The 65590-nt window shown below is 44.0% G+C and overlaps 1 long non-coding RNA gene across 2 annotated transcripts; it reads left to right on the forward strand.

Moving 5' to 3' along the window:
• Nucleotides 1-20181: 20181 nt before the first annotated feature.
• On the forward strand, nt 20182-45913 carry LOC308585373. 2 transcript variants are annotated; one of them, XR_014007343.1, is made up of 4 exons: nt 20182-20337; nt 21259-21359; nt 26359-26387; nt 45884-45913. It is a non-coding gene; the product is annotated as an uncharacterized lncRNA (long non-coding RNA). The 2 variants fall into 2 exon arrangements; XR_014007344.1 differs by lacking the exon at nt 45884-45913 and having other exon boundaries at nt 26359-26673.
• The last annotated feature ends 19677 nt before the right edge of the window (nt 45914-65590 follow it).

The following is a 65590-nucleotide window of genomic DNA, read 5'->3' on the forward strand; positions in this document are numbered from 1 at the left end:
GGATTGGAGTATGGGGCATATCGTAATGATCTTCATCATTTTCAGATTGGCAGGAAGTAATAGTCACCCTCAAGTTTCTGCCCATTCAAGAATGAATGCTTAGTTTATTCAGGGCCTTTTTAAAGTGATGCATATTGTGAGCTAAGTGCAAAGTAAGAAAAAACAAATTATTTCAGCAGAGGGAAACTCTATTAATTAAGAGGCTAGCCTTTGGTGCAGTGTAATATCCAGTAAAAGGCTGCCAGGATCATATAACTTTATGTATGCATAGCTAGGGATAAGGAGGAATAAGTACTTACAGCTCCAAAGATCTCTTAAAAGCAAATGAGAAGATCCATGTAGCAATTAACCAGGAAGGTAAATTGCTCCAAACAGGGCTGATTGAACTTCTGCAAATATCCAAAATTGTGTTGTTTTTTTAGGGGGAGGCCTTTAAAAGTACTTGGCATATCAGAGAAATACTCCCCCCCCCCCATTCCAATAAAAGTCACACTCATTCTCCCTAGGCTTTATTAGAATTATTAATTTTGCCCAGAGCTCACAAAAATTTAACTGCCTCAGTGAGCGAGTAATCCATTCCTCATAAGCATTATTGATCCTGCAAAAAAATATAAAAAAATGTATTAACGATCTTTTCTTTGCACAATATGTGTGGAGCAGAATATGTGTGTAGAAGCCCTATCCCAGAATTCCAGTAGTGGAGAAATAACCAAAGCCAATTAGCAGGCATCTGAAAATGGCCCTATGGTTCAGACTGGGCTAATTAATGTATTAGCCTTTTGAGCAAACAAGTGTAGAGAAGCCTCCCTGTACCTGCAGTGGTCACCAGTTTCAACAGCCACTACAGGTGCTGATAGTTAAAGGGCCTCCATCCTTCTGCTGCCCTGAGTAGATGATTGATCAGGAGTGCCAACTTGGCCCCGCAACCATGGGTACCTGGGGCCATGGGTGCCATGCAGCGTGCATGGCCCTGGCACTGAAATTTGTGGGTGCCCGGCCCCTTCATGGGGAATTTTGTGGGTGCTCAGGCAGCCAGGGCCTTACTTTTTCTTACTGCATGGGTCATTCCCTCCATTGTTGTCATCCCCCATCTGTACCCCATCCCCCCATTAATCCTGTCCCATAACAGTTGCATCCCAATGTCCTATTTCTAAATGAACTGCATGGGGAAACAAACAGGTCTTACAGCATAAACCTTTGGTGGCAAGGCAACTCCACACTGTCTGTGTCATGTTACTGCCACTCCAATGGCAACTTGCAGTTCAGAACCAGAAATTCAGGAATGTGTCTCATTCCATACTTTTTCTATGGCCAAATTGCATATGGTCTTAGTCTCGTGGTTCTGCCCTTCAGTGCAATGTGGGATCTTTAACCCTTTGTTCCTACTATAGGCTTGGTTCAGTTTTTTGCAACAACACACATATATTTGCATATGAAAATGTTATGCACAGGTGTGCCTCTTTTCAGTGATGCATGACTGACTGTCATACACTAGGTACTTCCTATTCATTGTTATTGTGATTAAATGTTGGAGTTGGGAAAGCAGCATACAGGTGCTTCGTAGTCCTCATAACTCCTTAATATCCGACATAGCAATGTCATGCTTTATAGAACTGGTACTTGCATTTACTTGTTTCTCTTTTCTCTCTTTCCTCCCCATTCCTTTTTCTCTTGTGTCATGCCTATTTGAGTGTGAGCTTGCAGGCAGGGCCTGCCTTGTTTCCTTATATCCATACAGAATTCAAAATGTTTTAGGTGCTTTGTAAATTGATGGTGATGTATTTCCACACAAGTTCCCCTATTTTCTTTCTTTTTTAAAAAAGCACACTGCCCCCCTTTTTCCTTCTCTACTTCTTTTCCATTCCTTCTCCCTCAGCCCCTACATTTTTTAACCTGACGACACAGCTGATTGAATTTTGTTCACCCAGACAACTCTGCCTTCGCAAGAGAGATGAATGAACTCTTATTTCCATTTTTCAGCCAGAAAACTATGCCCAGGCAGCCACCCCTTCTGATCTAGATCTGTAGATCTATAGATCTATAGATATATAGTAGAAAGAATGCCATAGCAACCAACTTCAGGACTGGTCAAGCTGGGCATGGTCAGGTTGACTGAAATGCTGATCTTGGGCTTTTTTGCCACGGACCACTTAAATCAGCTGCTCTTTGGGTGTCCGTTTGGGGGTGTAAAGGTGGTGTTTTCCCTACACATTAACACTCCGGCACAGTCAGCATTGATATTTACAGTCTTTATTACATGTATACAAGAAACAGCTACAGTTCAGAATTACTCATCCAAACCCATTGAGTCAGATTCGGGGAGTGGCTTCCTACGATTCCCACACCAACAAAGTAGGCATGGGAATTGCGCAAGACGTCTTTGATCCTTATGTTTCATTTCCCTCCTTGTCTGTGCTGATTTGAAAGTCCCCTCCCTTCCTGAGTCTGAACTTCCTTCCCGAGCCTCTGGACGGTTGAAGGGCTCTTCAGCATCGCTGAGCGCCTGCTCTCCCTGGCTACTCTCTGCCCTTTATTCCACCTCCTCTGTCTCTGGTTGGCTGAAGGGCTCTTCAGCATCCCTGAGCCCCTGTTCCGCCTCTTCTGTCCTCCGAATCCTCCCTGACAGGGGGGCTCTGGGCTCTTGGACTTGAAAGTCCAGTTCTACCTGCACCACAGTAACCAAAGCCCATTCCCTATTATGCTCATGTGGGCCAGCTCAGTGGCGTAGCGTGAGTTGTCAGCACCCGGGGCAACGCAAGTAATTTGCGCCCCCTAACCCGGGGCAAGGCACGTAATTTGCGCCCCCCCTAACCCCTAACCTGCGAGTTGCCGCTGGCGCTGCCGCCCAAACGACGCCGCTTGCCCGGAGGAGGAGGGGGGCAGAGAGGCGAGGAAAATGCAACGGCCCAGCAGCTGCAGCAGCAGCGGCGGAGGCGGGGCTGTGAGAAGGGGCTGCCTGGCGCGTCCTCCGTGGCGAGCGCTGAGAGCCGCTGCCTGCCGGGCGCCTTCAGCCCGGTCGCACGCACAGCTCGTCGGTTCCGCGAGACATGCGGCTCTGCCTCAGCCTGCGCTCGAGGCTCTTCGGCAACTCCGGAGGCAGCGAGAGCGCCCCCCCAGATGTTGCGCCCGGTGCGGCCTGCCCCTCTGGCACCCCCCACGCTACGCCACTGGGCCAGCTCATCACCCGGCTGAGACACATAATGCGTAGTCAGCGTCGACTAACCAAAAATTGCATTATCAAAATGTAGGCTTGCATCCAACACTGTATGGGTGGCATTCTGTTCATGCAATGGGACTGCCTCTTCCTCTCTCCATGTGCCCCCCAAATCTGCTCCAGAGGGTCCCCCAACCCTCTAGCGTAGAGTTTTAGGATGTATTGGAGTTGGAGAGGAAGGGGAAGTTCCATTGTGCAAGCAGAACTGTGGCATGAGCAGATCGGCAGCGTTGGCTAGAACCCATAGTCTTTCTTCCTTCACCCACAAAGTTTCGCTAAATCTCGAGAAGTTGTTGTGTTTTTTAACAGCTATTTTAAAAGCACTTCTCTGGGGACACGTCATCCTACATGAGAAGTGAAAAACAATCATTTGCCTTCAGCTATATGGTTCCGTGGCAGAAAAAAATAATAATATTATGTTCCCTATAGTTTTAAAAATAAACATAAAATATACATAATCACACACTTAGAGTGGCTTCTGTTGCTGCTAAGTACACTACACAGGAATTGCATTAGAGAATTCCACTCAGAATACGACTGAGCACATTGCACGGAGCTATTATCTCCTGTTTGTGCTTCCTTTACTTTTTTCTTGGGGGTGGAATGTTTATGGACCTTAGAAAGAGCATTTAATTGGTTCTGATGGCACAAAACACTCCATTTGATAAATGACAATTAAATTATGGCAGGTGAACAGGGGAGACATGAGGACGGGCAGGCAGCATGGACGGTTTTTGCTTTTTAATTCATGGGTTTCATGAAGGAATTTATTGCGCGTCGTGGAGCTGGATGGCTGCAAAGGATCTCAATATCTCTCCAGAGATATATGACCTACAGAATCTGCACGTTTTCAAACAACCTTCCCCAGCCTAGTGCTCCCCAAACATTTTAGACTATGACTCCCATCCTCCTTGACCAATGGCCATGCTGGCTGGTGCTGATGGGAGTTCATGGAATAGTAGAGTTGGGACGGATCCTGAGGGTCTCGAGTCCTACTCCCTGTGATGTAGGAATCTCAACTAAAGCATCTCTGACAGATGGTCATCCAACCTCTGCTTAAAAACCTCCAAGGAAGAATAGTCCACCACCTCCCGAGGGAGACCTTTCCACTGTTAAACAGCTCCTACTGTCCTCCCCTATAGTTTTTACACACATACTCTCAATCTGCCTTCCATGTTCCAAATCATGGATCTCCACACAATCATTCACATCCTTTATATATATTGCTGCTACTATTCCCTTCCTGTTCAATCTATTTCTTTAGAATAGGATATACCCCTCAATTTCTACATTCACATACCTTCCAACATTTCTCCGATGAAAATAGGGATGTCCCATTCCATAATGATAAGTTTACTATTTATATCCTACCCATCTGACTGGGTTGCCCCAGCCATTCTAGGCAGCTTCCCACATTCTAGGTTGCCCCAGCCATTCTAGGCAGCTTCCCACATATGTAAGAACACAATAAAATACTAATCATTAAAATAACTTCCCTGTACAGGATTTCCTTCAAATGGCTCAGGGTTTGGATAATTCCAGACCCTCCAACATTTCTCCAATGAAATGAGGGACATCCTAAGGAAATGTGAGACATTCCTTGATCAAATCAGAAACCGGGACAGCTTCTCTAAATCAGAGACATCCCTGGAAAATAGGGACACTTGGAAGGTCTGCATTTGAGTCATGAATCTCATCCCACCAGATTTCAGTAATGCCTGTTAGGCCACATTTGCCAATGTGTTGTAGTCCAAAACAGCTGGAAGGGGCCAGGAGGTGCTATTAAGGTAACATTCTATAGTTTAACCTATAAACCACCAGTAGGCTGTTTACGTATGCCACAACCAGGCAGCTAGACCAATACCTGAGATACCTGATGCAAGAAATAGTTGAGGGGGGGTGGAATTCTGGACCTTTAAATTAGTGCTGAACTTAAAGGGGGGGGACGTTCATGAATATTCTTGTTAGCATCAAAAGACACTTGACATTTCCTTTGGTGCCTCCTTCTATTGTCTAACTTTTCCAGAGTTTGGACATTCTTCCTAACACCTAACCTGTTTCCCTCCCATCCAGCAATTTAAACTTATTAGCATCATCACATTCCTGCTTCCTCTAACACGGTCAGCTGGGTTGACATTTTCGTCACCATCACTTATATTCAGCATCATCAACATCCCTCAAATATATAACAGTTGGATGTAGTCTTGCAGGGCAATCATTCTGATTGGTTTGTAATTTTTAATCCCTTCTGAATTGATACAGGCTCAAAGTCATTTAGATTCTAGGAGGAAAAGGTAATAGAAGTTCGGATCATCATTCAGAAAGCTCAGCTTTTTATTTTTATTTTTATTTCAAAAACAACAACCTTTTCCCTGAAGTCAGTTCAGGACAGAAAATATGATTCACTTCAGCAAGCAAACAATCCTGACGTAATCAGTGATAGGGAAGATTCTGTACTAAACAGATAAGTGCCCACTCCTGCCTCATGCCATAATTTGCTCAGTTTTTCTGAGCTTCCTCAGACAATTCTCAGGAAAAGCTTCCGTTGCCAACATAGACTTGCAATCTTTTCCTGCCCCCGCTCAAATTTATTATCCTGAAGCAAAGCTATCTCTGCCATTAGATGACAAGGAAGAAGTAAAAGGCTTGGGACCCTCTGGGTGTTGTTGGCCTCCCAATAGCCTTGGCCAGCATTACCAATGGTTAGGGGTGATAGGAGTTAGAGGCTCACAACATCTGGAGGGCAACAGGTTTCCCATCTCTTCAAGCAAGCAAGCAAGCAAAAACCATTACGGCTAAGCTACTGCTGAGGTCAACATCCCAACCCAAATAGCTTAACTGAAATTTGCAAACATTTCTCTCTTTACGAAAGCTTTTCCACCTTGAGATATCTGCTGTGGAACTCCTAAGCATCTACCATGGAATCCCTTCATGCTGGGGCATGTTTTAAGGTGCACAAGTCAGTGTGTGCAGGGCACAGCCAAGACTCTTGGGGGCCTCACTCAATGTCATCCTGCATCAGCTAATAGGATGCCTTAGAACACCCTCAAAACTACCCTGCAAATATGTGGGGAAATCTCAGTAGTGTGGACAAGCTGTCCCTCTAGAAAGGTTATCTACCACTGGTGAGCTAATCAGTGAGAGATCCATAAATAGCTTATTTATTTTACAAGCAGGGCCTAGAACATGGGTAGGCAAACTAAGGCCCAGGGGCCGGATCCAGCCCAATCGCTTTCTAAATCTGGCCCGCAGACGGTCTGGGAATCAGCGTGTTTTTTACATGAGTAGAATGTGTCCTTATATTTAAAATACATCTCTGAGTTATTTGTGGGGCCTGCCTGGTGCTTTTACATGAGTAGAATGTGTGCTTTTATTTAAAACACATCTCTGGGTTATTTGTGGGGCTTGGGAATTTGTTCATATTTTTTTTCAAAATATAGTCTGCCCCCCGCCTCCAAGGTCTGAGGGACAGTGGACCGGCCCCCCTGCTAGAAAAGTTTGCTGAGCCCTGGCCTAGAACTAAACATTGAAATGTGGAATGTTCTTGTTCAGCATATTCCATTCCATTCCCCCACCAGCTCTCCATTTCTACACACAATCAGCATTCCATGGTTCCTGACAACTCAGTCCTTATTGCCTTATTGTGTTGCTTTTTTCCCCTCCCTCTCTCCCACCCCCTCCCTCTCTCACACACAAAAAACTTTTTTGCATTTCTGGAAACCTTTTTATTTCTTTGAGTTTCCTCTCTCCTGTATGTGAATGGTGCTGTTTGGACTATATAAGCAGCAGCACTCAACACTGAACATCAGATCCAAAGGGAGCACTTTGTCTTTATAAAGCCTATACCCCATTTGAGAGAGCAGGACATCCAGCAACAAAAACATTCAACTGCAGGATGTGATACATTATCCCAACCCAGTTGATCAGCTGGTTAGAATTATGTACCTAGAGGAGAAACTTGGAGTCCAGTGAAAGTCATGGACTGCCAAAGGAGATTAAATGCTTAAATTTGACTTTGACTCCATGTAAATTCTCCCCCTTCCTCTTCCTTTTTTTTTTAAAAAAAGAGTCTCTTGATATTTCTTTCCCCACCATACCTTTTAAAATACTCAATCAGGAAACGTGAAAGAAATACATAGGTAAAACTGAGATTCAAGAGGATATATCAAATTAAAAAAGCTAAATTCTTTTCTCCCTTCTGCCCCTGCAGCTCACTTTTAAATAATGAGCCTCATTTGCTTCATCTGATAAGCAGGGAGTACTCTTAGATAATGAAAAATATGGAAAGTACTCGGGAGGCGGAAGAAACATAATGTGACAATGTAGTGCTCTCGACAACTTTATAGAAAAGCGATTATACACCTTCCGACTTGGCATTTCAAAAACCCATTCCTGGACACAGTTCCCCAAAGGTGAGAATTACTTTGGCAGGTTGACTTGGAGAAATGTGGGAGCTTAAACTTTATCTCCCTGTGTTTGTTGCATTGTTTGACGATGTTGCAAAGCAGCCTGACTCGGCAGTTTCTCCTACTTATCGCGCCAGTGCCAAAGCAGAGGAGTGCAGTTGTCAAATGACTTCCCACATCAAAATTCACCGGCACACCGTGTTTTGTTCCCTTCCTCCTCCAGCACCAAATAAGTTCAGCTTCCAGCCTGCATTGTGAATGTCTGACTCACTGGACACTTTTTACAGCAGAGGGACAGCTCAGATAGGTTTGCCAGCTTCTGAAAATAAACAGTGCGCTAGTGGGCAAGAGCTGGAGAAAGAGCCTAGGATCCAGTATTTAGGGACAGCAGGGAGAAATGGAAGCCAGCATTTTTGGGTGGGTTGGATGGAGAGATGCATTTGGGGCCTGTGCCTAAGGTTTCACACCCTAGGGAAAGGACATGCTATTACATCCTTATATCCAAGAGGTATTTTTCTGTGTGCATTCATACTCCATATATCTTCACCTCTTGGGTTTCATTAAAACCTAATAATCTTTCCAGAAGCCTGCTTCCCTGCTTTAAGCTCAGCCTCCCTACATACTCAGTGGCAGAGACCTTTGTCCATGGGTAGGCAAACTAAGGCCCGGGGGCTGGATCCGGACCAATCACCTTTTAAATCCAGCCTGCGGACGGTCCGGGAATCAGCGTGTTTTTACATGAGTAGAATGTGTCCTTTTATTTAAAATGCATCTCTGGGTTATTTGTGGGAATTTGTTCATTTTCCCCTCCCCCAAAAAATATAGTCCAGCCCCCCCCCACAAGGTCTGAGGGACAGTGGACCGGCCCCCTGCTGAAAAAGTTTGCTGACCCCTGCCTTTGTCTAATGTTAGGTAAGGAGATAAGGATGGAGACAGGAGGCATATATCAGGGTAGTATGGCCAGCTGAGAGGTTTAGGGGAGCCTTTATTACAGAGCTGTTTATAAAATGTTTAAAATCCAAAACAAGTCACATTTCAATGATTGGATAAGACCGAATGATCATGATCATTTGGGGGTTTTCCTCAGTAAGGTAGGGGGGAACACCTGCTGCCCAATGACAGTTATGCTAAAACTGGATCTCTCCATTCATCTATATATGTGCAGCTCTAACTTCTAAAGCCGGGGGTGGTCAACCTTTTGGTGGTTGAGGAACACATGATCTCAAGATGGTGGATGGGGTCAAAGCCCAAAATGGGTGTGGCACTACTCTTCTCTACTATCTATCTATTCATTTTCTCTTCCAATCATTCTCTTTCTCTGAGATCCTTCCTTTCTTTTTTCTCTCTCTCTCACATACATCTTCAGACCCTATATCTGCACTTTCCTGTAACCCCAATTCACACAGTTCCCCTCGTTCATATCTCTGCTGAAACAGCTTCCACTGCAAGACTGCTAACCACTGTCCTGAGCCACAGTCTTGGCCTTGTCCAAGGTCCTGAACTTTCCTTCCATAATCCCTGGTCTGCCTCTCTCCATTTTGCTTGAACCATAACCTTCTCTTCATGGTGGACATTACTACAACTTAAATTGAATTGTATTTAACAGGATCCATTAACATTACTTTCAAATAAGACATATGACCACCATCTACTAATTATATCTAAGCCAATGTTCAGAGGGGCCTCCAGGTTGTCGTGCCCAGCTCCCTAAATCCTCTGGAGAACGTGGCATCTATGATCTAAGCTGTGTGGGAATTACATTGTTTATACTATATACTTTAAACTATGGTTTGTTAACAAGCCACTGTCAGGAACTGCAGTTGGGTCCTGGCTTGTTTGAACAAACCAGCTTGGATGTAGTGAGGAAGTCTGGTTAGTTTCAAAGCAGAAGCTTCAGAGTGCCTCTTCATAGCTGAGATTTGCTACTTCTAGGGCACAGTGCTAAACTGTTACTTAGTGTTACATATGAAAAAGGCCACTCAATAAGCTAGACACGGCTAGCAGTTATGGGGAGAGGAAGCAGGATTGCCAGCTCCTGCCCCTCTAACAGCAGCTTGAACTGCAAATATCAGCAAGTGAGATTTTCATGACAGTATTATCACTTGCTACCAATCAAACTGCTGTTGAAAGCACAGAATTGAAGGATCGTTGTAAAGGTTTTCAACACCCAAGGACGACAGTGCCCTGGCATTCAAAGTTAACAGCTGCTACAGTGTGTGAGATGGTAGGCTGTGCCTGACTTCATGGCTTTGCCTCCACAGGCATAAACACATCTAGTGGAGGCTGGCCCATTAGGCAAATAGGGCACATCCCCCATCAACCTCAGTCTGCTATCAGCCTCTCAGCTGCCTGTTGTCTTACTTGCAACCAGTCCAAGTAGAGGTACCACTTCTCAGCTCCCTTCTCCATAGTCTCAATGTTGTCCTTGAGAAGCACAGCAAAGAGATTAGTGACATTGGCAATGGTTTCACTGGCTTTTCATTGGCAAGGGTTTCACTTATTGTTGGTCTCCTTGCTTGGTGTCCTACCAGTCCCAATGGACACCAACTATCACTGGATGCAGTAATATGCTCATAAATTTTTGGATAAACAATCTAGCCTCAACAAACACTTAGAACAGGGGTGGAGAATCTGTGCCCCCCCCCGAGGTTGTAGGACCCTCAATCCCATCAGTACCTAGTCCAGCAACAGTGGGGGGAATATGGGTTCCCCAACTTTGTCTTGGAAATTAACAACAAAATCTTGTACAGTTCTACTCAGAAGTAAGGCATGTTGCTTTCAATAGGGCTTCCTCCCAGGTAAATGCACATAGGATTGAAGCCTTTAGTGCTCTAGTTTGCCTTTTCAAAAAGCTTCTCCAAAAGATTGAGCGGGGACTATGCTATCTAGGGGCATGCCCTCAAAATTAGGGAGTGCCCCTAGGCAAATAGGGATCATTGAAACACAAGTCATTTGTGTTGCATTATCCAATTCTAAAAGTGAATCAGCCGCAGGACTTTGGGTTGAAAGAAGGGTTAAAACTGAGCAGACAACAAGAAACCATTTTACATAAAAATAGGACATCTTTTATTCAACTATACAGAGACCTAACCTTGCTCCCGTCTGAGGGGGAAAGAAACAGGTAATGGATTAGTCATCCCATGATGGGAAAAAGGAAATCAAACTGATTCTATGCAGAACAACAATGATATGCATCATGGCAAAATATTTTGTTAAAATTGGATTAAGGCTCCAAACCAGTTTCAAATCAGAATTTCACTCTTTAATGTTATTTCTCTTGAAAGTTCCTGGGGCTTCTTACACTGTTTCCTGTGTCTGTGACTTCCTTTTTTCCCACACCTGTTTCACCTGAGTCACCAGAAAGCTCAACTAATCCAGCCTTTCCAGTCATTAGTAGCCTGGCAACCAACTTTTTCCCTTATAGAAGAGTTCTGTGCTTGTCCTACCTGTTCTTTACAGAATTTCAAACAGAGCAAGTCAGAGTGAAAGATGCTGTGTTCAATGAGAAAACAAATGACCTAGAACCAAAATAGGGTTAGCTTCCTTGGCTGTCATATTGGTTCATGGATTTTAACAAAAGAATGAGAAAACGCAAAGGCATGTGCAATGCAGGGTGTGACAGGCACAATTAAAGAGGCCAAAGAAATGGTAGAAAAGAAGGAAGAAGAGATGCAAGTGGAGTGTAGCCTGGGGTAAAGTCTAGAGGATCAGACAGAGAGGTCTGGAGGACTGTATTCAACCTGCAGGCCAAAAGATGCCACCTTTGATATAAAGAGAAACCAAACAGCATAGAAGATATCAGGCTTGGCCAAATCTCTGCTGCACTGAGCCTCTATAGGAGAGATAGATGCCATATATGAGAGAACTGGTCTTTTAGCTCACGTTGTGCTGGTATCTTCCTACCAGGCAATTTCTATACATTCAGCAACCAAGAGCTGTACAATTGGTTCTTTGTGCAGGTCACCCTTATGAGAACACAGCTGTTGATTGGAGTAAAAGCTTAAGCTCCAGGTTAAAGGTTTAATAAGTAATTCCAGAGACTGCTTGCAAATTGTGCCACATCATCACTGCTCCACCAAAACAATATTGAGAAGGAGCTGCTCATATAATGGAGCCAAATGGAAGAAAAGTACCAGTGGTATAGGAGCTTCAGGGACAATACCCTTCGCTTGTTTGATGCTGAATGCAAGAGCTTCTTTAACTACAAACATGAACTCTGATTTTGATTAAGTCAGATAGTGGCTATGGGTGGAAAGGACCACCAGGGTCTCCTGGTTCAGCTCCTTGACATACAGAAACCTTTTGCCCAACATGGGACTTGAACTCATTACCCTGAGATTAAGAGTCTCGTGCTCTACCGACTGAGCTATTTCAAAGTGGACTGAAGTAGCACGGAACTGATGTGCATACTGCAGCAGTTCCTCTTAATTGCATTTTTGAGCAACCTCAGCCAAAGTGATGTACTTTGAAAATAGAGGAAATATATAGTGCTACAATCTTGTGTACACTAACCTGGGAGTATGTTTCACCAAGCCCAATGGTGCATGCTTCCAAGTAGACACACGTACAAGATTACTCTGTAAATCTATCAACTAGGAATCAACAGAGACTCTTGCAACCGAAGAGCGTGTGAGTGCTTGAAGATTGTGTTTCTTTTGAGCCCTACAGTTTACTAACATCACAAATAATTATTCTCATCTGGTCGCAGACAATTTCTGATAATAGGCTCTCAGCAGGAGCCGTTTTCTGAATCCCTAATTGCTCCATGGAACAGAAGAGACCAGATTTACAGTGGTGCCCCGCAAGACGAAATTAATTCGTTCCGCAATTTTTGTCGTCTAGCGAATTTTTCGTCTTGCGAAGCACGGTTTCCCATAGGAATGCATTGAAAATCAATTAATGCGTTCCTAGGGAAACCGCTTGCCAGGCTGGCGGTGCGGAGAAGGGCTTTTCTCCCCACCGCAAGCCTTCAGCACAGGTACGGGAACAGAGGGGAAGGCGCGCAGCGCTTTCCCTCTGTTCCCGGGGCTTGCGTGGGAGGAGGGTTTTTCCTCCCCACCGCCAACATTCAGAACAGCATTCTGAATGTTGGCGGTGGGAAGGAAAACCCTTCTCCCACCCCAAGTCTTCAGGACAGCCATCCGAAGGCTGGCGCGGGGAGAAGGTCTCTCCGCCGCCCCCCACGCCAGGCTTCGGTGCATCCTTCAGAGGCTGCTGCCATAGTCACGCGTCACTTCTCCAGCTGGGAGAGGGTCGCGGGGGGCTGGTTTAGCCCCGCGCGCGCTCTCCCGGCTGGAGAGGTGACGGGCGCCTATGGAGGCTCCTGCCATAGGCGCGCGTCACTTCTCCAGCTGGGAGAGGGTCGCGGGGGGCTGGTTTAGCCCCGCGCGCGCTCTCCTGGCTGGAGAGGTGACGGGCGCCTATGGAGGTTCCTACGGAGCTGTTCCTGGAACAGCTTTCCGAAGTGGGGCGGCTGGGGCAGGTGACCCCGCCCCCCGCCCCACTTCGGAACAGCTGCAAAAGACGTCAGGGGGAAGCGGGGAAGCGAAGCGCTTCGCTTCCCGCTTCCCCCGGACCTCTTCTGAAGCAAGGGGCTGGGGGGAGATCGCTATCTCCCCCCATCCCCTTGCTTCAGAAGAGGTCCGGGGGAAGCGGGGAAGCGAAGCGCTTCGCTTCCCCGCTTCCCCCGACGTCTTTTGCAGCAAGGGGCTGCAGGGAGATCGCTATCTCCCCCCAGCCCCTTGCTTCAGAAGAGGTCCGGGGGAAGCGGGGAAGCGAAGCGCTTCGCTTCCCCGCTTCCCCCGACGTCTTTTGCAGCAAGGGGCTGCAGGGAGATCGCTATCTCCCCCCATCCCCTTGCTTCAGAAGAGGTCCGGGGGAAGCGGGGAAGCGAAGCGCTTCGCTTCCCCGCTTCCCCCGACGTCTTTTGCAGCAAGGGGCTGCAGGGAGATCGCTATCTCCCCCCATCCCCTTGCTTCAGAAGAGGTCCGGGGGAAGCGGGGAAGCGAAGCGCTTCGCTTCCCCCCTTCCCCCGACGTCTTTTGCAGCAAGGGGCTGCAGGGAGATCGCTATCTCCCCCCAGCCCCTTGCTTCAGAAGAGGTCCGGGGGAAGCGGGGAAGCGAAGCGCTTCGCTTCCCCGCTTCCCCCGACGTCTTTTGCAGCAAGGGGCTGCAGGGAGATCGCTATCTCCCCCCAGCCCCTTGCTTCAGAAGAGGTCCGGGGGAAGCGGGGAAGCGAAGCGCTTCGCTTCCCCGCTTCCCCCGACGTCTTTTGCAGCAAGGGGCTGCAGGGAGATCGCTATCTCCCCCCATCCCCTTGCTTCAGAAGAGGTCCGGGGGAAGCGGGGAAGCGAAGCGCTTCGCTTCCCCGCTTCCCCCGGACGTCTTTTGCAGCAAGGGGCTGCAGGGAGATCGCTATCTCCCCGCAGCCCCTTGCTTCAAAAGAGAAGACCCGCTGTCCCCGGGGCAAGCTTCGTTTTGCGAAGCAAGCCCATAGGGGAATTCGTCTTGCGAGGCAAATCGCGGACGAAAAAACCTTTCGTCTAGCGAGTTTTTTGTCTTGCGAGGCGTTCGTCTTGCGGGGCACTACTGTACTACAATTACATTAAAAACACACACACAGGGCAAACATTTTGCGGTACCATCTACCTTTCAAAAAGAAGATCAAACGGGAAAAGAAGTGCCAATAATGAATTTGATTTGCAATTTAACCATCACATTAACTCTTTTAATTAACACTTGTAAACCATACTGCATTCAGATTAGAGTTATAGTCAGAATACTCCACCACCACCAATATTTGCTGCTCAATTGGCCCACTGAATACAAGAGAAACGGTCACCACCTATTGGTCTACACATTCTCAGGTCTTTCAAAGCAATGTTTTTGTCCTTGTAATGAATAATGTCTGCTAGTTTTTTAAATGCTGCAATGCTGCTTGTCTTGATTTTTAAGCAAGAAATTGCACTGATTGGTTTTTAAAGTTCTACTTCATGTTTTGATGTTTTAATTGCATTTTGTTTGTGTTGACCACCCAAAGGACTTTGTTGACTGAATGGTCAACAAATGTAAATAGGCAAAATAGAAATGCGCACATTGATTTCATTAAATCCATGTCCCCAAATTCTACCCTCCGTGGAAGGGTTCTTTGTCAGTCATCATTTTCACCTTGGAAGACAGAACCTTCCCTGATAAAGAAAAAAAAGTGGATTTCTTGTCAAAGGTAGTTTTTGTAAATATTGATGTGACTTTATTTAAAGTCATTGTCTGAATTTCAACTGAACCGAATTTGATTCAGTTTACATCTGTATACCAATTCTGAGTGCTCAAGACATGGAAAGTGGTATATAAAATGTTTAAATAAATAAACCCATAGAAAGTATGCATGCCTGCAATTGAATGGTGGAGGGCAAAATGAAGACGGAAGGAAGGTTGCTTTGTTGCTTCAGGCAACAAGAGGATGTGGTCTTCGATATTAGACTTGCAGAATATCTTCTGTAGCATATGGTGCTGAGGTACTGTATCTTTCCATGTATAACATGCCCCCATGTATAAGATGTCCCCTATTTTGTTGGACCCCTCTAGGGGTGGCCCAGAGTTGTCAAGCTCTTTTAGGGGGGATTACCAAAAATCACTCAGCCGCCAGACTTACAATGCCACTTGCACGCATCGCAAACGCCTCCTATCCACTGTCCCCTCGCCAGCAGAAGCCGCCAAGTGCCCGCCCAACTGCCACAGTGACAGCCAATCAAGCCCAGCCCTTGCCACATCCAACAATAACATGCCCAATAGGCACAGACACTCTCCGGCTTCCGGAAGCAACATATAACACGCCCCCCCCATGCACTACCCGTGTATAAGACAAGCCCCAAATTTCAACATATTTTAATAACAAAGCCTATACACAGAAAAATACGGTACATGTCTTTCTTGGCACTATTCCTCTCCTTTTTAAAGTCTTTTAAAAATACTTTTTCTTGGGCCTTTTCCAAGTCTTTAGTGGCAATACGTTTATGCGGCTTGAGGGAAATCCCAAGTTCAAGTCTTGCCTCAATGATGCATTCACCGTTTCCTTGAAATCCTCTCTTTCTCTTTCACTGACTAGCTCTGCCTCAGTTTTCCATCTGCCATGCTCTAATGATAGTACTGATCCAGGGTCAGCCCAGAATATTTTGCTGCCTGAGGCAAGGAAGAAAATGGAAAACTGAGTAGACTAGCAGATGAATCTTCCTTCAGCAAGAGCAACAGGACAACATCCTCCACCGTACTTGAGGGCACCAGGCTTGCTTAGGAGATGTACAGTAGGCCACATGCAGCATTGTACTATCTGCCAATACTTTGCAATGACACTACTTTCCTCAGAATTTGCCACCTGAGGTGGTCAGCTCACTCTGTCTAATGGGAGGTTTGGCCCTCTGCTCACCTACCTTATAAACTTGTTGTATGGATTGCTGAGATAATGTATGTGCAGAGGCTTACCTAGGGTTGGTGAAACTGGCCACATACTGTGGGCACGGGTCCAGTATGTGAGTGTGTGTATGCACGCGCACATGCACACACACAAAAATCACCAGTCAGACTATGGAGTGTATGGCGTATTTATGTGTGTTGTGATATGCCGGCACTGTCACAGTGAGATCGAATGTGGGAGAAGCTTCCTGCTCTTCTGACATCATGACACAAAAGCATGTGAATCTTTCTGCCCTTCCTCTTTGCCTTGCCCTCACCCCAAATGCTTTGAGTGCTAGGGTCACACAAAATGTAATAATTTGTTATATGGCTATAGCAGTAAAGCATTCCCCCCCCCCGGGGGCACCACTGATACAGCACAAGGGACTCTAGGTACACCTCTGCGTATGTGAAGTGTTCAGAATTCTATTCAAATTCTCTACCCTGCTCCTTACCTCAAGGTCATGGGTCTGAGCCCCCAATTGGGCAAAAGATTCCTGTATTGCAAGGGGACTAAATGGCTGTCATGATCCCTTCCATCTACAGTTCTGTGAATGGTCACAATGACAGCCTAAAGGCTTTCACAGTTTTTGTCTCAGTAGAAAAGATGGGCCAGAGAGCTCCCTTGAGAAGCGAGACAAAAACTCAAAGGGGGTGTGGCATTTTGTAAAAATCCATATTTAGAAGTAGAAAAACACAAAGCCTATTGCTTTTTCATAAACATCTGGGATTTTTAACAGAAATCCACAAGTGTCTGGGAAGGTAATAATGCTCTTGTGCATTTCATAAAATTGCTGTAATTACAAACGAAACCACCCACACATGTAGTTTTGGAGTTTAGAAATGTTTCTGTCATGTGCCTCGTTAAGAGGCTTCTTCCTTTTAAACTTACGAAAGGCACTTTCCTTTGTAGGGTCTGCAAATGGGGTACATAGCTCACAGGGCTTCACTCATTGCTACAAAACATGTTCTCCATCACATGTGCTTTGTCATTCTTTCCTGAACGGTTTGATCCAGTAAACCAGATCTGTGCAGCTAGGCTGTGTGACGGAATAGATTTAAGATAGCCACTGCCTAGAAGCATTTTTAAAAAAATAATTCTGTCCAAGTGCCCGGGTATGAAATCTTTATTTTGGGGAAAAACACATGAAAAGAGCCATTCTGAGTAGGAGCCTTAATCATAAAAAGCCAACTATAAAGGAAAGAATTGTAATGCAAATGTAATCAAATTCTAACAAGTGTGCCTGAAGATACCTGTTGAAAGAGAGAGAGAGATGGGGGTAGGAATGATTAAAGAACATAATCTCGGAATCAAACTGTGCATAAAATCGCAGTGAGTCACATTAAATAAATACATGTAAGAGAAATAAGCCCATTAAAGGCATTACTATGTGTAACAGTATCACACACTTAGCAATGCTTGCCAAAGTTTGATTCACAGAAAATTGGGGAACTAGGGGCTGGGAAATCAAAATGCTGAGCCAGGTATTGTTTTACAGTTTGTAAATTTACTTGTTTACGGTGTGCCATTACAAATTTGCAAAAAAGGATAAGGCCACATCCATAAAATGTTAGTATGGTATCAAAAGGTAGATATAACAGACACCAAAGCAATTTTGTAATCCTAATAAATTATTCCTCTTGCTCTGCCAGCTGTCGTTCAATACTACAGGATAATGAAACAGCATTTGCATTGCTCTGTTTTGAGTTCCTCTTTCATAAAGTATCCTGCCTTCTCAGATCTTGAAGGAGAGGATGAGAAAGGGAAACCAGGGGCTGGTTCAGACAGGCAACATTCATCACTTGTTGACTATAGCATCAAATGATGTATTGTCTGTGTGGATGAACCACCACAGATCAAGCTACACATATCAATGTGAATTATATTTCATTACTAAACGCAAAATGTAAAAGGCTGTAAATTTCAGCTAAGACAATAAAGGCAATCTGAAATCGCTGCTCAAAATCATGTCACGGTAGCTAAAAGGCTCTGCGGAATAAAAGAAGCACTTTTCCATTTGAATGGTAGGAGTTAAGGCTAATGAATTTTCACTGTGAATTTTCCACAGTGTCAGTGCCACCACAGAAAAGGACCTGCTCCATGGGCCTAAACAATCTAAATTCATTGTGTGAAAGAATATGTAGCAAGGCCTCATTCATAGGTTTCAAATAGCAGGGAGGAACATAGAATCATAGAATTATAGAGATGGGTGATGTGAAAATAAGAAGACTGGACCACTCTGGTTAAGATGGCAACCGGTCAGATAGCTGGCTCCGGGGCTCCGCAGATCATGTGGTTTTAATTTAGTTTTTATTGGTTTTAACTTGTTTTAAAATCAATTATTTTATCAATTATTTTAAATTTGTGGAGTTGGAAGGGTTCCAGAGGGTCAAGTCCAACTCCTCGCAATGCAAGAATCCTGCCCACAGCCATTCTTGGGTGGACTTGAACCACCAACCTTCTGGTTAACAGCCAAACACATCGACCCACTGCACCACCTGAGGGTACAGGAGAAGATGCTCCTGAGTTCAAGATCACATGAACAGTGAGTAGAGGTGGTTATGCCTGGCAAAATCAGTTATCAGGAGTAGAAAACAGATAATAAGTATTTAGGCATGCCCTTGACATCATTTGTGAAATGTACATTGTGGCACTGATAAAATCATATGGCTCATCACAGTCAATACGATCAAAAAACGATGTGGGCAAATGAAGTCAAGTAGAATGATGGCAAAGAAGAGAGAAAACAAAAAATGTGATAAGGAGTTCAGAAAACTCCAAAGCAAGCAGGGCATTTCAGCATTCATTAAACAAGCTAAGCAGTTTCATTTCAGCTCTATAACCATCGAATGCTCAGCTACCGTCTTTGACTCATTCTTGCCTATTTATACACAGATCAGGCTTGCAATACGCCAGGCCTAATCACTGTATATATGCTGTTCAACATTTTGCCTGCCCCAATAAAATGTGCCCAATTTTTCAATGCGTAATAGCCTAGGGGGGTTGTGAAAAAAAGCTCTGAAGTTATTTTCCAGGTTATGATGTTCTTTGATGTTACGGTAACACTTCTGAATAAGTAAATATTTGCACGAGAACCAAGTTACAGTGAAAAGCTCACTCTCCAAAAGATAAATCCAGAGTTGGTTTCAAGGCAGCCAGTATTGCTGCCATCATTTATCCATCAAAATTAAACCCACGTGTGGGTGAAAAACCAAGCTTTACGGGAAAGATTTTACCTCCTCCAGATACATTTTATGGATATGCTAAATGTTCAATGTAGCTCGTATACCCAGGACGTAGCCTCGCGGAATGATCTTAATTCCACATGGCAGATGGTTCTGCTCTACAGTTTCATAGGCCCCTTTGGAGACTTCTAACAAACCATCAAATACCTTTCTAGACCTCTGCTTGATAGAAGCCACATCCATATTACTCAAAGTGGCTGATGTGACAGAAGCAATGGAAGCACTGGGTTTGTGCAGCCACCCAGAACAAGAAGAGGCCTCCTACAGAAGCAGTCAGAGGAGCTACCTTCCCAGAGGTGGGTTGCTGTTGTTTACTGGGCGGTTGCAAGGAGGTTGCTGAGGTGCAAATGCACCAGCAGGAGTGCTAAATAAGCTCTGCCAATGCATTCCCATCGCACTGAGCTCCCTGCCACCAACCCCTCCACTTCCAGGTGAGCAACAGTGACCCACCTGCTGAGAAGCTAATGAAGCAACTCATTACCCAGCTAGCCTCTTCTAGAAGTGATAGTACTGCTGCCCAGTCAGTTCTTACCATTGTTCCCAGTTACTCTCTTGGCAAATGCCAAGAGAAATGGAACCAGAATGGGGCCGCAAAGGAAGAGATGCACCTGCGCCCCTGGGGAATCCTGTAGTAAAAACAGTGTTGGGGAAAGAAACCTATGTTATGACCTTCCCCTGAATCAGGCTCCTCCAACTCCCTCATCTTCTCCCACCTTCTCATCTGACCGCCCACTACATTCCATCTCCATGGGACTCATGTGGAGCCTCTGTGCTCTGTGACATCACTTCAGATCAGCCAATCAGTGCCAGATTCTTCAACAGGTGCAGAGTGTGATACAGATTGCCTTTCAGCTTATATCACAGGGACCCAACACCTTCCCCCGAGAGTAGCTTTCAGCTCCCTTATTGTGAAACCAGTTGAGAAGCTCCACTTTCCTATGATCTATCAGGAATTTGTAACCGGCTGCCACCAGGAGAGGAGTAGGATTTGGTACAACCCACTTGTTTATGTCTCTGCTAAAGGTAAAGGTAAAGGGAACCCTGACCATTAGGTCCAGTCATGGCCGACTCTGGGGTTGCGGCGCTCACCTCGTTTTATTGGCTGAGGGAGCCGGCGTACAGCTTCCGGGTCATGTGACCAGCATGACTAATCCGCTTCTGGCGAACCAGAGCAGCGCACGGAAACGCCATGGAGCTAGAGCGGTAGCTATTTATCTACTTGCACTTTGACATGCTTTTGAACTCCTAGGTTGGCAGGAGCTGGGACCGAGCAATGGGAGCTCAGCCCATTGCGGGGATTCGAACCGCCGACCTTCTGATCAGCAAGTCCAAGGCTCTGTGGTTTAACCCACAGCGCCACCCGCGTCCCTTGCTATGTCTCTCCTAAGGCCACATCTATTTCCAGCCACATCCTTTGTTCCAGGATTAATGTTTTTTTTCTTTAAAAAATATTTTTATACATTCATACCTTGGATCCCAAACTCCTTTGTACTTGGACGTTTTGGCTCCCGAACTCTGCAAACCCAGAAGTGATTGTTCCAGTTTGTGAACGTTTTTTGGAAGCCGCACATCTGACGGGGCTTTTGTGGCTTCTGATTGGCTGCAGGAGCTTTGGTTTCCCAATGTTTTGGAAGTCAAACGGACTTCCAGAGTGGATTCCGTTTGACTTCCAAGGTACAACTGTATACTGCTATTCATTTAAAAAGTAGTTTATGATAGCACATAAAACTATACAATTCAAACCATATAAGAAGTTAAAAACGGAGACCAGTGAACTATTGTGAAAATATGTATTCTTAATTGCCTGCATAGGCCTGAAGGAAGAGAGAAGTTTTCAGCAAGCATTTAAAAGCTGAAACAGAAAGCACCTGCTGAATCTCTATTGGCAGTGTCCCACGATATTGGACAAATGAAACTAAAGTCTCTGCTTCCTGTCGTTATCAGATGAGTCTCACCAAGTTGGGGAATAACCAGTGCTACTCCTGCAGATGCTATCAGTAATTGAGCTGGAATATAAGGCTTCAGGTCGCTAGGGTAGCTTGGACGTAAGTTGTTCAGGGCTTTGTAAATTAACCCTGTAAGATATAATTCACTAGCACTTGAATGGTGACAGGTTCCTTGTCCATCATTTAGAAAGCATCAAAGTTTCCCATTGCTTCAGCCTCAAAGAACCTGAACAGTTGTAGTTCTCCAATGAAGTTAAGGTTCTCAAATGGACCATTTTCAGAGATCCCCTGCCCTACCCACCTGCCCCATACACCAAAGAGTCCCAGGGTTAGTTATGGGAAGCATTACGCAAACCCAGTTTAAAATTTGTACTGCAGGTGTTTCAAAGGGGATTAATAAAAAATAAAAAAAACTTGCCAGCAACAGCTCACAAAAGATTTACAATGGAAATTGAAGCACCTGAATCCATGACCCCTGGATTATTTATATTACTATGTTCTCTATGATCAAGACCTGCTGATTATTGCTATCTATATCAAAATGACATCATAAAACCTTTTCTGATTCAAATGCGATTTGGGTGGATTTAAATCAAAGCTCCTCACTTCAAACCCTTCTCAAGTGCAAAAAGGAGTTATTGATTCCCATAAACCAGGGCATCACTTCTACATCCCTTAAATTCTGGTGGCATAGGGAGACTGTGCGCGGGCTGCTTCTCCAGTCTGAGTCACTGCCAGGAGATCTTTGAAATAACACTGTTTTCGCAAAGGGGAAAATCTATTTCAAAATAATAGCAAGACAAAATATTAGTGATCCACTCCTTGGAGTTTTGGAGATTAGAAAACCTCTTGCCCTTTAAATTCCAGCTTTCAAAGAACACTATGGAGAATTGCTTGAGCTCTTAGCTCCTCTATCTGTTTGGCTTTGCTCTAGTGGCGAGAGCATCGAGTGCGCGGCTGAGTGCCAGGCTGAATGCCTTTAAATAGAAGAAGCCAGACAGACATTTTGGGCTGGCTCCAAGATTTTGAAGGCCCACAAGCAAAACCCAACAGCAAGTGGGCAGGACGTGTTAAGCAAAGAACTGCTTTTATGACTGTCCACTGTCTCCTCCTCCAGCCCTCCCTCATACATTTACCCAGATTTCTTCAGCGCCTGCACCCTGCCCCAGGGATGGGCAGATCCTCAAAGTACAGCTTGGAGACAGCAGCTATTTCTGATACTGGGTTACTGATTAAATGTTGAACAAAATGGTTCCTTTGGTGGTAGCAGCTAGAAGCTGAATGTTACCAGAATGTTTGCTTTAACTTCTTTTATGTTACTCCTCTTCTAAGCTGTTGAGTAGTTTTCCCTGGGGAAGAACAGAAAATGTACTCGGAATGTGTCAGTAAATCTGACAACTTTGTAAACAAATCCTCTTGCAGAAATTGGTTTGGCCGTTTGTTTGTTTTTCTTCCACGTGGTACAGCCGTCCTTCTGTGTGCACCAAAACACAATAGACACAAGCCCATCTCAGGTTAGCACACACAAAAATGCCAGGCTGCCTTAATAGCATTGCTCCCACAAACCCTTTCAGTTCACATATGTATGCTAAATAGGACTGGGTGAATTTAATGATAGAAAGTGCTGCCCAGAACAGGACAGGAACATATGGAACTGCCTTCTGATAGGCTAATTCATTGGCCCACCCACCCAAGAATTGTCTATAATTGGCATTTGGTCTCCATTTTTTGTGTGCAGGAATCTCTTAACTGGAGAGGTCAGGGGGGTGAGCCTGAGATCTTATGTATGCAAATAATGTTCTCTGCTCCTGAGCTATGGTCCCCTTTCCTTCTTGAACATGGGGAATGTTCTTCTGATGTTCGGGAAGAGGAAATGACAGACCCTATAACCTGAGTTATAGGGTGACATAGAGGATGAAGCTTCTAGCAAAGGGTTTAGGCTTGAATGTGGGATGGATGAACCGGAAACAACAGCTGACTGGGATGTGGGGATTGCGGTCCATATAAAGGCATTGTTGCCTCATCCAACAGAGGTAAATGCTAATACAACAGGTGATCTATACATGTCCCCAGAGCTGAAAAGGCTTGAGCCTGGATATAATAATGCCTTGATAGCTCAGTTGGTTAGAGTGTGGCACTGATAATACCAAGATTGTAGGTTCAATCCCCACATCCGACAGCTACATTGCTGGGGGTTGGACAGATGATCCTCAGGATCCCTTCCAACTCCACAATTCTATGATTCTATGAGCCAAGGCTAGACTAGACTTCTTTGTCCATGACACAGATACACAGCATGTGTGTACCTATTTGCACATGTATTTATTTCTATTGGGTTGGAGCCCATGTTTGTGGTTAGAAGGCTTCTGAGTGACTTATCAAGCTAGCATGTGAGATGATTGGCTAGACATCACGCACTAGGGAACCAAAAGTTCTAAGATGGAATTATTTTTTTTATATAATTTTTTTATTGGTTTTACAACATTTTTTAAACAATACAAACAAATAAAAAGACATACAAACATGTATAATTTCATAACCTTTTTTCATGACCCTCATTTCTTGGACTCCCCCATACCTCCCCTTTCTGCATCCCAATTTCCAAAATTATTTCAGCAGCTTCTAAATAGTTTTGTCAAATGTATGTCCTCTTAACCTTTCCTTCAACTTAATCTTATGTCGCTGTGATTCCCTTTTCTTTCTCAACACCTCGACATTTTAGCATTCCTCAATTTTATAATAGTTTTTAAGATAGATTTTAAATTTCTTCCAATCCTCTTCCGCCGTCTCTTTCCCCTGGTCACGGATTCTGCCGGTCATCTCAGCCAGTGTCATATAGTCCATCACTTTCATCTGCCATTCTTCCACGGTGGGTAGGTCTTGTGTCTTCCAATACTTTGCGATGAGTATTCTTGCTGCTGTCGTAGCATACAGGAAAAAAGTTCTATCTTTCTTTAACACCAATTGGCCGACAATGCCCAAGAGAAAGGCCTCTGGTCTCTTAGGGAAGGTACATTTAAGTACTTTTTTCATTTCATTATATATCATTTCCCAGAAAGCCTTAATCTTTGGGCACGTCCACCAAAGGTGGTAAAAAGTACCTTCAGTTTCTTTGCATTTCCAGCATTTATTATCAGGCAAATGATAAATCTTTGCTAGCTTGACTGGGGTCGTGTACCACCTATAGATCATTTTCATAATATTTTCCTTTAAGGCATTACATGCCGTAAATTTTATCCTGGTGTTCCACAACCATTCCCAGTCAGCAAACATGATGTTGTGACCAATGTCCTGTGCCCACTTAATCATAGCTGATTTAACTGTTTCATCTTGTGTATTCCATTTCAGCAGCAAATTATACATTCTTGACAAATTCTTAGTATTGGGTTCTAACAATTCAGTTTCTAATTTTGATTTCTCCACCTGGAAGCCAATTTTCCTATCTTGTTTATACACCTCCATTATTTGATAATAATGGAGCCAATCTCGTACTTTGGGTTTCAATTTTTCATGACTCTGTAACTTCAATTTATCTCCATCTTGTTCCAAGATTTCCCAATACTTTGGCCATTCGGCCTCCATATTGAGCTTTTTCAATGCCTTAGCCTCCAAGGGTGACAACCATCTAGGGGTTTTGTTTTCCAACAGATCTTTATATCTTATCCAGACATTATATAATGCTTTTCTGACAATATGGTTTTTGAAGGCCCTATGCACCTTAATTTTATCATACCATAAATATGCATGCCAACCAAATGCATTATTAAAACCTTCTAAATCCAAGATATCTGTATTCTCGAGGAGCATCCACTCTTTCAACCAGCAAAATGCTGCTGATTCATAATACAGTTTTAAGTCCGGCAGGGCAAATCCCCCTCTTTCCTTTGCATCCGTTAATATTTTAAATTTTATTCTGGGCTAAGAATAAAGAATAATTCTAAGGTGGAATTATTCAGGGAGCCAAGACACATGGGCCATTCTAGACTACTGAGCCCCAAATTACATATTACAGTTATTCATTCATGGCTATATTTCTTTAGAAGAAAAAGCACCTGTGGGACCTCAATCCAGATCAAGGCCCACACCAGCTTTCTGCCAACCCTTTCTCCACCATCCTGAAGGCATGCATTAATGCAAACAGCACCTTCAGATTCAAATAGCAGACAGGGAAGAAGTGATTTTCAGCAGTAAATTGGTGCAGGGCCCTGATCCATATTGGAAACCCATTCTGGATTAGGACCCAGCCCATATGCCGGCCAGGGTGGATGAGAGTTGTGGTCCAAAACATCTGGAGGGGACAAGTTTGGCAAAAACTGATAGTTCAGGTTCATGAGTATATAACTATCCAGTCTGGTTCTGGTTTAGACATATGTACCAGCTTTAAGAAACTGGACTTGTGTGGATGGTGTCTTTATGTAGCTTAGTTGCTAGGTAGCATTGGACTTATTTTATCTGGCTGGAAGATTTCTATTCCATTCCATTATGCTAAGGGAAACAATGAAATTTCCATCTAGCTTCCTGACTAGTGTGTCCTCTAAGCCTTCCATGGCAAAATTGGAACCAATTTGAACTGTAAATAGAATCATTAAATAAATAAATAAACTTTTACAGTCACAGTTTAACTCCTAGAAAATGAATGCATGGAAAATATTTAATTTGAGAAATACAGTGGTACCTCAGGTTAAGAACTTAATTTGTTCTGGAGGTCCGTTCTTAACCTGAAAATGTTCTTAACCTGAGGTACCACTTTAGCTAATGTAGCCTCCCACTGCCGCCGCCACACGATTTCTGTTCTCATCCTGAAGCAAAGTTCTTAACCCGAGGTACTATTTCTGGGTTAGTGGAGTCTGTAACCTGAAGCTTCTGTAACCTGAGGTACCACTGTAGGTATTTTTATTTTTATTTACCTGCAATTTACAATCACTACTGCTATATCCTCCTGAACTTTCTCAGTTGTATTTGACAATTTAGAAGATTGAATGAATTTCAGTCCCAAATTGTTCCTTTCTATATCAACTAGCAACACAGTTTTAGCTCATAAATGCCATTATATAAATCTGTGCAGGCAATTCTTATGTTCTTATTTTCACTTTTACAGACATGAAGCTCATTGATAAAGTAATCCAGGTAAGAACCAATACATTTATGGGCCTCTCTTTGTTATTCTCAGCCCTCTGGGGATTAGTTTGAAGTAGTAATCTGAAAAATCAATCACACCCCATACATCATTTGAAATATAAGCTTCGAGAATTTTCAAACTATAGTTTCGTTAGATTAGCTTATTCTTTGTCTTCAGCTGAGCAAAGCAATTTGTATTTGGGATCAAAGTAAATGCCAGAGTCATGAAAATTACCAAGCTCTCTGGCTCCTGTCTGACTCTGCTGCTGCAGTGATTACCTATGAAATACAGCATATTTTGCCTTTCTACAACTGAAGTATTGGGGGAGAGGGGAAAAGCTCCTTCTGCTCACGCTTAAAAGAATCTCTTGGATTTCTGCTCAGAGAAAGTGGTTATATTGTTTGATATTTATGGGTGCAGATCAGTTTCAAGGCAGTCAAGAAATTTTACAACTGGGTTTGTCCTGTTCTGATGATTTTGGTCAAGTCCCCCCACCCCCACCCCAATTCCCCCAAAATTGTGAAATTTCTGAAAATTGGGGGCAGGCAGGAGAACTTTGGTAAAATGTTCAGGAATGTATTGGCAGCTTACATCACATTCAGAACAGCAAAATTCATTGCAGTACCTTTGAAAAAGCTCTCAACATTGAATGGATCTAGGTAAGGGTCTTCATATCCAGCTAGGGATGTTCATTCTGCACCCTCTGAGCTTGAGCAGGTGTAAACCAGACTGATGCATCCTCTATATTTTACTTATTCTTATTCTCTGAATTAATGCTTCATGTGGAGCTAAATTGCCATTTGGATAGTGTTAGCAGCTTTGAGTTTGCTTTCAGAACGAAAGGTGGGTTGTAAATTGAATGAATAAATAATGAAAACTAAGCAAGGCAGACATCATGTCGTCTCAAATGTATCAGTAAATAATCATCACCTTAAACATTGCACCAGACCTTATTCTCAAAAGAAAGCTGAACTAAATATCTAGGCCACTTGACAAAACTGTACCTCAACCAGGAATAAAGAGTAAAGGCACAGGTACTGGGTTAACTGAGGGCCACAACTTTTATTTCACATTTATAGCCATCAATCTGCAGCAAGAGCCTGAAAGTTGTGAAGCAACAGGATAGTCTTTCTACCTCCTTGGAACCAGAATATTCTGGATAAGGCATCCTGACCCAAATACAAGCAGTAGACATCTCTGCTTATGTCTGCCTGGCCACCTCTTGGTTGAAGGAGGCTCTTGCCCTGACATCATTGCATTTACTAGATTGTTGTTGTTTAGTCATTTAGTCATGTCCGACTCTTCATGACCCCATGGACCAGAGCACACCAGGCACTCCTGTCTTCCACTGCCTCCCAGAGTTTCATCAAATTCATGTTGTTCACTTCTATAACACTGTCCAACCATCTTGTACTCTGTCATTCCCTTCTCCTTGTGCCCTCAATCTCTCCCAACACCAGAGTTGTTTTTTTCCCCCAGAGAGTCTTCTCTTCTCATTAAGTGGCCAAACTATTGGAGCTTCAGCTTCAGGATCTGTCCTTCCAGTGAGCACTCGGGGTTGATTTCCTTCAGAATGGATAGGTTTGGTCTTTTTGCAGTCCATGGGACTCTCAAGAGTCTCCTCCAGCACCACAATTCAAAAGCATCAATTCTGCAGCGATAAGCCTTCTTTATGGTCCAGTTCTCACTTCCATACATCACTACTGGGAAAACCATAGCTTTAACTATACGGATCTTTGTCGACAAAGTGATGTTTCTGCTTTCTGAGATGCTATCTAGGTTTGTCATCGCTTTTCTCCCAAGAAGCAGGAGTCATTTAATTTTGTGACTGCTGTCACCATCTGCCGTGATCATGGAGCCCAGGAAGGTAAAATCTATTTACTAGATAGGGAAAGGGTATTTGTGCAAGAAATCAGCACCCCTTCTTGATGTAATGTCATTGGCTAGAGTAACCAACCAGTCAGCACTTTGCTGGTCTATCCAACAGGTTTGGAGAACTGGATCCTTATCTTTCTCATCCTCCCTTCCCAAACCAAGCTTGACATGGGTGGGGCAGCCACCTGTCAATCACCTGACATCACAATGATGCAGTTTTTGCCTATGCAGTTTGAAATCAAGTTGTCTAGGTAATGGCACAGCATTTTGCAAACCCTGATGATCAGCTGATAGTCACTGCTTGCAAAGCACCCTGCAGAAGACTTTTTGGGTGCTGGTGAATGGCAGTGCCATAAACCACCTTTCGGCCCAGCCATTTTTACCTGCCCTACATCTGATGCCATATAGGATGTTTGGTGTAGGGCAGATTGGCCCAAACAGCCTCATGAGACAAATTGAGAGGCTGGCAGGCCTAATTAGCACTCTGGCATAGCTAAGATTGTGTTCTGACATATATCCACAATTGAGGTCTGAAAAACCAGTAAACTCAATCTTCTGACAAACCAGATTCATCTGGCTCCCCTGACCTGCCAGATCCTCTCTGGTTCTGGCAGGTTCTGACATGGCTTCAGTGCCCTGGACTCCACATCCTTGTTCCACCTGGCAGGAGAAGGTAAGTTCTGAAATCACAAGTTGACAAATGTTTTAAAATGCCTTATGAATTTGTAATCCACCACGGCACGATGTGACTTCACTCATGAACTGATTCCTCTGTGGAAGTCAGTTGCCTCCAAACTGTCACACAGACTTCATGTAAAGGATATAAAAAGGAAGTTACTGTCCTAGCCTTCTGCACAATAGCCGCACTCAGCAGAATTAGAGCACATTAAGGTTTCATTAATAACATGGCTTGCTGAAGTCAAGAAGCTGGCTGCATTAAAGAAATATAATTAGCTCTAAAAGCATAATAGCGTAAAAGTCATCAGTAGGCTCCTTGGCCCTCAGTGTACAAACAAATGTGTTGTTTTCTTAAAGAGCTATTTAAGAGGCTATTGGCTCTACAAATGATACCATTAGTTGGGAGTGTCTGCAAGATGCCAAACCAAAACACAACTGCAAGAACAGCCAGAAAAGTTATTTATCGTTCTTTGGTTACTTAGCGGAAACATGGTCTTGCATACAAAGAGCTGCATTAAAAGCTCATTGGGGGGTCCCAACAAAAGTGCTGAAAGCTGGCCTCAATTCTTCCCTCATGATGTACCTCCATGGCCTTCTCTTGCAGTGTTGAGGAAAAGGATCCATGCCACAAGACATGTGCTGCCCCAGTCTTGTGACCCTACATTAGAACAAAGATGACTACCATGATTGTAACAACTATTGTGGAATCTCCCTGCTGACTACAGTGGGGAAAATCTTTTCCTGTGTATTTCTCAAAAGATTACAGTTCCTCATTAGCAGAGTCTCTCCCAAGCTTTAGAGCTCAGAGGTCAACATGACATGATTTTCTTTAATATGATATTTTATTTGCCACTCCCTCCCGACTTGCTGGTAGCTCTTCCCTGGCCTGTGGTTCAAGTGGAGGTGGCCAACCTCTATATATCTGGTGTCATTATGGAACATGTGTCACATTTGTTCTCTTTTGAAAGAGGGACAAAACTCAGCTACTGTGGCAGGAAGTTGGCTATATGTTAAAGCAATAATAATAAGCCAGGGGTAATGTTCAGGAAGTCAGTTCATAGAATCATAGAATAGAATCATAGAGTTGGAATAGACCACAAGGGCCATCGAGTCCAACCCCCTGCCAAGCAGGAAACACCATCAGAGCACTCCTGACATATGGTTGTCAAGCCTCTGCTTAAAGACCTCCAAAGAAGGAGACTCCACCACACTCCTTGGCAGCAAATTCCACTGTCGAACAGCTCTTACTGTCAGGAAATTCTTCCTAATGTTTAGGTGGAATCTTCTTTCTTGTAGTTTGGATCCATTGCTCCGTGTCCGCTTCTCTGGAGCAGCAGAAAACAACCTTTCTCCCTCCTCCATATGACATCCTTTTATATATTTGAACATGGCTATCATATCACCCCTTAACCTCCTCTTCTCCAGGCTAAACATGCCCAGCTCCCTTAGCCGTTCCTCATAAGGCATCGTTTCCAGACCTTTGACCACTTTGGTTGCCCTCCTCTGGACACGTTCCAGTTTGTCAGTGTCCTTCTTGAACTGTGGTGCCCAGAACTGGACACAGTACAGCAGTGCCCCGCAAGACGAATGCCTCGCAAGACAAAAAACTCGCTAGACGAAAGGGTTTTGCGTTTTTTGAGCTGCTTCGCAAGACGAATTTCCCTATGGGCTTGCTTCGCAAGACAAAAAATGAAAATGTCTTGCAAGTTTGTTTCCTTTTTCTTAACACCGTTAATACAGTTGCGACTTGACTTCGAGGAGCAACTCATAGAACACGGTGTGGTAGCCTTTTTTGAAGACTTTGGTGATTTTTGAAGCTTTTCCAAAACTTCTTTTGCAGCCATTTGGTAAGTTAAACTTTTAAAACTTTTTGGGGGGTTTTTGGATTTTGGGTTGGGGTGTTTGGAATTCAAGGACTTGGTGTTGGGGAGGGGTTTGCAAGAATCTGGAAGCTTGTGTGTTTTTTCCCTGCATTTTTATGATTTTCTGTGACCATTGGGCCACTCTGCTGTTTTTTTAAAAAAATTCTGGATTTGAATTTCTGTGTGGTGGGTGGCTGGGGGAACAGTTGAGGAGGTGGTTCTTCAGCAAGAAGCAAAGAGTGGAAGAGGAACCTTCTTCGAGTTGCCACCCAGAGTCTTAGAAAATGTACTGTACACTTTGTTGATTTTTAAATGTTTTTCTGTCATGTTTAGAAACTTAATTTATTGTTCCTTCAATTTTTGAAATGCTCTTTACAGTATGTGTGACTTTAAAGAGCACTTAATAAACTCTTGTTGTACCAAATTTGGCTTTGTTTGGACTTTTTTTGACCATAGGAACGCATTAATTGAATTTCAATGCATTCCTATGGGATTTCGTGCTTCGCAAGACGAAAATTCGCTAGGCGAAAAAACTCGCGGAACGAATTAATTTTGTCTTGCGAGACACCACTGTACTCCAGGTGAGGTCTGACTAGAGCAGAATACAGTAGCACTATTACTTCCCTTGATCTAGATGCTATACTATTCATGCAGCCCAGAATTGCATTGGCTTTTTTAGCTGTCGCGTCACATTGTTGGCTCATGTCAAGTTTGTGGTCAACCAAGACTCCTAGATCCTTTTCACATGTACTGCTCTCAAGCCAGGTGTCACCCATCTTGTATTTGTGCCTCTCATTTTTTTTGCCCAAGTGCAATACTTTACATTTCTCCCTGTTAAAGTTCATCTTTGGCCCTGTTCTCTAATCTGTCAAGGTCATTTTGAAGTGTGATCCTGTCCTCTGGGGTGTTAGCCACCCCTCCCAGTTTGGTGTCATCTGCAAATTTGATCAGGATGCCCTTGAGTCCATCATCCAAGTCGTTGATAAACATGTTGAATAAGACCGGGCCCAAGACAGAACCCTGTGGCACCCCACTAGTCACTCTTCACTGAAGGATAAATGAAACTTTGGGGACACCAGAGAAAGCTTTGGGGCTTTTGAGCAAAAATGAGGTCTTCTAATGTTCTCCATGGTATTTGTGGGTGGTAAAATGGGGCAGGGTGAAGGTCCACTATAATTGTTCCTCAGAAATGTCTCCACTGATGAAATTTCGGCTCACTTGATGTTGAATGAAACTTGATTATTCAGTGGAGGGAGGAAGCTACGGGCTAAGAGAGAAGAACTGGGTTGGGAAGGAGCCAAGCTTCCTTCAACAAAACTGAAATAAAAATCCAAACAATATTAGAATTGGATCCACAGTTGCATCTGAAATATATAGATGATGAAACTGGGGTGGCTATTTTGCAGAATATTCTTCAGGAATGACTCAAGATCTCCAAGAGTTCGGGAACAGTTCAAAAGAGAGCTATTTTTCGGCTATCGTTCAGACTGTGGTTGCACATGGGGACTAGTGGTATGCTATAGGTGCATCTTGTCTTGCAGGCCACCTATGTTCTTCTGGCACACAGGCCCTGTGGGTTCTGGTTGGAACACGCCTCCAATGTGTCCAAAAAGGTCAATCCAAAAGTTGAGAGTAAGGAAGGGTCCTGTAATAGGATCTCTATTGAGGTTTAGCTGATGTTGGAATCAGCTCCAGTGGTAGCTAATGTTATCTAAGCAGGTTATCCATCAGTAAAAGAAGCACCTAGCGGAACCATCAGAAGGAGGGCATCACAGACCCATAAATCCATTGCGTGAAAATTGTCATAAATAAAACTTCCACTGCTTCCATTGCTGTGGGTGGGAGGAGGTGGGCTTGGTGGAGTTGAAGCTAACCCTCTAAGCTTCTGTACTGACAGATTTCTGCCTCCAGCCACACCTTTCCATTCTTGAATTGGTCTGAAATTCTTCACAGTGTAACATTTAAAAAGCAATAATAATCGTATCATCAGAGAATTAGTATTATATTTTGCCAAGCCTGGGCAAAAGAAATGGTAGTTTAAGTAGACAGTAAAGACACAGTATGCTCTTGCAGAAGTGACAAAAATATCATAAAGACAATTTATTCCTTTTCTGCAGTTTGTACTACAGTTTTACAAAGAGTGCCAAAGGTAATTAGCGGCAGAATTCAGATAAAGTATTCAAACTTTGGGATCCAAGCAGCCTAATCTCTGGGCCCCAACTATGTTGAATAGCTCATTCAGATCTCTATCTGTACCATATAAGACACACGTCTCCTCTTACCTTGTAAATACCTCCCTGAAAACTTTGCCCGGGCATTTGGAACAGCAGGTGATCTCCAAAACATGCTGTTCATCTGAAACGGGAATCTTTTCCCTTTATGTGCTTTCTCAAGAGAGGCAAATGAGAAAGCCCATTGGAAAAGTATTCTCACTAATAAAATGTTATCTCAAAAAGCACCGTCAAATAATGCAGACAGAGCATTAATGCATAAACAAAGCTGTCACCCTTGGTGGATCGGCTGTGATTTTGCATTGCAAAAACAGAACAATCACAGCTGAGTGATGGGGTGGGGAGGGAGGAAATGAATTTGTATTTTATCACAGCACTTTCCTACAGATATTATCAAGCCAATTCAGAAAAAGGAGTGAATAGGTAGATATTGCTGGATTAGGGGAGCTCATTTGCAAACCTTCTGATCAAATTGACAGCTGTGGAAAAGTTTGTTCAAAGTCAATATGCTACACACCATAGAAATGTTACACACCATAGTTTAGGCCACGAATGGCCACTTAACAGCCTGAGGTCCAAATCAATATCCCAAAACAACATGGCGTCCCTTCAGGAACCTCCCTTCAGGAACCTCCCCTGTTTTAAGGGAGGTGTGGTCAAACTCCCCGCCCCCATACAATTAGGACATCTTTCAAAAAGTTCGTTACTGCTTCAGCCCATCTCTGATGATGACCTTATACCACTTGAGCATATCACCAGGACATTTTCTAAAGATGTTAAACCAATTGTGTAAAGGACCATGCAGATTTTAAATTTTATTTTCCCTAAAGGGGGAGAACTGGTAGAATCTGCCCTTTAAAAAAGCAATACAAATATTGTTGAGCAGATCTGTTACAGATCTGAAATTCAGGAAGATGGCAATATAGCTTCACTGGAGGTCCTCCAGAATAGATTTTCAAATGAAAATTCTACCACTATGCACCAGGATTTCTGCTAAGATCAGAAACAAGCCTATCTGCTACTGAAAGATGGGGAATCTGTATCCCTCCAGATGTTGTTATATTCCAACTCGCATCAGTCCCAGCTAGCATGACCTGTGGTTAGGTATGGTCGGAGCTGCAATTCAACAACATAACAGAGGGGTGCAGATTCACACACCCCTTGCTCTGCTGAATCTATTTTAACAGTGTCAACACAACACATCAGATGAGCTAATGAAACACTCTGGTCACATATCACATCTGTGCAACAGCAAAGGCTATGCTTGGGCACAGCAGTTTTCCTGAAAAACCAAATTCAATTTTGAATAGACAGGCTTCTAGCCCACACTGTTGCCAGCTCAATACAACTTGAAAACATGAATGAAATGTGTTTTGAGCGATCAAAATTCAAAAGAGAGAGGACCCCCCCCCCATTTTTCCAAGATCAGTCAGTGATCAACTTTCCTGTACTAGGCACTGACCTCAATATCATTCAGACAATATAATATTTCAATCACACAGATCACAATAAAACAAGAGAGAGAGAAATTCAGTACAATTAATCTCCAGTTTAGTCTAAACTAAGATCTATTATCTGCTTAGGAGTCCCCTACATCAACTATACTGATTTTTTTTCTATTTCTTTCACCCTGAGTTTTCTTACAGCTAAAGCACACTGTGCTGTTCTATAGGTCAGGGTGTTTCCAAGACAGCCGCTGAATGAATAACTGAAACCTAACAAATCAATTAAATCCCTCAAACTGATGTCACATTAATTCAATATTTGAGAAGGAATCAACTTCCAGAATTAAATAATATATGTCTCTGTGAGTAAATACTGGGTGGGGGGGATCACATTAATTTCTCAGTCTCAGCAGTAAATACGGTTACTGCAGAATACAATTTATGACTTATTCATGTAGCTAGCAATATTTTATAGACTGAATTCCTTTTGCTCTTAAAAGTTCAAGTCAATATGTCTGCAGACGCTGCTGTGATTTACATATTGTTGTAAACGTGCTCCTTGAGAATGAAGGATTGCATTTTCCTCTAGGGATTTTCTTTAGCCTAGCACTTGATGGAGGATGATAGGAAGGTTTGTGATGTCTGAGGGTTACACCAACTGCTGGACATTGTGTTCTCCCTCACCTGCTTGGATGGGGGTGGATGGGAGCTGAACCATTTTTGGTTGTCTGACATCTATCAACATTTAATATGAGTTTTGAGTTTGCTGCAGTGGCTGGATGCATCTGTAAGCCTCTATACCATGTGACTTAATCTTGTTTATGCATGTATGTAGTGGCAGAGGAAGCCATGGGCACTCAGAGTGGTAAGCATGACGTGCACCTGGGGGCGGGCCGATCTGCCCAGGGGGCGGGTCAGTCAGCCCACCGGGGTGCGCTGATCTTCCCGGGGTGCCATCAGCACTGCGCCGATCTGCCCACAGGGGGCATGCCAAATGTCATCCCCTTCACTGAGATGACACCTGTCCTCTCCCCTGCCTGTCTCCTCTAGCCAGGAGTGTGTGCGGCGGGGCAACCACACGCCCCTCTGCCCATGACTCCCAAGCCTACAGCTACAGTGAGCTGGGAGAAGTGGTGCAGCAACTGCTTTGCTGGTGGCCCCAATGGGCTGCTGGGGACGCCGCTCACTGTAGGCTTGGGAGTCATGGGGGGCATGACAAATGTCACCCCCCCCTTCAGGATGACACCCAGGGCGTGACACACACCCCTTCCTACACTCCTCCATGTATGGCATATCTGATTTTAAAATAGTTTAATATTTCAGAACAGTTTCCTCCCCAGGCCTGAAACAGAGTGAATATGTGTATCTAGTATTTGCCCTGCACACTCCACACATCTGATCGAAGTAGACTTTCACCTACAAAAATACAGGCCTCAATAAAGTTTTTAGGTTGAAAGGTGCAAGTTTTTGCATTCCTGTTCTTATTTGGGAACAGCTTTGGGAGCTGTGACTTGTGGTTCGAGGACCCGACCCCCGTGTGGTGAAATAAAGACACAAGGACACGTGATATATGGTTAATGGGCAAGAAAAGGCCACAACTTTATTGGTTACAGCAATGGAAAAGGTATTGGCTTAGGCATTGGATGATGGGTTATTCAACCAGTGGGTGGAGCCTGTCGATGCTGATCCGACTCTAAGCCCACCCCTGTTGTCACCGAGGGTCGTGCCAAGGCCTCCCGCCAAGCAGGCATCGGACGGATACACGACCCCCAGATTCCTTTAACGGAATACCCCTAAAAACAGAAGGCATAGGCGATGGCCACACCTAGCACTTCGACACACCACAACACATTATTCCAATGCCTAACCTACCCGCCAATACCGCAAAAAAGTTGTGACGATTGCTACGAGGTAGGCGAAAAAACCAAATAGCCTAGTGCCAAGTGGAAAAATTCCTACCAGGCCCCCCAGGCAACCAGGGCGACCAACCTAAGGTCCATAGCAAGGCCAAAAAACCTAAGCCCTGACTAAAAGGGAGTGGAGGGTGGGTGACTTTCCGAAGAGGCGACGAGGGGAAAATGAGGCCGGGGAAAGGCTGGCGCCGCAGCAAAAAGCTGCTGAACACGCCCCCTCAGTGGCACCTGGTTGGGTGGCCCACAGAGGGGGCGTGGGCGCCAGCCAGGTGAGTTGGAGGCAGGGGGCTACGCCCCCTGCAAGGCGGAGCTCGGGCTCCCGACCACAACCACTCCCCTCTCTTTCAGGGAGGAGAGTCTTTGTGGTTCGAGGACCCGACCCCCGTGTGGTGAAATAAAGACACAAGGACACGTGATATATGGTTAATGGGCAAGAAAAGGCCACAACTTTATTGGTTACAGCAATGGAAAAGGTATTGGCTTAGGCATTGGATGATGGGTTATTCAACCAGTGGGTGGAGCCTGTCGATGCTGATCCGACTCTAAGCCCACCCCTGTTGTCACCGAGGGTCGTGCCAAGGCCTCCCGCCAAGCAGGCATCGGACGGATACACGACCCCCAGATTCCTTTAACGGAATACCCCTAAAAACAGAAGGCATAGGCGATGGCCACACCTAGCACTTCGACACACCACAACACATTATTCCAATGCCTAACCGCCACCCGAGCCAAAGGCTCGCCGCCAATACCCTCACTGCTGCAACCAATCCCAAATGCTTTTGCTGACACTAGCTAACCACATGTCGCTTCCCAAGTCCGAAAGGTGGACACCATCATTCCGGTATAGCGCTTGGTCGCAAATACGAATACGATCATGCCGGATGACACGGCCAGACATAAAGCACACCCAACGGGCTACCGCCCGATTTACGAGTTTCCTGGTTCTTTCAATGGCCAAACAATTTTGCGCTCCGCGCCACTCGAGTCTTTTCAAGAAGGAGGACCAGAACACCGTCGTTCTGGGGCACAATGCTGCCAAAGTATTCAAGTCTCTTTTAATGCTCCCCAATAAGTCCACACTTTTTCTGCTGGTTAGGTCATTCTCTCCCAACTGTATCACGATGGCGTCGGGAGGGCCAAAATTGGCTACTTTCTCCCGGAGCAACGGCAGCAGCTCCTCCCATCGCATGCCTCTCCTCGCAAACCAGGAAACTCGGACATCATTTGGGAGGCCAAGGTTAGGTGCCAGGCCGCAACTTGCTGCGCGTGCGCGGGCCCAATGAACAATGCTGTGGCCGCAGATCCAAACATTTCTTCTGAGCAACGCTAGGGGTAAAGACAGAAAAAAGACGGCAGGTAAGTGGGGCCCAGCGACTGGAGGCGTACTAGCGAATGTAAGACTTATAAGCATTTGATCTCCACCGTCCCATTTCTTTGATCCTATCCGCCGGTAGCCCTAAGTGCGCAGCCGTGGTTGCAGCACCAATCCTAAAAGAGTGCGCAGCGTACTCCTGGGCAGATAGCCCACAGGCCTCAATTGCCTTGCGCAGCACCCTGGTGAATTGGTATCTCGACATGGGCGACCCATCCTCGTGAATCAAAAATGGACCTGGGCCAGGCGGCCTAAGCTCGAGATACCGCCTAGTGTCCTTTACCGGACATGGGCCCTGCTGTGTTGATGCTGAGAGTTTCACCAGGACACCCTTGCCGGCCTGATCGGTTTTGGACTGTCGTATGAGCACTGACACGGAAGAGCTAGACAGCTGCACATCCTCGCACTGGAGTCCGCGGCTTGAACCCCGTGCACTAACTTCAAACACAACCTCCCCAACCCTTAGTGCGCCGAAAAAGGCGATAGAATATGCTGCAGAAAAAAGGCGTGCTTCAAGCCTGGACCAGCAAATCAACCTTAGTTTTTTTCGAATTTGAGACAGCAACCCATACGAGATCGGCTTACGGCCTTCGTCCCTGGGAGGCTGTAACCTGCTCCATCCCTCGATTGCCCTACGTATCATGAAGTCGCTACACGGGTCATGAGCGAATGTAGCTTTTGAGAAGAAACTGATAGCTGCTACATGAATTTTTAATGTTTTCGGGGCACGCCCCAGGTCGTCGAGATGTGAAAGGTACTGCAAAACGTCGTCTGTGGTGGGAGGCACATTATATGAGAGCCCGGATAACCTAAACCTGAAACCCACGAAATCACTCCAGGCCTTCTTGTAGGACCTGAGCGTGGAAGGTGCTACGGACGCTAATACTCCCTGTATCACTTTGCGTCTCCAACGTTCCACAGGTATTCCGGAAAGGGTTCGGGCAACTGTTGTGCTCCAGGTGCAAGCGACCGGAAGCGAGGAATCTGGAATCGAGATAAGGCATCAGCTATATCATTCTTGGCTCCAGGTACAAATTTGGCTGAAAATATTATATTGTACTCAAGGCAACGGAGGACGAAGGCCCGTAGAAGGGAGGAAACCCTCTCAGACCGAGATGACTGCCTGGCAAGAATGTTCACCACCGCCAGGTTGTCGGTCCTGAAGCACACACGATGGTCCCGGAACTCCTCCGTCCAAATGTGAACAGCTACCACTATAGGAAAGAACTCGAGAAAGGTGAGATCCCGTGTGATGGCCTGGCCTAACCAAGCCGTCGGCCAACGCTGAGCACACCAACGCCCCTTGAAGTACAGGCCGAAGCCAATGGATCCGGCCGCGTCCGATTGTACCTGGAAGTCTGATGACAAGTTCAACACATCCTGCCACAGAGATACCCCGTTGTAATTCTCTAAGAAGGCCAACCACATCTCGAGATCTAACTTGACCGACCTTGGGAGGCGAACCCTATGGAGCGGGTGTCTAAGACCGACAGACAATCTTGTCAGGCGGGCACAGAAGGGGCGTCCGGGGGACACCACTCTGCACGCGAAATTAAAGTGCCCTAGCAACGACTGAATCTGCCTAAGGGTAATCTTTTTAAGCCTAAGAGTGCCCTGAATTAATTCCCTAAGGGCTTCGATCTTTTCAACGGGAAGGCGTGAGGACTGAGCCACAGTATCTAACTCAATGCCCAGGTAAGTGAGTAGCGTGGCGGGTCCCTCCGTTTTCTCGGCTGCAAGTGGGACCCCCAGGTCCTGCGCGAGGGCAGCGAAGGCCTTAAGTAAGGCTGCGCATTCCCCGGTGTCGGGGCGACCCACGAAAAGGAAATCATCCAGGTAGTGCGTGACACCGGAGGCATTTGTCCTGAAGCGAAGGGCCCAGTCCAAAAACGTGCTGAAGGCCTCAAAGGCCGAACAGGCCACTGCGCAGCCCATAGGCATGGCCCTGTCAACGTAATACTTTCCTTGAAATTTGAAACCCAGCAACCTAAAGTCGCTAGGGTGGACTGGGAGAAGGCGGAAGGCCGATTCGATATCGCACTTAGCCAACAGCGCCCCGCGTCCAAAGCTACGGATTAACTTGACTGCCTGGTCAAAGGAGGCGTACTTGACTGTGCAAAGCTCAGGTGGGATAGCGTCGTTAACCGAACCGCCTTTCGGGTAAGAGAGGTTGTGAATGAGTCTAAATTCCCCGGGGGTCTTCTTGGGCACAATACCTAGTGGAGATATGTGCAGGTTTGGAATTGGAGGGCTGTCAAACGGGCCTGCCACCCTGCCTGCGCTAACCTCCTTGGCTATCTTACGTTCGGCGACTTCCGGCCTTTCCCTAACTGATTTTTGGTTTGGTGAATCTTTCGCAATCAAAGAACCTGCAATAGGAATTCGAAACCCGCTGGAAAACCCTTCACGTAGATAGGATGCAGCTTTTTTATCTGGGTAAAAGGCCAAAAGGTTACATAGGGGGGCCAGCTTGATAGGGGAGAAGGCCAATTCCAGATTCATCTCATCTCCTGTTCCCAGCTGCGGGGGCTCCCCTGGGACTGGGATGATGGAACCCCCGGCCACCCCGAAAGGGCTGCTTCCCTCCCTTAAAGCAGGATGTAGCGGGGTGAGCCCCACCGCATCTCTCACATTCATGCAGGTATCTACAAGATGGCCTCTGGCATGACCCTTTATTGTACTCCCAGCATACGCGACGCCTGTAATCCTTTCTCTGCTCATTCCTGGCCGACCGATATGGGTCAACTGGTTTCTTCTCCACGTATGGGCCAACCGCCACTGACCAAATGCCGCTCTCAATCTGATCCCAGCGTGCCAGCGGGATCCTGGAAGCTTTTCTCCGAAATTTCTTGTCGTAGCTTATGGCTGCAGCCTCCCCGGACAGAGCGCAAGCCGTGCGGATATGTGAAAGGTAAGCGACAAGGTGAACGGCCCTCTTGGGGTAGGCAGCAACAATAGTCCCCATAAAGGCCTGAAAACCATCAAGCCAGTTTTCGAATGTCCTAGGCACGGAAGGATACCTGCTCCTTTTCTTACCGTGGGAAGGCCTCTTTTCCCCCCTGCCCAACTCCTCAGCCGGGGGCACTAACTTAAACATGTCCACAAACTCTCCATTTAAGATTTTCGCACGTAGCTTGGGGGATAGATGATCACCTGGTATAACATCTGAGGTTGAGTAGGTGGATGTGGAGGCGTCTTTTACCAGAGCACCATCCTTCCACTCTTGGGTCCCCCCGAACTTTTTTCGGTGGGTATTGGACCTCCTAGAAAGAGCCCAATCCGGGAGACCAGACACTTCCTCGCCCTTCCCCCAGTAGGATCCCAGGGACGCGTCGCTATCATAGTCCGAGGAAGAAGTACCTGTATCATCGTCTGAGTCGTCCTTTCTTGACTTGCCTTTCTTACAGACGTGCTTTTTCTTCTCGCGCCTCTTACCCGAGGGTTTCTCCCCCGATGTTGCAGTGGTAGCGTCCTCCGCCTCCTGTGGTTCGTCATCCTCGCCTGCTGAAGACCCTGAATCCGGCGACTGCGTCCTGGGCCGCTTGTCCTGCGTGCGGGTGGAAGAGCTGGGAGCAGCAAGAACGTTATTAGGAGCAGACTTAGAGCGAGCTTTCCCACCCCGAGCGCGAGGCGCAGAAGCCATGGCCTGCGACTGGGACCTGGTCCGTATCGGACCAGGGCTGGAATTCATAGCCGCCCCAGCTCCCTGAGCATCATCAAACAGTGCGGCGGACGTGCAAGGTAACTCATCCCACCGGGCGGATCTTGAACCCCCCGGAACCACCTGGGTCTCGGGAATGACATCGGGCGAAGAGGGGGGGCTAGGATTCGCATCGGGGTAGCGTTGTTCATATTCGTCAATAAATGATCTAAAGGCGTTAAGAAGGTGGGAAACGGGCCTTGGTTTATTGCCCTTCCCCTGCTGTCCCCTGGATGTGCTCCCCTCCGCGTTGCGTGCGGCTCCGGACGCCTGTTTTCTCTTAGGAGCCATGAGTCCGCCTTGTGCCCAAAATACCGCAACGGTGCTAACTAGTGTGTGCGTGTAGATTTATGTATATATATGTATATATATGTATATATATGACTAATACTATACTAATGTATGTATATTTCTGCTACTATCTATTTGTTATTATTTATTTATTTATTTTGAATTTATTTATTTATTTATTTTTTAATATATATATAATATTATTTATGTATTCTAATATACTTATTTATTTATTTATTTTTTTATTTGTTGTTGTTGATTGTTTGTTTGTTTGTTTTTATTTATTTATTTATTTATTTATTCAATTATTATTTATTATTATTAATATATATGAAGGAGTTGGCTGGGTTAGTAACCAAATGCACTACCTGTATGAATTTGGAATCAATTTGCTACTCCTATTATCCCACGATTAAAGAATACAATGATCAATTGTCAGTGTCTGGTGATGTTCGCTACGCTAACTGCTCAGGCTTCTCACCCAAAGAAACAGAAAACAGCCAACTGTTTTGGTTGCTGGGCAACCAGACAACAATCACAATCCCCTCAGCTGCCCAGACAAAAGGTATTCAAAGAGTGCAGCAGAGTTAAAAGACTCCTTCCTTCAGGAGAAACCGCCCCTATTCAAACCCAGGAGGCTGCCAGTGAAGAGACAATAGAACAAAAGCTGATCTGCCAGGTCCCCCGGGGACTAGCTGGGAGTAACTTACAATGTCTTTACAAATGCAAATGCTGAAAACAATGCCTAAAGTACCGATCGTTGGCTGCCCAGCTTCAGCAGCGTTACCGTAGCAACCAACCTTGCACCAACAAAATCTTACTAAGAATCCCAAACTACTGGCAAGTAGACACAAAAAAGGGGAGGGGGGAATCCCAGGCCCTATTGGGGGGTGGTTAAAAAAGAAACAGGCAGCAGTCCCAAGCACTGAAACCAAGAATGCAAGGAAGCAATTGGAGGCCAAAGCCTCTGAACCCTTAGACCCCACACGTTTTAAACTGCTGCAGGAGGCCTTATAGTATGGTGCCCGCACCCCTTCAAATGTAGTCCTCGCCACCCAACCAGGGAGCAAAGACAGCACACGGCCCAGCAAAGGAAATTAGACGGAAGGGGGGGAAGGAAGCTGCAAAGCACAAACGCTGCTCCAAAAAGCCAGATGCCCAGCAATGCCACCTTCTAGTAGCCCCCCCCCACCAAGCGGCTGCAGAACACGTGGAGCTAACACACACTGGCGGCCACCTTCGCAAATCAAACAACCTAGGGCACTCTTCAATCGATCGAACCCAGATACTCTCCTCCCTAAAGCTTCCCAAGCCGCTAATAGGACTAGCGCTCAGCCGCGAGGTCTGGGGCAAAGCAAGCAAGGAAAATGGAGCGCGCGCGTCAGCTGATGGGCGGCCGTGAGCTGCCCGACCAGCAGGAGCAGTCACGTGGGCTTTCGCTCCGTAAGAGAGAACAGGGGCCACCAGGAAGCCAGAAACTATACTTAACTATACTTAACACAGACAAAACGAGGACAAGAAATACTTCCAGGGACTAGGCAGTAGCGCCGGCTCGTTTAGAATCTCAGCGCCATAAAAAGGCCCCCCCACACACACACACCGTGGAGGAGCACGCGATAAAGCAGCAGCGGAAGAGTAAAGTAAAAAACACGAAGACAGATCAAACACACACGCGCGTCAGCTGGTGGGCAGCCCAGGCGGCTTAACGGCAGCAAACGGTAAAATAAACCCAAATTGGAGTACCAAGAGGGAGAAATTAATTAATTAACACCGTGTAACAGTTATTGATTGGCCCCAAAGCTGTCTATCGGCTGCCTAAGTCCGTCAGGAGCGCTGTGGGTTAATTGCGCGCGTCAGCTGTGGGGCGGCGGAAGCGGAACCAGCAGCTCCTGAAAGAAGCTCCCACGTGGGCTGTAGCCCGGACGCGCGGCTCGCGGTGATTTTTCTAGCACACCAGCCGGGAAGTGGACAAGAGGCGCAACCCAAAATACTTCCCTGGCTTCAGCTGTTCAGCGGCCCGAAGCGGAACCGGCTGCAAGGTCGGGATAAGCACGGGGAAAAAACTAAATGCGCGCGTCAGCTGTTTGGCGGTCGGAACGGAACCGGCGGCTGCCCCAAGGTAGCGCCCACGTGGGCTGTAGTCTAAATGCACAACCAGCAAGGACACCCCGCAAAAGTCCCTAGCACACCAATCGGGAGGAAAGCTATAGGAGGAGCCGCGGCGAAGCCAAGGGAAAAACAAGGAGAACAGTCACGCCAGAAATCCCACTAAAAACACTCAGCACTCAACCCAGTCTAAGCCGCTGTAAAGAATACCAGAACAAAAGAAGAAAGACGCAAAGACTCAGCCTAGCCGCAGATAAAAGGGGGCGAAACCCAATATACTTCCCTGGCTTCAGGTAGCGGAGACCTCCTATCCAGCTGACTTTCCGAAGAGGCGACGAGGGGAAAATGAGGCCGGGGAAAGGCTGGCGCCGCAGCAAAAAGCTGCTGAACACGCCCCCTCAGTGGCACCTGGTTGGGTGGCCCACAGAGGGGGCGTGGGCGCCAGCCAGGTGAGTTGGAGGCAGGGGGCTACGCCCCCTGCAAGGCGGAGCTCGGGCTCCCGACCACAACCACTCCCCTCTCTTTCAGGGAGGAGAGTCTTTAACACTCCCTTGAAGTACCCCTTCCTTCCTTTGCCATGTCAACAAGAGAAGTCTGCCTGAAAGAATCTACCAATCACATTGCTATTTAGATCTTTGAGAACTAATCTCAGTAAATTAGATTTATTACTTACAATATGTACTTGTGTGGGCTTTAGGTTTCATTTTTTAAAAAAATCACTCCCCTTCAGCACCCCTCACTGATAACAATATTTTGATACTGAAAGACCCACATATCTGAAACATGGCAGAAGTTATTGTCCCTGCGAGGATACCGATAAACTACCACTCTAAGCACTCCTGACCATCTGTGGTGTGACCTTCTCCACCATACTTTACTTTTAAAACAAAAAGATCCCAAGATTTATTTTACAATCAGCTTCTTTCAGGTCACACAATAGACGGGATCGTTCAGTTACTACCACCCAGGCTAGCTGCTAGCTGCAGATGACAAGATGAATATCTGTAAGATTGCATTACCAGTTCTTGGAACCATTGTGCAGCTCATCTGAATGGTGCTATCAAATGGTGCCCTAGATAAACTCTCTTCATTGCGTATTAAATTGGACACATAGAGAGAATGATTTCCCCTATTATTGCTTGCCAAGCCATTTTACTTAACACAACATTAGTCCTATCCATGCATTTCCTTAATAAACTGATTACTCTTAGCATTAGAGGGAATAAGGTTATTTCCCCCTTTATTTTTATAGCTTGATTCCACTCCTACACAGAACAATGCTCCCCCCCCCTCTCTCTCTTTCTCTTTCACATTTGGGATTACTAAAATCTCTGATAGACAGATTAACCTCTTGTGCTCATCTATCTCATCCTTATTCAATGATACATGACTACAATGACTTTTGCAGAAGAGAGTGTTACTATTAAAGTGTCCCAGACTGCTAGTATAATTCTAAAGCAGAAGAAGCATACCGCATTCTAGAAGCCTCTGTCTCCATAATGTCATTCTGAGCTGGGTATCCTGTGGCCCTCCAGATGTTGCGGAATCATAATTCCCATCAACCTCAGCCAACAAGGCCAAAAGTCAGGAATGATTATATCAAGTTATCTGCAGTTGAATTTCTCTTATAATTCATGGTGCAGAGTTATAGCATTGGGGAAAACTACAGACAAGTCTATGTATTTGAAAACGCTTCTGCAGATATCAACATTTTTGATACTGTATAAATATAATAGTTTGTGTTGAATGGATAATGGATTTTCTTTTTGATTCAACTCAGTGTGCAGTGGCTGCGAAATAAGGCAAATTCCATGCCTTAAAATGTAAAAGTTTCATTTAACAAAAAAGCACAGAGATGTTATTAAGCTGGCCAATGTGAAGCACCTGCATGTATCTTTTTAAACAGTGCATGCAAGACTACGCACCCTATGACTGCACTTCAATATTGGAAGGCAAGAGCAAGAGACAAACCCCCCCATCCCCACTCAAAAATTGCTTCATAGTTCTCACATCAACCTCTACTTTTATCAGGTGGTTTCTTTCTGCCCGTCACCCACCCCCCAAAAATGTTGAAAATGTTGGGACAGCTGTCAGAAAGACACTGCTTCCCTGGGAAATATGTGACTCCAGCCTCAGAAACATAAAGCGATGTCTCACATCAACAGCAGGCATCCACTGAAAGATTTGGGAAGGAACCCTGAACAGCAGAACAGCTGGAACTATCTGACTTTGGATGTGCCACTGGGACAATTTTAGAGATGTCTGAGAGTTTGCTCTGACATGTAGCCAGCCCAAGACTTGAAGCTGCCCTCCAATTTCTTCAGAAGCAGTAGCAGGTGGCAGGGCGCGGCAGGGTGAGGAGACATGGCTTGCCTGACTTCCTAACATGGTTGCTGTCACTGATCGAGAGGAGGAGGGGCCAGGCTGCAGGGCGGTTGGCACAGAATGGGCAGAGCAGTGGGGGAATAAGATGTTGTGCCCACACTACACTGACCTCTCGTCCTTCCCCCTTTCAGTTATTGGCAGAAACCTTCATGTTGGAAAGTCAGGTGAGCAACACTTCCCCACCTCACTCTGCCCTGCTGGCCACTAAACCAAGATTCAAAACTGGTTTTTCCCAATAAACCACAGGTAAAATTAACCACAGTTCCATTGGTAAGAATAACATGGCTAATTGAAAGCAGAAGCCTATAACTTCCTCTTGTGGCAGCGTCTGATGGGGAAAGAGAGTGCATGGACCCTGGGCTCATTAATGTACAGTGGTGCCCCGCAAGACGAATGCCTCGCAAGACGGAAAACCCGCTAGACGAAAGGGTTTTCCGTTTTGGAGGTGCTTCGCAAAACGAATTTCCTATGGGCTTGCTTCGCAAGACGAAAATGTCTTGCGAGTTCCTGCAGGGTTTTTTCCTCCCCCCCCCCCTTTTCCCAAGCCGCTAAGCCGCTTATCAGCTGATCCGCTAAGCCGCTAAACTGCTTATCAGCTGATCCGCTAAGCCCGCTAAGCCGCTAATAGCGCTAAGCCACTAAGCCGCTAATGGGCTTGCTTCGCAAGACGAAAAAAACCGCAAGACAAAGAGACTCGCGGAACGGATTCTTTTCGTCTTGCGAGGCACCACTGTAATGCTAAACCACAGTCAACCACAACACTTCAACACAGCCATTGTAAAGCATTTGGTTTCACCTGATGAGAAAATGCCAAATTTCATTTTAAAAAAATATAATTCAGTAGCATTCTAGTCTCCATTTAAAAGGAGACATATGTTTGGAGAGCAGATACAGCCCATCATAATTTTCCACCCCTTTTAACAATGTCCTACTACAATGTGTAGCTATCAAATTGTCATCATAGATTTGTGGTGATGCTAAAGTTTGGGATTTTGGCATTTGTAATGGCAAACATAAGGATCCCCTCCCGCCCCTGAGATCATTGTGAGCAAGAGCCCATACTACAACAAAGTTCCCAGCACCACAAACAACCCCCTTCTCTTTTCACAGAAAAAAATGGGAAACAAAAATGTCCACAAAACTCCCCTCCCCCAAGTTTAGTTCTATTTTTTTCCCCTCCTTTGGGGACAGGGAGAGATGAATAATTCTAGCTTTCAGATAGCATTTGTGTGTTGTTTTGTTTTAGTTGTTGAGCAGATAGAACATCGATTCTTACTTTCATAAGCTCTTAACATTTCTTGAATTATCCACTGCAATTGCTCACCTGGGAAACCAATAAAAGGGAGGTAATACCATTTTAATTGCCTTTTAATACTATTTATCCCTTTGGTTAGAAAGGCGCAAAGTACCACATCACCCCAGAGCTCACTTTGCCAGAAGCAAGTGCTAGTTCATGGATCAATGTCAGACAGGGAAGAGATAAAGAGTGGTGCTCCACTCCAGTGATGCTCAACATCCTCATAAATGATGTGGATCGTTGATGTGTCCATCAAAATGTGCAGATGATACAGATTTTGAAAGAAATGCATGGATTCTGGAGATGAAATGCCAGTGTTAATCTGGAGCACTGAACAGTAGCCAAATTATATCTAACAAATATAAATTAGAATATGTGCGGAAAAGAATCTAAAGAACAGGTTCCAGGGTTTCCAGGTTATAATCTGAATATGAAACAGCAATATGACTCTGTTTCAGAAAAAGAGTATGCAAACTTGTGTCTTGCTGGGTATGTTGAAATTTCCTTCTTGTCCCCGTTACTCAACTGCTTGTATCAGGCACAGTCTCTGTTTTCTTGTACCTGCTAATTTATTGGCTCTATTTTGTATTTTGGAGGGATTGGGGATTTAAAAATAAAATAAAATACCATTAGTCTAAACTGGTTGAGTTGCTAGTCTTCGGGACTATAATCTCCCTGAAAAATCTCCGGAACCTCAATCTCTACATTGGATCCATTTTGATTCTAGTGTGTATATGTATGTAAATGTGTGCTCATGAACACAAAATCCCAGAGCACTGCTTCACTTCCATCCAGGAATAACTGCCTTTCCAGATACTAAATGTTGCTAAATGTTGCTAAATGTTTTGAGCTGAATCTGTTCCATACAGCCGCATCCATTGTGAGATTAAACATTCTTCGGGTTGTTGCCACTCTTGTTTTGGAGTGAATTGGGTTGCAAAAAAATAAAAATCTGCAGAACATACTGGCTAACGAAAATGTTCTGCTCGTGCATAACAGTGTATACTGTGTTAGTTTTATGATGTTAGCTGCCCTGAGCCCAGCTGTGGCTGGGGAGGGCAGGGTACAAATAAAATTTTATTATTATTATTATTATTATTATTATTATTATTATTATTATTATTATTATTTATTACAGTGGATGCTTGGGTAGTGAATGTGATCCGTGCAGGAAGCACATTCGCAACCCACAGCACCATGTCTGTGCACACGTGGGTTGCGTTTCTGTGCATGCATGACCTCCAAAACCCAGAAGTAACCCGTTCCGGTACTTCCGAGTTTTGGCGCATCTGTAACCTGAAAAAACGCAACCTGAAGCGTCTGTAACTCGAGGTATGACTGTATTATTATTATTATTATTATTATTATTATTATTAATCATTTTGGGCACTTCCTGAAATGAATGAATAAGTCCCCTCCCTTGGTTTTAGAGACTAGCTGATCGCTGGAGGCAGTTACTCTCCAAAGATGACTAGGTGAGTGCTTAGAATCATAGAATCAAAGAATTGCAGAGCTGGGTAGGACCCCAATAGTCCAAACCCCTACCATACAAGAATCTGAACTAAAAATTGCAAGACGGTTGTTGTGCTTAATTGCAAACCGATTGCTGTAGTTTTCAAAATGGAGCTCAAGTTGCTTCAGAAGCCTATGGAAAACAAGCCACTGGAGAATAAATGCATATAGATTACACCCTGTAGATAGCTCAGTTGGTAGAGCATGAGACTCTTAGTCTCAGAGTCATGGGTTCAAGCCCCATGTTGAGCAAAAGATTTCTGCATGGCTGGGAGTTGGACTAGATCAGGCTTCCTCAACCTTGGCCTTCCAGATGTTTTGGGGCTACAATTCCCATCATCCCTGACCACTGGTCCTGCTAGCTAGGGATCATGGGAGTTGTAGGCCAAAAACATCTGGACAGCCGAGTTTGAGGAAACCTGGACTAGATGATCCTCAGGGTCCCTTTCAACTCTACAATTCAATTATTTTATTATCTGTGAATGTAATGTCTAATCATGGAATATGTGGCTTGAGTAGTGATCGTTGGCATGGCAGTCAAGTGTATTAGCAGTCCACATGAGTGTCCCATTTTGGCTGCTGTTATTTCTTGCTGCTGCTGATGTTACGTTACTTTTATGCATTGATTGCAAAAAACAAATAGCATGCATTTTATACTTATATTTGTGAAGCATTCTGTGATATGTAAACAGAAATAATAAATAATATTTTCATGTTTGACATTTGAAGGGCATGTTAGCTGAAATAGATTTACTAGAAGCGAGCCCCATCAATTTCAATGGGAGCTTAATCTCAAGAAAGCATTCTTAGGCTCACAACCCAATTTTGCTTTATTCCCCTTTCCAAAACATTGTACCTCTAAAAGTAATTTATGAAATGCCTAGCGATCTCTTCCCTGGGATGACCTAGGAAAGGTGTCTTATTTCACAGTCTAATAGAATTCATTTAAGGTACCGGGTGAGTTACTGTTAGTGCTCCTTCCACTTCTAATACCTTGTGAGAGTGAATTCCCCACTTATCAGAGACTTCCATCTTGACTTTTATGCAATGGCTTTCTATAGGAGCTGACAGAACAATGAGCTGAGCTGTGTGCTTTTCCTTTTTTAATTAGATTAAAATTTATGTTTTATTGTTTGGAAGTTCTCTGTCCCAGTTATGTAAAGAAGAAGGATGAAAAGTAAATGTGCCAATAATATATGTATATAGCTTCAAATCACACTTCCTTTTTGGTTAAGGAAGTGTGGTCTATTGTGACAACAACATTTTGAAGGAGTCCTTTCCAGAAATGCTCCTCCCCCAAACCTCACCTGATATCAGCCAAGTATATTTTAAATTGTTCCTGGGTACCATATGCAATACTTCAAAGCAGATTCTTACGACTGGCTAATATATAAACCCTGCCTTCCATCTGTTTGTGCACACTAAACACACACACACACACACCAATAAAGAGAGTCAAAATTGAGTTCTTTGCATGATGTACTACAACACTGATTGCATTTGCTTTGATCAAAGATGATTTTGACAAGAGTTATATTGCATTTGTTAATCAGCAAAATGCTCTTAAAATGTTATTAAAACAAGGTTATTGAATCTGATGGAGGAAGACTGCTTTCTCTTTACTTAAAAAGCCAAACAACCAATCTGACATGGTCAAATGCAGATTTTGGAAAGAGCATGTCATCTCCATGTGTTCTTTTGTTTTGTTCATGGCATGCCCTTTCGGGAGTACACAAGTTAGCCCTACTTCCACCACCTCACAGGAAGAAGCTTCAGACCTCCATGCACAGAGATCTGTCTTAGTCAGGCTCCCTGTTGAAGGGAAGATTCTAAGCATTGTCAGCTGAACATTCTTAGAATCCCACTTCAGCCCTTCAAAGAACATGTGAACATGAGACCTGGAGCATTGGGCACAGGGTACAAATATCCACCCTCTCCTCCCCAGTTAGCCCTCACAGTTCTATGAAATGCCTGAATGAGGCTTGAATATCCTCCCATTTTGATCTTTCAAAGTAGTGCTTTCAGCCAGAAATACCTGAAACCCTGTTAATTTTTAAAAACCAATTAACGGTGAGTAGGTTTCATCTTTTTACAATCCTGTTCGCTACCGTTATTTCATCTGTCTTCAGCTGCAAGGATGCCCCCCCCCACTTTTAATTGCTGATTTTGCCACATTCTGAATTATCCAAATTGCTGAAATCACACATGTGACTATCACATAGTGAATATTATTGATTGATTGATTGATTGATTGATTGATTGATTGAATGAATTTGTATACTGCCCTACACCCGCAGGTCATAGGATATGACAAAATGTCATATATAGCCACATTTGGCTATGTGATTATATCATTAAAGGCAAATGAAGTCAATTAAGAGTGAGGACAATACAAACACTTTCAGAACAATCACTGAAAAGTCGCCAAAAGAAAGTTGATGTTTGAGTCTGCCCAAAGTGATCATTAAACACACACACACACACACACAGAGAGAGAGAGAGAGAGAGAGAGAGAGAGAGAGAGAGAGAGAGAGAGAGAGATAATACTACCATGTTTGCCCAAGTTTTATTCCATTTATAAATTTGAAACCTGTGGTTATCACAAAAGAGATATAGTGTGTCTTACAGGGGTTAATTCAATGGCTAGATACAAATGTTTCTCAAATTTTCCAAGCTGCACTGACATACAAAGCAACACTGTGTGTCAGAAACATATCCTTATTCCGTCAGTAGCAGTAACGCCTGGTTACAAGCCCATCAAGAACTGGCATGCGATATTTTCTCTGGAAACTCCATGCGATCTTCACAGTACGCAATTACCTAATTATAAATCCTTTGTAAACTTCCCTTTCAAGTAAGCCTATGGCTGCATACACACTATACTTTTAAAGCACGTTATTTCCTTCAAAGTATTCTGGGCAGTGTAGTTTATCCCTTCCAGATTTACAATCCCCGGCAACCCTTAAACTGCAGTGCCCAGGATTCTTTGAGGGGGAAATGTTTGTTCTTTGAGTGAGCTTTAAAGGTACAGTATCTATGCTGCCAAAGACATTGCCTAAAAGGCCAGTGGAGCAAAATGTAATAGCAAAACAGAGCAGCTTTCTGAACATGATTTGCAATTTTAGAAAACAAAGACAGTACCACAACACCCTCAGTTTCTCCTTTCTTGTAACTTGAATCCACTGGTTCAAGTCCTGCCCTCCAGAGTGGGAGGAAACAAGCTTGCGGCATCTTCCATGTGACAGCCCATTAGATATTTGAAGATGGGTATCATATCTTCTCTCAGTCTCCTCTTATCCAGGATAAGAGAATGGGAAAGCAATAAATGGAGTGGCTTGAAAAGAGTCATAAAGAGCCATGCCAGCTATCTTGTGATCCCTGTGGCAAAACTATGCCATTCTCGATTCAAACATCAGTTTTATTTCTAACCATACTAACCCTGAGATACCATACCCAACATTTCATTGCAATCAAATCATGCAAGCAGCAATTCCACAACGTGCTGTCAAGCAAAACAGTCTGCAAACCCACAGGATAATTTGTTTTAATGAGCAGATCCTTAACATTCAAATGCAAATTGCTAATCAAAACAAACTTGCCAAAGGAAGGCAAGGGTAACTTCGCACAACAAGAAAGCTAATGCTAAGCTCTCTAGCAGGTTTTGGGAACTTGTGGCCCTCTAGTTGTTGATGAACTACAACTGCCATCATCCCCATCACTGGCCATTCTTGCTGGAGCTGATGGGACTTGCAATTCAAGAACATCTGGAAGGCCAAAGGTTCTACAGTATGTGTAGTATGACTGGTAACAATAAAATCTCATCACTCACTAAGAGAAAATGTTAAATAATAATAAAATTATTATTACTATCCAAAAAAAGCTCAAGAAATCTGGGCAATCCCCCCCCCCAAAAAAGCTTCACAACTGTGGCAATCCTCCCCCAAAAATCTCAACAACTCTAGGCCACCTCCCCCCCCCCCATTTTCTTAAATTGGAGTCTCCAAAAGTAGGGGGCGTCTTATACACTGAAAAATACAGTGATTCATTGATCAACAGAAATTTCTTTCATTAAAGTAGGGGTAAAAGAATTTTGTGGAAATAGGAGCATGGGGCGGGATTGTTGTTGCTCATGGGTAGTAAGAATTTCTATACGTTATATCTGTGTCTTTCTAACAATATCCAGAAGAAATCTCCCTGTGATGTTTTTCAATCTCAAGCTGATTTGCAAATGTAACAAACTGAATTTAAGATTGGTAAAAACTGAGAAACGGATAGAAACCAAAATTGACAGATTCACTCATACCTAGTCTTGACAATGACTTCAAAGTACAACAGCCCGGGTCGTGCATTCGTTGTCTAGAGCAATATTTGAAGGGATAATAGGAAGGCATTGCATCACACCCAAGAGTTTGGACCAATTAGATCAATCCTAAATATCACTAGACAAGCAGTTTAGCTACATTTGATGGGTTGGAGACACTTGAATTCTTTCAAAGGGTTGTTTTGGCCCTGAAGCAATCAGAGAAAGGCGTAGAAAGACTCTGGCTGTTCCAATCTGTATGATACTAACTGACAACAGCATACAACCAAAATAGCTGAAAGCAAGGCAGGAAGAAGCCTTTAATAATTCCAAGAGTTTGGAACCAGTTGCTGTTGCTTTTAATGGCAAAAGCTCTCTGGTCAGAACAGCTGCATGGTGGGTTGAAATTAAACAGGTGCTGCTTTCATCGGGTAAGAAGATGCTCACTGTGAGCATTGCACCTACTGAATCCCTACCACCAACTGCAATGTATGTGTTAAAAACACAGAGCTGCTGTCCAAAAAGAAAGGACTGCAAGTCTAATAATCATATCCTTTTCAGGCTAAGGGGATGAGGTGGGAATCACCATTTACTTGTGCTGTATTGATTTTTCTATTACAATGGGAAGTGTGACCATAAATCGAACAAGGGATCTTTGACAAGCAGGGTCTTTCTTTATAGGCTCCAGAAAGTAACTAATTCTGGTTGCCCAAGTAGGTGGCATTATTGTCACCGGTCTGAAATAATTCACACCCTGAAGCAATCAGCTTCATTTAATGGGATTTAATCTAAGGCAGGATTGCCAGCTTCCACATTCTTGGGGGAGCATTCTCCTCCAGCCATTGGTCCCTGAGCCAAAAATGTGTTTTGCCACTGAAACTGACCTCATTGTTGGTCAAGTCCCGTAGCATGAGTGGTTAAATGCTATATAACCTGAAAGATCATCTCACCCTCTATATACTCATCAGTCACTGTGCTCTGCAGGTGAGCCTCTCTTGCAGAAACCATCTGATGAGAAAGTCCATTCTGCACAATGTAGCAATCACCCCTTTAGCACTGTGGCACCTCTCCATATAATTGCCTCTCTTAAAATATTAGACAGGCATCATCTCTGTTGTCTTTTTACAGTGGTACCTCTGGTTAAGAACTTAATTCGTTCCGGAGGTCCGTTCTTAACCTGAAACTGTTCTTAACCTGAGGTACCACTTTACTTAATGGGGCCTCCTGCTGCCGCCACGCTGCCGCTGCACGATTTTTCTTCTCATCCTGAAGCAAAGTTCTTAACCCGAGGTACTATTCCTGGCTTAGCGGAGTCTGTAACCTGAAGTGTCTGTAACCTGAAGCGTCTGTAACCCGAGGTACCACTGTACTGTCTACTGAAAACCTCCCTCTTCCAACAAGTTGAGATTCTTCCCAGTCTGCATTGGAACTGGAACTGTTTCTAAGATATTTTTATTGCTTTATCACTTGTTGCATGCTGCCCTGGGCTTCTTTGAGGGGAAGGGTGGGATATAATTTATTGTTATTATTAAAAAAAGGATGCTGAACCTGTGGCCATCCAGGCATTGACTTCATCACCAATGACCATTGGTCATTCTGCCTGGGCCCGAAGGCTGTTGAACAACATATGGACCGCCATCTAGAGAACATGCTCTATAGTAAAGTTGCTGATGCCAGTTAGAATTCAGGACTTTGGAATTATGAAGTAGCTCATGTTGTGTCTTTCCACAGAAAAACTAAATGGTGATATCTAGCCAAGCCATATAGCAGGCCCATTCAAACCAATGGATTTAAATATCTCCAATCTATTTATTTCAGTAGATCAACTCTGAATATGACTAGTGTTGAATATCACCCAAAGAGAAACGTTGCATTGTGTGTGTCGGACTTGCTCCTCTCACAACCTGCAAGTTCTTGTAGAATTACAACACAGGCTACAGTTTAGGCATAAGTAAACATATATACAAGAATAAACTATTATTTCCCATAATGCTGGTGATTTATAACAAATTAAATACCTGATGAACATTAGTTGATGCATGTGCATCGCTACGCCAGTAATCAATTCCAAAAAATGCCAATTTTCATTAAAGAGATTACACTTTTGTCTCCCTTCCTTAGACATGATGAAGGGTGTTCATTTAATCATAATGGCACATTGCTGCATTCTTGTCTCCCATTCTTCAAGTGTGGGAGTTCAATAGTCCCTCTAATGTTTAACAAAAAGAGCTCTAACTGCCGTGATCACACAGCCTGTTATTTATAGGTTTGGTACAAAATTATTTTTGTATAAAGAGGGTTTTCTTCCAGTAGTTATTTCTGATAGCTTTCTTAATATTTCGCCTTTGCGTATAGAGAAATTACCATTGATAAAACAAAACAACAATCCCAGGTGAATGTATTCTTCCAGCTATGCTCTATTGTTCTTCTGCCATTCTGACATCCCTTGGGGGATATCTCTTGTATATTTTCTGGCAGGAGCTGCCGGTTTTAAAATGCAGGTAAGGAATTACATGCAACAACCCCCCACCATGTTTCTTCAAACAAATTTATGGCTTTCCTTGGATCTTACTACAGAAGCTCATTTGTGATCCTGCAGGAGAATAAAATAAAATATCCAAATCCAAGGGATCGGAACTTCAAGCAGAATATTGTGGGAGGAGTGATTTAAAATGGCAGCATTCGTTTGAATTAAAATGCTTTCTAGAAGCAGCCATTTCCTCACTAAGAGATGCAGCACGTTCATCCTTTTAATAAAAGAAACATCATTTTCCTTCTTTGATTGCTGATATCCAAGTCTGTAATCTAAAATGTTGTTATTATTTTTCTCCAAATAGGTGACTTTCTCTTTCCTTGATGTCTGTATTTTTCCTTTGATTGCCAACACACTAGATTTTAATTGCTTATATTTTTAATTCTCATGTGCATAATTGTACTCCCGCAGTTGGCTGTTGTTGTTTTAATTCAAACAGATTGGGGGGGGGGGGATTGAGCAGAGTAATCTTAATTCACCATTAAGGCATTAAGATGAGTGGAAAGTCAGCAAGCAGAGTGATTGCTGCACCGTGTCCTGCCATTTTGCAATAGCCATGGTAGGTGGGTGGGAGAGAGGGAGCAAAATACTGTATTTTTTGCTCTATAAGACTCACTTTTTCCCTCCTAAAAAGTAAGGGGAAATGTGTGTGCATCTTATGGAGCGAATGCAAGGCTGCGCAGCTATCCCAGAAGCCAGATGCGCAGCAATCCCTCTTGCTGTTCTGGCTTCTGAGATTCAGAATATTTTTTTTCTTGTTTTCCTCCTCCAAAAACTAGGTGCGTCTTGTGGTCTGTGCGTCTTATAGAGCGAAAAATACGGTGCCTGCTTCAGCCCCAGGGATGGTATATTGTCAGGTTCGTTCTTTGAACATGTGGGGGGAATGCAAGAGCTTTGGATCTGGCAGATACATATTCACCTCAACATTCACTCTGGAGCCAACTGATGATTCCCAGGTAAGATTGAATTGAAATTGAAATACTTTATTATCACTTGTACAACTTGTATACAGTGAGATTACACGAGCACCTCCACTCAGCTCTCTTAGTCTTAATTCCCCTCGTTTACTGACGCACACCCACCAAACCCGAAAGTCAGTTGCCCTGTTGTTATCTTTTCATTCAACAGCCTAACAGCCCACAGATAGAAGCTGTTCTTTACCCTGTTGGTGCAACTAATCATGCTTCTATATCTTCTGCCTGAGGGCAGGAGATCAAGAAAGTGCCGGCCAGGGTGTGAATCATCCCTGAGAATTTTCCTCACACTCCTGAGGCAACATTCTTCTGCGATGTCATCCAGCGGATTCACGGGACAGCCCATAATATCTTGTGCTGTATTCACCACCCTCTGTAAGCACTTCCTATCAGTTGATGTCAAACCAGTGTACCACACCATGATGCAGTATGAAAGGACACTTTCTATTGTGGACTGGTAGGAGGAGATCCACCCTCTATTGTGTGGGCAGGGTCTACCTGGTCCAATCCCCTGGCAAAGCCTCCCCAGGTGGGATTGGGCAATTGGCTGAGGTAGGCGGAGACCTCCAGGTATCCAGCCTGGGGAAGGCGAAGCCAGGCTGTACTGCCAGGAGCCGCATAGGGCCTGGTGGGCTGCGCACAACCACACAAAAAGCAACCCCATTTGATGTGGGGAGTGGTCATTCACCCCAACCAGTGCCCAAACACTAGCCGGGGGGGGGATTATGATTACAGGGGCCGCGAGAACATTAATTGCCAAAAATTGGCAAAAAGAAATAACACCGACAAAAAAAGAATGGCAAGATAAATGATTGGATTATATCAAATTGGCCAGATTGACAGAAGCTATCAGGGATCAGCCCAAACAAAAATTTCAAAAAGACGGGGAGAAATATAGAGAATATCTTAAAAAGCAGTGCCCTCAAATTAATACTTTGACTTGTTTCGATTAACGTCCGCAAAATAAATGAAGGTATGTAAGTGAAAAACAGAAAGAAAAAAAGGTAGTAAGGAATTAAGAAGGAAACAGTATACCAAAAACGAAAAGAGAACTGTGTTGAGGGTGAAGAAAGTCAATTGGGGGAAAAAGAAAAAATGAAGTATGGTGTGTGTGTGTGTGTGTGTGTGTGTATATATATATAATAGATGTTCATTTGTATAATTTTTTGTAAGTAACAATGTTTTAGTTGTATTTCTCTGTTTTTTGTTTTTTGTAAGTTTTAGTGTTGATTATGTATTATTATTTTTATATTTAATGTATGTGTGTCATAAAATAAATTTGGGGGGGGGGAGAGAAGAAGAAGAAGAAGAAGAAGAAGAAGAAGAAGAAGAAGAAGAAGAAGAAGAAGAAGAAGAAGAAGAAATAGAAGAGGAAACAACAGTCACTACCTGAGGCCTCCAGCTGGCCAACTCTGACATAAATGGAAACTAAAAATTGCACACAGATCAAAATCTGTGTTGGTTCAGGGGGGAGAAATCCAAAAGCCACAATTACTTCCAAAGTTCAGGGTTATTTTTCTTGGCTTTTGTGGTTCTAAACTAGACCTTTCCTATTAGGTACATAATGTTGACTTACAGCTGCAACACTCAATAATAATCTGCTTGTATGTCAGTCAGTGCAATAATAGATTTTTAGCTACCTTTGTTACTTTCTGGTATGTTTCTGAATGACAAATCCATTTGTCGCTGTCAAATAAATCCAGTATTCCTATTGAAGTATTTAAAGCCACTCAACGAGGAAGGTAAAGAAAGAAATCACATGCAACTGTGGTTTTTTAAATTACTTTTTAGGGGAATTATGCTAACAACCCCAAACTCTATCAGCTAATGGTATGATATTATAGGGCTATAAGGAGCTTCTTCATAGTGTCTTTCCACCTTCTGCCACTTTTAGAACTAGGCATATTCTATTGGTGTAGATGGCCAGTTGAAACAATAGTTTATACTGTGATGCAATGAGTGAGGGTGGTGATGATGATAAAGCCCATGTAAATGTTTGGTTAAGCTCCCCTGCTGAGGTGAGCCAGCCATAGAAATTCTATTTTAAAAGGTGATAGAATTTTATTTGCAGAGGATGGAATAGCTCATCTCTGTTGTGAACAATTTTTGTTTAAAGTGAAATTTGAAGTGAATGTTTGATTATGCATTTGGATTCATTGTAAAGTATTTCTCTATCTAAGATGCTGAAGTTTGGTCAACAAACAAATGTTTGCTTTGACATATCAGAAAAAATTAATGATAAAAACTGTTTTCTCGATGGGAACACTTAATTGGAAACTGGTAATTGATGGTTGAGTGATAGGGGAAAACCTCATTTTGTCTAAAATTGCTGCTTTGTGTCAATTGTGTGTGTGTGTGTGTGTGTGTGTGTGTGTGTGTGTATTCCTCTCAACATCAGTTTTGTAATGTTTATTTTTTGCCACTGCTGCTGGCTTTTGTCATGCAAATACTAATCTTGTAGGGAAATGTCAGCCTATGCATCTTTTATACAGGCTTGATTTATTTCATGTAATAGAGAGTAACGTGTCATTCTGTTAAAAATTAAATGTGTTTTTAAGTCAGTGCTCAGGCTTATGCAATATTCTTAAAGGAACACATTCCCAATGCAATCCTTTATGCGTCTACTCTACTCAGAAGTCAGCCCAAGCCATTGAACTAATTAGAATTTATTCTCATGAAATTGTATACGAGATTTCACAATCACTTTTATTAGATATCTTTCTCCCACAATGTGTTTTTCCAAAGCCAAGTCCTGTCCTGCACCCCTTAATATGTAAGACTTCAGGTCAAACTGGATAAAGCTCTTGAGAGACTTCTGAGAAAATAACCTCCACCAACGAATGCTGAATGGGTGTGAATAGGATAACAGAGACACACCCCATTCATTATTCTTTGTTTTTCTTTTGTAACCAGTCTCAGTCGTTGATTCAAATTTTCATTTCTTTCTCGTTACTAAAACAAAATACTTATTGATATTGTGAAATTGAAAAAAAGAAAAGATGAAATGGTCTGGCAATTTCCTACACCAAAAAAAGAGGAAACCTCTTTAGTCTCCATCTCAGTCCACTAGGGGAGTATGTATTAATCAGTAAATAACCATGTGCGCAAGGTGAATTACATGTGACTTCCCCATCCAATAAGCATCACCCATCCATCAGGAGGGTGCTGGTTAGACAAGAATGACCCAGGTGATTTGCCTTACCTGTATTCATTCATGCACAATTCTAAGAAGCTCGACCTTGAGGAAGGGGTCCCATGTCAGTGTGTGGAGGGAAAGGCAATGGGGTCTTCGTAGAGTTCCTTGTGGAATGATATTATGATAAAAATGTGCTAACTTGTATTTAGTAAGCCTCGGGTTTTCATAACTCATGTACGTCCACTCTCATGAACCTACTTTTATGTGGAAGTCTAGCTACAAGGTCACTTCCTGGTGGAAAATTCTCCGTTAGTTCATCTTTAATAGTAGCCAGATGGGTGTGAATCTTTCCTGTTTCATCTTGCAGCGCTACATACTGCTGGGCAGAGTAAAATAATGAGCATGAAAAATTATTCACCTTCGTGAGTGAATAAGGATTCCTGTTCAGGTGCCATATATTCACTTTCAGCCGCATGCCAGGGACACATATGATCCTGTGCAAGGTTGTTGAGAATAAGCATTGCCTTGCATTTCAAAAACCTGCTCAAGCAATCAGCACAGCAGCAAGGCTCACTTTCCAGAATCCAGATTTAACCCTCTCCACCGGAGAGATCCATTCCTCACCCACACCTCAATTGCTGTGCACCTTCTGTAGCTGTTCACGCCAAGAGGTGCTGAACTGCAAATAAGGCTTCTAATTCTTCAGAATCAAAGGCTGCCTCAGTAATGACAAAGTAAACACAGGGTAATTTTAGTGGCTGCCAGTCTTGTTAGATGATTTTATACATCGCTTGAAGCCCCTGCATTAGTCTGTTTAGAATGACATGGCAACTTGTGATTAGATAGTAAATTTACTGTTTGAATAGGACGAGCGTCAGGAGGGGAAAAGGGGAAAAAAAGAAAAAGAGGAAAGAGGCCAACAGCCGAGTTCCAATTTCCAATATAGTCTGGCACGCTCCATTGCTCCTGAACATCTCTGAAGCAAAGCACTATAGTTAAGCTCTTGCCTTGTATGAAGGGCTAAAATTCACAAGAAGAATTGGAAGCGAATTATCACCAGAGGCCCAACTATTCACATTATTTTCAGCTTTGTCCCTTGATGACAAAATATGCTTTTGGTACTTCCTGATAATGGAAGGAAAGGCAGAAATAGAGAAACAATTATTCCTACCTCCTAACTGTAAAAATATTTACATTTCTAAGAATGTGTGATTTTTTTTAAAAAAAAAGTGAATTTTTCAATTTATGTGTTACCTTGTTAGTTTTATCCTGCAGCATACTTGATGTCTGATGGCAGCATGCTTGATGTCTATCCCCAGACTCCTGTTTATCTCACACACAACTCGAGAGAGATGGTGATTCGCTCAAAGTCAACCAGTCAGATTTATGGCTAACCTGTGGGTTAAACCACTGAGCCTAGGGCTTGCCGATCAGAAGGTCGGCGGTTCGAATCCCCACGACGGGGTGAGCTCCCGTTGCTCGGTCCCTGCTCCTGCCCACCTAGCAGTTCGAAAGCACGTCAAAGTGCAAGTAGATAAATAGGTACCACTCTGGCGGGAAGGTAAACGGCGTTTCCATGCTCTGCTCTGGTTCACCAGAAGTGGCTTAGTCATGCTGGCCACATGACCCGGAAGCTGTACACCGGCTCCCTCGAACAATAAAGCAAGATGAGCGCCACAACCCCAGAGTCGGTCACGACTGGACCTAATGGTCAGGGGTCCTTTTACCTTTTTACCATTTTAACCTTGTTCTCCCCAATTCAAATCCAACATTCTTGTCGCTGTGCTACTCTGGCTCTTTAATACTTAGGACCAGATTCAACCAGCTGGTGCCTTAGCAGAAGCCAGTGCAAGGACTCCCATTAGCACAACAGGGCTTCCCCTCTGGAAGGAAAAGAGTTTGGGTAGATTTGAGGGGTATTTGATAGGTTATTCGGAGTGCATGAGATCAGGGGAGTGTGGCCTTTTCATTTCAATGGGACAAGATGGAATGGGAAGGCAGAATCTTGATTGGAAAGTTGCTTTTATTTTATATTTTACATAACACATTTATTTTTAAGCTGTCAGCATTAGGGGGTGTAAGCAAGTGGTAGGAGAAGCCAAAGAGAAGGAAAGGATAATTGTTTGTGTTGTTTTAATATTATTCTATGCTACTTTGCAAAATAAGCATCAAGGCAGCTTATGCAATAAAAGAATAGAACAAATTTCATAACAGAAAACATTAGCAACTCTAAAAACAATAAAAATAAAAGAGGAGATTAAAAGCTAGCAGCAATGAGTTTAAACATTTAAAAAGCCTGGAAGAATAAATGGTATTCAACTGAATAGATAGCAATGTAGGTGTCAGGTGAGAATTTCATAAGCAGCGACCACCACAGAGATGAACCTGTTCCCTTTATTCACCAGCCATGTTACCACCCACCCTATTCAACAGAGATGTAGCTTGGCTTTATTTTCAACCTCTGTCTCCTGTGTTCCTCACAATCAACCTTTCAACAAGCAATGTTGCATCTTCCTCCAAAGCATTGAAAAAAATATGGCCTTGCATCTCTGCCCCATCAGCAAGAGCTCTGCTCTCATTTAGTCTACTGCAAGTTTCTCCTCCCTTGACTTCCATTCTCTTGTCTTGCTTCCCTTTTGATTATCCAGCCCTCTCATGCTAAAATCATCCATCTCCCTCTGATCCCTCTGGCCCTGAATAAATCCCTGCACTGGTTTCCTGACTGCTTCTGGATCCAAGTACAACAGAAATCACCAATGAGGGCCTCTAGATATTGTTGGACTATGACTCCCATAAATCCTGCCCATAGACCATGCTGGCTGGGGCTCATGGGAGTTTGTAATACAACAGCTGGGAGGCACCATGCTGGCTATCTCTGTGGTACAGTGTTTTCTAAACATGGGTCTCCAGCTGTTTTGGCACTACAACTCCCATCATCCCTAGCTAGCAGGACCAGTTGCCAGGGATGATGGGAACTGTAGTTCAAAAACTGTAGTTCAAAACTGTAGACCGAAGTTTGAGAAACGCTGCTATAGTACAAGGTCCTTGTCCTTGCTTTCAAAGTCTTCCATACCCTTTCCCCTCATCTCCCCAGTCTTATTCTCAATATACCCCTGCCTCTGACCTTCACTCCTTGATCTCTACCACCACCAGTTGCTAAAAGGTCTCCTGCTTCTTCCAAAGACTCTGTTATTTCTCCCTACTACCATCCCACCCCTTTGTTTTACTAGCAAATGTAAAAATACCACCAATTGGGGTGTCTCTCTCACACACACATATTTTTGTAGACATTTTTCTTCTGTGTTATTTTTGATGATTGGAAATAGCAGTAAGCCCCAGCTACCCTTTCTCTGCCACAAAGGAGGTCAGGAAGTCTCGGAGAATTCATAGCCCTACTATTTCTGCTACAGGAAGCTGCCAGGTTGGCCCGTTGCTTTGTAGTTCTTGACCTAGGTTCTGCACTGAGTTGAGTATTTTTACAACCTGAGCCTTCACTTAAGCTCATGAGCAGGTTAGCCTCTCTTCAGTAGCCCAGTCATAAATGAGCCAGAAGCTATGGGAAAGGAAAGGTACACAGAAGTTTTTACAGCCATATAATTAGGAAATCACTAATGAGAGTATGGGAGAGATACAAAGACTTGCTAGAACAAAATACTCCTTGGTGGCTTTCACCACATGAAGCATTACTGCTCAAACCACTTGGAAAGAAAGGAAAATGGCTTACATATGCTGACTTGTTAAAGGACCAAGACAGAAAATGGAAATTAAGAGATTATGGTGAGATAAAAGATCATTTTCAGAGTCGGTTGCACTATCGACAATTACATGAAACATGCAAAGAAGACAGTAAGGATTCAGTTATACAATATCCAAGTTTCAAAGGGAAGTGGTAGAAGGGAAAGTTAAATTATTGAAGGGTGCATATAGCATCGTGCTAGAATGGGAGAGGAAAGACGACGGGGTGAAATCAGTTATGATTAAATGGGCACAAGATATAGGGCATAATATTATGTTGGAAGACTGGGAAAGTTTATGGAAAACTGACTTAAAATTTACAGATTGTTCCTTGTTGAAAGAAAATTATATGAAGGTGATGTATAGATGGTATATAACACCAGTGCAGCTAGGAAGAATGTATAAAACCAGTTCAAATGCGTGTTGGAAGTGTAAAGAAAAGGAAGGGACCTTTTACCATATGTGGTAGGATTGTAATGAAATTTAAAAGTTTTGGGAAATGATATACAATGAATTGAAGAAAATGTTCCATCTAACATTTGTTAAAAAACCCCGAAGCATTTATGCTAGGATTGTAGGAAAAGACCTGCCAAGGAAATTGAAATATATCTTCATGTATACGACAACTGTGGCAAGAGTCTTAATAGCACAAAGATGGAAGAACGAGGAAAAGAACTATGGCAAGAGAAACTGATGGACTACACAGAATTGGCAAAATGGACACACAAACTACAGGACAAGTATAACTGTGACTTTAGAGATGAATGGGAACCTTTTACAAAGTACTTAAAGAAACAACAAAATGAACTGGACTCCTTGGCAAGTTTTGAATAAACACTTACAAACTTTTTATTGACAATAGCTAGTTAGATAAATTAAGGATCTATACAATTTTGTAACATGCAGAAAATAACATTTGTTGATAAACCAGAGAGAGGAGCTGAGGGAAGTCGGAAGGGGTACTTTATGGGGAGGGGGAGGGGGAAAACAGGGGAGATTAAGGATGATATGTTTTTTGATAAAATGTCTTAACAGTGGGGCTTCCAGAGGTCCCACAATGCCTGACATCAAATGTACATATTTGCTAGCTGTTCAGAAGCACTGCTTTGCCTCTATGCAGTTTGTCTTCTTTGTGTGATCTCAGCCAATAAGGGAACACATTGTGAACAAAGCCCTCTCTTTGAATAAGAGGGGATAAGAGGGAACATATTCATCTATTGCTGAAACCACCTGGCTGAAGTGCCTGTATTTCTGCAGTGGTTACAAGGAGTACCAGCCTTGTTTTATTTGGCAGTGAGCCAATGCATTTCCTTCCCTTCCACCATGAACAATTCTGCACACTGTTCCAGACTCCCTCCCAGAAGGAAGTCGCAAAAGGGAGCACCTTTTCAGAGGTCATGTTAACATTTGAAAGTTGAACCCCTACACATCTGGATTGGCACTCTTCGGTTTCCAGAAGCCTTGTGTGGCTGTAGAAATAGCTCAAGGAGGCTGACTCTTAAAAGAAACTCAAAAGCACAATTGCTTCATCTTTCTCCTTTGCATGAGCATTTTCCCTAAAAAAGAAAACAGACAAGAAAACTATCATGGGGGCTACACAAGCGCTGCCATGAACCTTGCTTGTTCTATTACGGTGCCACTAAAATATCAAAGGGACAGCTTTGAAGTCATGGCTTCTGTGGCCCATGTCATGGCCCACGTTATCTCACCTGCTCTGTTACAAGGGACTTATGAAGCTCCTAGACAAGATATGAGAAACCTGGGGCCCTTTGGATGTGATTGGACTCCAACTTGCATCAGCCCCAGCTAGTATACCCAATGGCCTGGGATGATGGGAGTTTTAGTCCAGCAGTGTCTGTAGAGCCA

This window comes from Podarcis bocagei, assembly GCF_964188305.1.
Source record: "Podarcis bocagei genome assembly, chromosome: 4".
Lineage (NCBI taxonomy): Eukaryota > Metazoa > Chordata > Lepidosauria > Squamata > Lacertidae > Podarcis > Podarcis bocagei.